At 41.7% G+C, this 72089-nt stretch overlaps 2 protein-coding genes across 2 annotated transcripts; both read left to right on the top strand.

The window, feature by feature from the left end:
- Window positions 1–22060: 22060 nt before the first annotated feature.
- ZNF507 (zinc finger protein 507) lies at window positions 22061–30957 on the top strand. The gene is made up of 5 exons (XM_029284881.1): window positions 22061–24112; window positions 25105–25174; window positions 27603–27765; window positions 29764–29898; window positions 30595–30957. The coding sequence occupies exons 1-5, from the start codon at window positions 22061–22063 to the stop codon at window positions 30944–30946; spliced, it is 2772 nt and encodes a 923-aa protein (XP_029140714.1). The 3' UTR covers window positions 30947–30957.
- Window positions 30958–41409: 10452 nt separating this feature from the next.
- On the top strand, window positions 41410–66378 carry DPY19L3 (dpy-19 like C-mannosyltransferase 3). The gene is made up of 18 exons (XM_015820071.1): window positions 41410–41533; window positions 42220–42344; window positions 45827–45917; window positions 46704–46825; window positions 47604–47749; window positions 49051–49174; window positions 50371–50505; window positions 50782–50913; window positions 52007–52108; window positions 52894–52967; window positions 53081–53239; window positions 54244–54366; window positions 55688–55799; window positions 57118–57174; window positions 58732–58814; window positions 64402–64534; window positions 65296–65454; window positions 65729–66378. Exons 1-18 carry the CDS (start codon window positions 41431–41433, stop codon window positions 65897–65899), a joined length of 2151 nt encoding a protein of 716 aa, XP_015675557.1. The 5' UTR covers window positions 41410–41430; the 3' UTR covers window positions 65900–66378.
- Window positions 66379–72089: the final 5711 nt, after the last annotated feature.

Here is a 72089-nt window from a genome sequence, read left to right as displayed (position 1 = left end):
TCATGACCTTCTTTTACTGGTCTACCATAGAGAGCATCCTCTCACACTGTATTGTGGTTTGGTATGCTGGCTTGATAGCCGCGGATAGGAAGATATTACAGAGGGTGGTGAGTACAGCACAAAACATCATGGACTGTCTCCTAACACCACTGGATGAAATCGCTAGGGCCCGTTGCCTTGGAAGAGTGAGGAAAATTCTCAGGGATGACTCACACCCTGGTTGGTACCTCTTTACTCTCCTACCATCCGGTAGGAGATATAGAAGTATAGCCAGCCATACCAACAGGCTGAAAAACAGCTTCTATCCATGGGCTGTCAGGCTCTTGAACGGGAAATAGCTTTATGTATGATAGACTTGTGAGGCCGGCGCGTTGTCAATTAGCTCACAAGGTGTAATAAGTCGGTGGGTTTGTTATCACTGTGAGTTGTGGGGGGGGGAATGGAGGGAGGCTCAGCCAATCTCATTGTATACATGTTGTACTTTGATAATAAAGGTTCATTCATGCATTCACTACCATAATCACATATTATTTTGTGGTCTTAAGCCGAGCAGCAAGGCACTTTCTCCATCTAAATCAGAGGTGTCCAACCTTGACGACTTTAAGACTTGTGGACTTCAGCTCCCAGAATTCCCAAGCAAGAATGGGTGGGTGAGGAATTTGGGGAGTTGAAGTCCACAAGTCTTAAAAGTTGCCAAGGTTGGCCACCCCTGGTGAAAAATAAGTTACACTGTTAATTGTTTCAGAACACGAGACATAAAATCTGATTTATCACCACTATCATAAACAAGTATTCTGCATTTTTATTTGTTTGTTTAAAATATTTTTCCCATTTGGTGAAGAAATACCTTGTTTGTTTGTTTGTTTGTTTGTTTGTTTGTTTGTTTGTTTGTTTGTTTGTTTGTTTGTTTGTTTTGGCAAAAAGAAAGATTTTCTCCCCTAGGAAAATTTTCATTAGTGTGAAATCCTTGGTGTTTAAACTTGCCTTACATACATGGTGGCCAAGGGTCCTACATTATGTTCTATTGTTCGCAAATGATCAGTCTCCTTGACTCCCCATGTCTCATTTAAATTGCAAAGCAATACTTCCTGAAATAAGTCTCCCATGGACCTTTTCAGAGTAAGAAGTGGGGCAACAGGGAAGGTGGCTAGATTATGGGGAGATGTAAAACCTTCATCTACTTCATAGATGTAAAGGGAGTATTAAAACAACACGAAACAAGAGAAATTCAGAGACATTTTTCAAAGGGAAGGAAAGCTTTCAAGAAAGCAGAAGGTAGACTTTGACACAGAACAGTACTTGTTAATAAAGCAGTGATTATAATTGTCATCTGTTGGAAGAGATCTCGCATGGATGAAGGGGTTGGATTAGAAAACCTCTAAGGTCCCTCCCAACTCTATGATTCTATGATATCTCACATGACAGCATTTTCCATCATACTGATACATTAATTACCATTAATGTACCAGCAGGCATCGATCCAGGGCATCAAATATTAGACTGGATCAAATTCAGAATGATCGAATTCCAAAGACCATCAGATTTGGAGCTAGTCACCAAGAGCACAGTCCTATGTACATTTGTTCAAAAAGGTGTCCCATTAAGTTCAGCATGCTTTACTCAAGGGCTCTGCATAAGATTTTAGATCAAACAGCCAGTTCCTAGATGGAGAATTATCAGAATAAAATATGCATATTCAGCCTGGGATAAAAGAGCTACTTGAGTGTTCTGTCACTCGCCATTAAATTGAGGCCACCATTATTAAATCCACAGCAGGAGAAAGATGTAAAGGGTTGAATGGGTTACAATACCGCATTCTTCTCCATTATGACTTCCATCTTCTAAATCTATAATAGTTCAAACCATAGGAGCCAACAGAGTCAGTTGATGGAAACAAGACTGGGACACCTGGTTCAGGATTTAGACTACTACAGACCTATATGAATGTTTCAGCACCTTGGAGAGTAGCCAAGATACTGTAAAGAGAAATTATCCGAGCACAACTGATTGTACACTTTGGCTCTGGTTCCTCTACTTATGCTTTACTGTAACTTGCCAGCCTTTTGGGGTGAGGGGGAGCATCTGAAGAGTGACATCTTGATTTGGGAGCGTGCTTTGTGATCTTATGAGCCACAACCTTCAACAACCCTGGAAATGTATATCAGCTAAACTGGGTCAGCAGACATATCATGCATGCTCCAAAATGAACTTCATTGACCTAGCTAATAAATCCTGAGGGGCTCTAATGATAGTTGTAACCATATACTGGTTTGTTTAGGGCTAAATTATTCCTCTCTCCAGTCAACTAATTCCCTCCTTCCCTTGTTGTATGGACTACTTACCTGAAGGTTAATTGTACCTAGTGCAGACTGCTAATTCAGCTGAAGACTTAATGAGGCCTTGGAAAGCCAGGTAAAGACCTAGCTGTTTGGTCTCTATGGTCATGCTGGTGTTCACACATGCCAGGAAAGAAAAAAGATCTGAAATAAATAAAGGGTGGATACCATGTCCACTCCATTTGTATCGCTGCAGTTTTATTTTTGTTTCTTTTTTGTTAATATATATTTACCTCTGAAAGGGAAAAATATTAAAGAGGCAGGAACTTAGCATGAAAGCAAAATTCTTCCATCCCCTCTTCGTGGTGAGTAGAAAAACTAAAAACGTGGCCCTTAGCCAACCCAATCAGTTACCCTATATTATGCACTGCTGGCGTACAAAATAAAATGACTTGCCTAGAAAAGATAATCGGATCAGTCATCTTTAAGCACACAGGGCCAGAATAGGTCTTCAAGTAGAGTGAGACCTACAGAAGCAGTTTCTGGGAAGAAAGAAGATCGGTTATTATTTATTCCAACCCATATGGTAAAATAAATTTAGGCCACAGGAAGAACAGAGACAATAAATCTTATCGTCTACACCCTCCTAGCCTTATTAGCAGGACCAGTGCCAAGGATTAGAGGATTTGTACTTCAAAACATCTGGAGGCCATCCTGTTGCCTATGCTTGGTCAAAGAGATGAGACCCTAGTTGGATGTGGTGAGGCTTTCTTCTGAGCATCACAGGTAAAATTGTGCTGCCCCCAGCACCAATATGATCCACGTCTGCTCAGAAACATTTCCAGCCGATTTTAATGAGACTCGTTTTAGCATAATCTGTACGGCGCAGTAGCCCTCCAGACATTAATGAACTACAACTCCCATCATCTCTGGTGCTGACTAGGCTACCCAATCCTTCCGGGAGCTGTATTTCAGCCACAATTCTTCTAACCCCGTTCTAAAGGATTGGAGCCTGAGATTCCTATTTCTCCTTCCGTAGGAGGGGGGGGAAGCCGTGGAATTAAAATGCTTAGGGAGATAGATGTCTGGGTGAGCCACTTTTCTGGGAGTGGGGAGCGGGCAGGTGGGGCTGAAGTGGGAGCGTTATCACAGGTTGATCACCGTCTTCTCAAGGACTGCTCTGAATTCCCTGATCTTGTTATGATTTTTTTTTACCCCCCCCCCCTCTCTGTGTCTCCCTCCCTCCACTTCATCCCCCCCTCCCCGCAAACACCCTGAGTGCCTGGCTTATAAAATGCATGAAAAGTAATTTAATTAAGTATCTATTCCGAGCTGAAAATGACCATTTTGTTCGAACCAGCCGAGCACTAGTTTAACCGGGGTGTTCACAACTCCCAAGCAAATCAGCACATTATAAAGGCAGCCCTTCAACTTAAGAACAATTACTGTCATTTATCAGCCTGGATAGCAATAATGCCTGCATCGACAGCATTCGAGAGGTAAAAGAGCCAAGGTGGCTGTAATGATATGCAAAGCCACCACTTTCCCACATTTCGAACTGTCTCTTTCCCATCAATACATCTCCCCATCCCTACAATTTATCAATACAAATGGGGGACCCATTGAAGGCGGAGGGGGGGAGCGGGCGAGAAGATAAATATGAACGGGGCGGAATAAAAAAAAAAGGTTCACGAATGTTTGAGTTTCAAAATGATGAAAGGCGCACGACATCCTTGCGGCGTTTCCCATACGATGACCTGATCGCATCAAATTTTATGCAGCAAAAAAAAAAGAAGAAGAAGGAGAAGAAGAAGAAGCCAGGATAAAAGATCATATTTCTTCCAGATGGCGGTAGCAGCTCTTTCTTCTGCCGTGCCTTCCTTCACTCTGTCATTTCCACCACCTCGGCCTCCATTTCTATTTCAATCATACAGAAGAGTAGCTGCATAGAGGTTGTTGCTTATATCCAACTAGCATTATTATATCGGTGCTGTTACAGCTTGGGGGTTGGCAATGGAGAGAGAGAGCCACAATTGTCACATGAATCTGGGTGACTGAAATGACTACGGAACCCGACTTCAAGACCAAATGCCAAGCAATAGATTGGGAAGGAAGGAGGAGGCAGAGTTGTAGCTATCCCATGACGGGAAACTGCTTCCCATCTTTCATCCCTGCATTAAGTTTCCCATTCCTTATCTCACAGGTCTTCCGGGCGGAAGATAAACTGTCCTCTTCCAAGTCACACCACTGGTTCATCTTGGCCAAGGATCAAGAGCTGATTGCCCTCCAGAGGTTTTGTATCTCAGTCCATCATCTGCTGCAGCCAGCATGGAAAGTGAAAGTAGATTAAGGGAGATAAATGGCAAAGCTTCTTAGGGTGCCAGGTTTCCCTCCCTTTATCCAGGCAGATAAAAGTCTCGGCTCCAGATAACCACTTTCCAAAAGTCTCCTGCAGAGGTCATCTCCAGATCTACTGAGTTTTTCAGAAATAAACGACACTGAGATGGGAAGATCAAACAGTAGGAAGATGTCAACCACTCATGGAGACTTTGAGATTATCAGGAGCTAGACCAGATAACCTATGTGGCCTCTTCTGAGCTGATAGATGGGGAAGAAATGGAGGTAGTGACAGATTTTATCTTCCTGGCCTCCAGGATCACCACAGATGGGGACTGCAGCCAAGAAATTAAAAGATGCTTGCTCCTGGGGAGGAAAGCTATGGCAAATCTAGACAGCATACTGAAAAGCAGAGACATCACCCTGCCAACAAAAGTACATATAGTCAAGGCCATGGTTTTCCCAGTTGCAATGTATGGATGTGAAAGTTGGACCATAAGAAAGGCTGAGCGACAAAGAATTGAGGCCTTTGAACTATGGTGCTGGAGAAGACTCCTGCGAGTCCCCTGGACTGCAAGGCGATCAAACCAGTCAGTCCTAGAGGAGATCAACACTGACTGCTTTTTAGAAGGCCAGATCCTGAAGTTGAAACTCAAGTACTTTCGCCACCTAATGAGAAGGAAGGACTCACTGGAGAAGAGCCTGATGCTGGGAAAGATTGAGGACAAGAGAAGAAGGGGATGACAGAGAATGAGGTGGCTGGATGGAGTCACTGAAGCAGGAGGCATGAGCTTAAATGGACTCCAGAAGATGGTAGAGGACGGGAAGGCCTGGAGGAATGTTGTCCATGGGGTCGTGATGGGTCGGACACGACTTCGCAACTAACAACAACAAATAATAATTCCACGTGCAGAGTCCTAACACAGATTCTTTAGCCACTGATGCCCTGACCTACTGAATGGCTCATGATGCCTACCCCATCCCACTCCATCCTCTGTCCCAGAGCCATTTCCACCCCTTGCCTCTTCAAATAAGTGGCAGAGAAAATGGCAAAGTGAAGAGAAAGCCCTCTGCGTACGAGCAGAGTTTGCGCACTTCTTTGAGTGGTGGCACCACGGCATTCTTCAATATGAGTCTCTGCAGGAAATGTTGATATATTCAAAATGTGCTTTGAGCCAGAGGGTATGTCTTCCTCACTGTCATCTTATTACACCATGCAGGTGGAAAACGGACAGTTCAATCACAAAATCATAATGCTTAAGGCAGCATGAAATCATAAAGCTAGCAACAAAACAGGTGAAGCATGCTAGACTTGTGATTCATGGGCTCCTTTACACCCTGGCCTGTCAGTGATTCAGTGATAGCCTTGAATGGTTAGTCTCTGGCAGGGTTCTCCCCTGCCTCTCTACCTCGCCCCCAGCCCACCAAGCACAGGAGGAAAAAGATACATTATCCATTTGGGTGCACTTAGGTTTCGTTTTCTATTCCATAAAAATACTCATGAATAGTTAAACTGTTTATCCAACTGTACACACTGGTTATGAAGTATAAAAATGGACGTCGGAGGCAACTTGTGCAAGGAACACAGTTCCAGATCTCATTCACAAAACACAACTGCTGGGTTGACATCGTAGGCTATGCTCAAGGGGACCTGGTGGGATGACCCACACAACATGCTGAACCACACATTTCTTAACCTTGATTTTAAACTAGACTAATGTTGCGTATGAACCTAGCCAGAGGGTGACTCAGGTTTTCGTTAGTCCCTAAAAAACAGAGGCCACAATCCTTAGGTGTGGTTGTGTTCTCTACTTCAGGTGTCTGGTGCCAATAGTCCTAATGTCCAGGAAAGTGAGGGTGGTCCCCTTTGGGTTATGGGTCCTCTTTTTCATTCCCATCCAGTTTTTATCATTTTGCCATCTTTTTTCTTGTTGTTATAGTGTTCTTTTATTAAAACATTGGTATGACATGACATGACATGACATGAGTCATTGGCACTCTGGGCACTAAATAAATTTAATAATAAATATACACATAAAGCGTTCTCTCTCTCGCTCTCTCGCTCTCTCGCTCTCTCTCACACACACACACAAAATACAATACATCAATCTAGAAACAGGTGGAAAATATTTGTTTACATTATAATATGTTCTTTTTAATGAAGATAGGTTGTCCTCTATCAAGAAGAGATAAAAACCAGGTTTTGCTTTAACTTGCAATGTTGAATAAGCCACAAAGCCTGAATTACAGCTTACAGCTGAGCCATAAACCATAGTTTCTACACCACAATGATGGGGTTCACGCAAACATGGCAAGCTCAAAGCAAACTAGCCATACCCTACCATAAAACATACATCAGCTATACAGTCCAAAAGTGATTTTTTTTTGTATCCACGTACATGCGTTCATTTCTCCTAATAATGATGGCATATCTTGCTATTTACAAAGCTGAGATCTGTTCGTATTGTTGGCAGAACAAAATATTTTGCTAAAGTCTTTTGCATTATGGCACGATGATTATTTGAACTCTCTGAAATATTCCCCGGGTTTTGCTGAACTTGCTCCTGTGGTATACCATGCTTGCCTTTTCTTCTCTCTATACAATCCAGGCAATTAACCAAATGACATTTCAAACTGTTCTAATGCCATCATTCTATCATTTCTGCTCCATAATATGTGATGTGATCATGCCTTATTAAGGAATGTTCAATGCAATGAGAGTAGGTGATAAATTCTAACTGGATAGAGGTGCAAATTGAAGGGGAGGAATCCATTTCAAATAAAACTGTGCAGTTACGTAATTATGGAACCATTTCAAGGAAGTAGCTGAAAAATCAGTTCTCGGATTATCGGCAAGCTTAACTAGGGCAGCATGCTAGCTGGTTCCCTCCTTGCTGATTAACACAATTCGGAAACAGATTGGTAGCAATCTGATCTCAGATGTTTCATTTGCAACTAGTAGCCAGCATACTGGCTGGGGAATTCTGGGAGTTGAAGTCCACACAGCTTAAAGTTGCCAAGGTTGAGAAACACTGCTCTAGCTGCTATTAGATGACAGCCAAATTAGCCTTCCTTTCAGATATAATGCAGTCTTTGTTCCCAGAAACACCTGCACAGGCTCAAACAATTTGAGGCAATGCTATATCAACCCAAAATTTTCAGACTCCTCCAACAGATTACAATTTGGCTAAGAAGATACCATGCCCAAGGTAATGGATCATTGTTCCTGGATGCTCCTTTATTACTTCAGTACAGACTAGATCCGGTTTCTCTGAGCAGAGCAAAACGCATCTGAGTTCTGGATACTTTGCCTCTTCACATTTTGCAACAGAAAAGTGCAGTTAACCAGCTTTTCCCAACCTTTGATTATGCTGGACTCCTTCTCCAATCATCCTCAGTCCGTCTGACCATCAGAGAATGATGAGAGTCATCATCCAATAGATCCCAAAGTTACCAGATCAGGAAAGGATGATTTGAAAAAGAAAAGCCAGCTAAAATAGTGGCTAGAACCTTTGTCTACTGATATTATTTTGGGTTTTTAAACAAACTTTTATGTACTCTGTTCCTCACACTGTCATACAGCATTTTATATATATATAGCTCTGAGAGTGTTTATGATAAGACAGGCAGAGAAAGAAAGAAAGAAAGAAAGAAAGAAAGAAAGAAAGAAAGAAAGAAAGAAAGAAAGAAAGAAAGAAAGAAAGAAAGAAAAAGATAGATAGATAGATAGATAGATAGATAGATAGATAGATAGATAGATAGGTAGGTAGGTAGGTAGGTAGGTAGGTAGGTAGGTAGGTAGGTAGGTAGAAGAAGGAAGGAAGGAAGGAAGGAAGGAAGGAAAGAAAGAAAGAAAGAAAGAAAGAAAGAAAGAAAGAAAGAAAGAAAGAAAGAAAGAAAGAAAGAAAGAAAAGCTCAGCATTTTGGCGGTTGCATTTTTGAAGCCCACACATGCTGTGCATAAGGAGAAGAATGCATTATTACATGACATTCCTAATTGTACCTCTCTCAGTTGGAGTCCATCAGAAGCTCTGCATGTTGTGCCTTTATAAGAAATACCATCTCCAGAGAGCATCGGAAAGCACATGGTAAGCTGGGAAACGAATCGCCACCGTACAGATGCTATCCGTTATGTTTCCCATAATCTTGAAGCTTTCCGAAGACAAGTCAAGGTACTTGTTGTTTCTTCCCCCAGCTCACACATGGCGTAAGACAACAGGGCAGCAAGTGGCTTCTCATCTAATTCTAAACCCTGCAAGTTAGTATCAAGTCTCATATCACATCAGCTATAAAATCTCATAAACCGTGGAAGGCCCTCCTTTCTCCATGCGCACTTCAACTAATTCTTTTTTGGCTCTTCTTCTCTCTATATATATGTACTTCCACTTCAAATGTTCAGAGAAATGCACGAAAAAGGGGTTTTTTTTCCCCCCACATAGGCCAATCACATCCTCATGGACCACCATCTTGTGGTATGTAACCTGGAAAAAGATATCTTGGGACTTTTCCTGCATCCTTCCCTTCTTTTCACCCCTGCCATGACACCATTCAAAAACTGGCCCATCACATCCACAAAAACGGAGGCTAAACACGAGGCTAAAACAAGCACAAATCAACCACGACCGCCCGTCCCCGTGCACACACCATGCACCCATTTATATACTTTTCCCAACACACATATCCTGTAGCCCCATAACAATTTTCTTATCAGAAAGATTGAATTGACTTCCCCCCCCCCAGCACTTTGTTAATGCCATTTCCGAATGGCTATTGAGCGACACTGGTCTAACTTTCGTACCTTGCATTTGTGCAGCAACAGTGATATTGATCCACAGAACCACACAAATTCTCTCTCTCTCTCTTTTTTTTTTTTTTGTATATAGATAGAGAGATAGATATGGATAATTCAGCAGAATGGGTCTCTTCTGAAATTACTCCGGCTATCAAGGGGAGATTAATTCCCACTTTGATTTTTTTTCTCCTTTCAGCAACTCTTTCCTGATTCATGGATATCAGAGGATAAATTAGTGCCGTACATAACCAAACAATATGATCTTACAGTTGGACTTTGCACTGCTTCTGTCATCCGAAAACAAAGCAGCAGATGGCGCTTATTTCTCCCTCCCTTAGATTTCTTCTCCTTTTCCTTTTTAAACGAAAAGACTCAAAAGCGAAGGCAAAACCAGGATATTTCATGGCTCTAATGGTACACTCGGTTTCATAAGAAAACTGAAGAAAACACTTAGCGTGGCATAATCCTGAAAGGAGTTTAATTGGGGAAGGGTTTTCTATGCTCGCTTATCAGAATTTGAGTCAACTTTAGTTTGGGATGTGGTGTTACATCGCTTCCCTAATATTAGGAAAGCTCCTATTTGATCACTTTGTAATGAAATGCATAACTATTTATGGAGCTCCAGTTCAGAATGGCCTGATATAATGTTTTATTGGTTTAATAGTAACATCTTTGTAGGATTGTTGTGAGATGCCAGGAGTCATTGAAAGTCAGGTGGCTTAGAAGTTATTTATCATTTATTATTATTTCATGGAGATATATATATAATCTGAAAGGTGATACTAACAGCAGAGAGAGAGAGAGAGAGAGAGAGAGAGAGAGAGAGAGAGACAGACAGACAGACAGACAGACAGACAGACAGACAGATAGAAATAAAACAACACTAACTATGCTGTTATTATTACCTTTCAGGTTGTTTTTCAACCTCTCCATCTAAGCCAACAACCCAGGAATTTCCTGTCATCTCTAAGTATCAAAGTACTACCCAGATATGATCCTACGTATACTTATTTTATTTTATCCAACGCAGTTAAAATCAGCTAGAAGCCCTCACCTAATTTGTCATGTATTAGTTAGGCACTATCTAATATAGCTAACTGAATGGCTGAAAGCTTGACCTGCCCCTAATGTTAATCCACGGCTCTCCCAAGCAGATCACTCTAGGGATCTATTTGATCTATTTGATCTGCTGGCTTCCCCTTCTTCTCCGGTGAGGGGCTATTCTCTTTAAGCTGCTAAAAGATGCCTTGAAACATGATGGCAAACACTGAAAAAAAACGGAGAGAACACACAGGACATCCCAATGAATTCACTGAGTGCATATTCACAAATTAATTTTCATACACAATGAAACTATCCATCAAAATCAACACCGCCTTCTGGATAAGGGAACTCTTCTGCCAAGAATATTTCCACCAAGAACAAAAGGCTGTCCTGCCATCTTATTTTTAACCAAGAAAATTACATATTTCCAAAAGTATCCAAAGAATTAATTATCCCAATACAAATACCTTCACTGTTACAAGGAGAGAGAGCCTATAACAAGAGTTCCCTTGGGAGAATAACCAGACAATATGCTGAAGAAAACTGCTCCATAATGTTTCTGTTGAAGTCACCATGTTAATCTGTTGCAAGAAAAACAACAGAGACTTGGTGTCACCTTAAAAGAGAGTTTTTCAACCTTGGCAACTTTAAGACAGGTAAGACCAGCTGGAGATAATTTGGTACCAGAGATGGGGAAAAAAAGATGATGCTACTTTTCCATTCCATATAAAGTTTTCCCCTGTCCAGTTGCGTCCAACTCTAGGAGGTGGTGCTCAACTCCATTTCTTAGATGAGGGAGCCAGTGTTGTCCGACAATGCTTCCATGAACATGTGGCTGGCATGACTATACGCCGAGGTGCACGGAACGCTGTTACCATCCCACCAAAGTGGTACCTATTTATTGACTCACATTTGCATGCTTCCAACTAGGGAACAGGAGCTGGGGCAAGTAACAGGAGCTCGCCCCGTCACGCAGCGCTTGGGTCTCAAACCTGTCAACTTTCCAGCTGACCAGCTCAGCGTCTTTAACCGCTGAGTCATTCCATGTATGAAGTCCAATTCAATCAGGAGTTGAATTTTTGTTCAGCACTGCAGTACTATAGAGATAATATTCCCACTGTCCCTACGCATTTTGTCTAAAGGTAGAACCTGTCCTGGATTTGGTATCAAATGAACTGCCTGAAGACACCTACTGAGGTGGTCCTAACAAGCCAACCATTTTAAGGGGGGGGGGTTTCTTTCTGGCAAGAGCACTTAGCATGCCTACTTACTCAACCAACATTATTCACAAACCAAAAAAGGAAAGCTCCCACACACCCATTTTTTTGTATATATTATATGGTTTCACACACATTTTTTTTTATCATTAGGTAAGTGCAAACATTGTATTCTGAGAAGGATGTGACTTAGCAGGAGCTACTAGAAAGACGATACTGTGTGTGTTTCGACATCATAAGCAAACCTGAGCTCAAATATAGGAATTGATGGAATACCCTTGCTGCTCAAGATGAATGGAGGGAGCGCATTGTCACAATGCGCTCGCTCTCCACGTATTAGCATCCCAAGCAGGCTCTTTTACCATGGTAGTTATTGGCTTTCTGTCCTATTGGTGAAACAAACAAATGATGCTGTTCTGATGGAACAGTGCACACACTTTCAACACGTTGCTCATGCAGATTTCCTGTTGGAAAGCCTGGCACGATGGAGGGTTACTTAACGTCACCAAAAACCTCGTGTATTATGAAAAGAGAAGAAGTGTCTAGGTTCACATGACATGCTGAGCCATAAACTAAACACATTTTAGCAAAATAGATTGGGACAATCCAAACTATAGGATGACTTTGTGTTATAGAAACCCACAAAATTGGGTTGATGTTGCAAAGAGAAGGATTAGGGGTGAGGTGATAGCTGTTCTCCAGTAACTGAGGGGCAGTCACAGAGATGAGGGGGTTAACTTATTTTCCAACGCACCTGAAGGCAGGACAAGAAAACAACAGGTAGAAGTTCATTAAAGAGAGAAGCAACCTAGAACTAAGAAGAAATTTCCTGACAATGGACAATTAATCAGTGGAATGGCTTGCCTCTCAGAGTTGTGCTCCATCGCTGGAGATCTTCCAGAAAAGATTGAACAACCATTTATCCAGGATGGTATATGGTCTCCTGCCTTGGGTAGGGGGTTGGGCTAGAACAGGAGTCCCCAACTCCTGGTCCGTGGACCGGTACCAGGCCATGGCATGCCAGCAACCGGTCCACACAAACAAGCAAAGCCCCATATGTGGGATGCAGATAGCACACAAAACCATGCACTCTCCGGCCCGTGGAAAAACCTCTCTCCACGGAACGGGTCCGTAGTGCCCAAAAGGTTGGGCACCTCTGGGCTTGAGGACTCCCAAGGTCCCTCCCAGCCCTATGATTCTGTGTTATAGAACAGCTGACTAAATATAATTTGTTCCAATAGATTCTATTAAAACTTAAATGTATAAGATAGGATGTCAATAGACTCATGCACAAAAGATTCATTGTAAAAAGGATAAAACGCTGGGTTATCTTTATTTTATATTGTATGCTTGTCTGAATTAACTGGCTGTAAGTGCAAGGAGTGGCTGTAAGTCAATTTTTTTTAATGCCACTGTAATTTAGAACATTCGCTAAGCAAATGGTTATAAGCAGGGGACTACCTATATTTCATGCCAGTACAAAATGGGACCACTCCCACCCCCCAGCCCTATATTAAAATTACAATTAAACGTATAAAATAGCATCACCTACTTTAAATAACTAACTAAATATAAATGGCTAATCTGATAATAGTTGACACAAAACTGCACAGTAATCAAGCACAAAGGATTTTTGCATGCTATCAGACTTCGCCTTAATTACGACTGTTTTGTTACCAGCAAGGTTTGGGGTAATGAATATGCTGTTAAAGGTTTCTTAATAATACTTTCATATTAGTCTCAGAGTAATTTTTCAATACATTCTGTATAAAATAGATTTCATTACCCCATATTATTAAGAGAAACAAACATACTCCCCTTTCCTAACGTAAAGTCATATAATTAGATGACCTTCCTGCACAAATCCAGGAAAAAAAGGGTCTGGCAAGAAACAGGAAAATATTCAATCTGCTGTTTAAGCACAGTTAGTCAAGACAAAAGGGATTTCGTTCGATGTGCTATCAAATCCTTTGGAAAGGCTCTTTCAGAACCGCGCTTTTCCAAAAGGGACTTTTCATTTTACTATAACATTTGACAAGTTCCCAGCTCTGCCATCATTTATGGCTTATTTCTACATTTAGCCCACTTAAATGTGCTTTTAAAACATATCGGATAAACTGGTAAAAATTACGTACAATGCAAATTACATTTGAGACAAGTTTTTATTGACTTAAAGCGTGAGCCGTAAGATGATAACAAATAGGATTTGTTTTGATTTAGTGCTTTTTAAAACAGACACACACAAAACCTCTCACTCCAAATGTGTGACAGGAGTTAAATGTAGTGTTGCTGCCACCTCAAGGTCTCCCAAGAAAAGTGTCACGCTTTATTTTCACTTGCTTCTAGCCAGCTCATTTTAGTGACACCATCAAGTGCACGTGGAGAGGCCTTGTGAAAATATCTTGCCTTAAAAAATGTCAAAGTGATTCTGCATGTCTGCTCAAAAAAGATGGGCTTATTTTATAAAAAGCATGGTCCTGACTGCTGGAGAATGGATTCTAAGAGTTAAGATAGCAAAAAGGGAAATATATTTAAATTAACCAGAAAAATGAGGTAAGATCTTTTTTAAAATCACTTGGAGACGTGTAGTGAGTTGCAATAAATTCTAGGAAATTAAACCTAGACTGCTAGTAAAGTCCAAGAAGGTTTTTTTTCTCCGAGACTGCTAATAAGTCACAAACAGCTAATGAAAGCAATTAGGGATAAATAAAGAAGAGATGGTGACAGTATTTCCGCACTTATTTACAAAACTATTTCACTGCAGGAACATTGTGCCAATAGTGTACGAGAGATACTAGGCACAATAAAATATTTGAAACAAAAAACAAATCTTCCTTTAATAGCATTTCTGAGTTGCTTTTTTTTTGCTGCAGGAGGATATAAAATGGTGTTCTTGTTTTTATTTTTCTAGTATGCATCTCTCCATCACCCACCTCCCCACCAGCTGCTCAGGACTCCTGATCTGAAAACAATCCATAGAACGAGTTATGATGTCTTCAAGAATTTCCTTCTAAAAGAAAAGTGAGATGCCACTAAAGTGGCAGAACATCAAAGAGATTGTTATGTAATTAAAAAAGGCAACACAGGTGCATGGAAATTTTGGCCACTTGGTAACTAAAATTAATGCAAAGCCTCCTACATCCATAAGGATCTTGTTAATTCTATGCCCTTTTCCTAAAGGATCGTTTCCGTTCAATTGAAATGGATGGTAGAGAAGAACTGCAAAAAAGGGACACGTTTGGAGCAGTGCCAATGAACCTCAAAAATCCTAGAATTAAAGCTGAGTTATCCTCAAACCTCACTCTGAGTCCAATCTCTGCATGGAAAAAAGGAACGGGTAATCCTTGACTTACAACCTTTCATTTAGTGACTGTTCAAAGTTACCAAAGTAACTTATAACCCTTTTTCAAACTTAAAACCATTGCAGCATGCATCCCTGTGGTCACGTGATCAAAATTCGAATGCTTGGCAACTGGCATGTACTTATGACGGTTGCAGTTTCCCGGAATCATGTGAAGCAAAGTCAATGGGGAAGCCAGATTCACTTAACAATCGTGTTACTAACTTAACAGCGGCAATGGCAAGAAAGGTTGTAAAGTGGGGCAAGACTCACTTAACAACTGTCTTGCTTAGCAACAGAAATTTTAGGTTCAATTGTGGTCGTAAGTCAAGGACTACCTGCATTACCCCAGCTGAGTTGTGTGCCTGGCATTCAGCCTTTATCTGATGGGCCTGATCCTCTAAATACTAGCTAAGCCCTGGTTTGGGGAGTGTTTCAAACATCCTAGCACCAGGAGCTCAATTAGGGCCACTGCACTGCAGCATGCTATGTAATATGCCACGAAACAAATTTATGTTTGTTGGGATGCCAATTAGATGTTCCATTTAAAATAAAGAGCCTGTGATTAAAAGGCTGAAGGGGTTCCAACGCACTGTGTAGACTGGGAAAATTTACAAAATGTGTAGACTGGGAAAATGTGTAGACTGGGAAAATTTACAACCCAAATGCTACATAAAATATACTGCATCCTTTATGCTTCTTGAGGAATTCACTGCTACTTATCTCATTAATAACATGAAGACAACCCATTCTTTTTAATCATTGAAAAATATTTTGAACCTGAGCTACAAAGCATCAGTAGAAGACTGGACCACCATGAGGTCAACAATTCCAGAGGACTTAAATGCATTTGAGAGCTTACGGAAAGATTTACGATCATGTTCCTGAGAGGCCATTCTTTTTTTTCTTTTTTTTTTAAATTAAAATGTAAGTAACAGCATTTTAAAAAACAATTACATCATCTACTCTTTTTCGTGCCTTCAAAGCTTATTTTGCGAGCAGTTAGGTTGATATTGCTGTTTTGAACCTAAGGTTATTGTTGTTACATAAATGAATCTATAGCTCAGAATTGTTTCCATCAGCAATTGCAGCTCAGTACAAAAAGTGAAAATTATAGCTATGTTGATTACTGGGGTGGGGGGGAGAATCTAAAAGACCTTCCCTCTGGTAGCTAACTAGAGTTTGTAAAATAATTACAAGACAAGAAATCTTTATCAGATAAAATGAAGAAAAAAAGACATTCATACAGATAATGATGATGATAATGATGATGATAACAACAACAATGTTGGAAGGGACCTTAGAGGTCATCTAGTCCAACTCCCTGCTCAGGCAGGAAACCCTATACCATTTCGGACAAATGGCTGTCCAGTCTCTTCTTAAAAACTTCCAGGGTTGGAGCATTCACCGCTTCTGGAGGCAGGTTGTTCCACTGGTTAATTGTTTTAACCTTCAGGAAGTTTCTCCTTAGTTCCAGGTTGCTTCTCTCCTTGATTAGTTTCCATCCATTGCTTCTTGTCCTGCCTTCAGGCGCTTTGGAGAATAGTTTGACTCCCTCTTCTTTGGGGCAGCCCCTGAGATACTGGAACACTGCTATCATGTTCCCCCTCGTCCTTCTCTTCATTAAATTAGATATACCCAGTTCCAGCAACTGTTCTTTGTATGTTTTAGCCTCCAGTCCCCTGATCATCTTTGTTGCTCTCCTCTAGCTGGAGAATTTTGGGAGTTGAAGTCCACACATCGTAAAGTTGCCAAGGTTGAGAAACACTGTTCTAGAGTCTCAACATCTTTTTTACATCGTGGTGACCAAAACTGGATGCAGTGTTCCAAGTGTGGCCTTACCAAGGCCTTGTAAAGTGGTATTAACACTTCACGTGATCTTGATTCTGTCCCTCTGTTAATGCAGTCTTCTTCCTTTGCACTGATCGGACTCAGAGTGAAATGTGAGGATAAACTGGGAGGCTGAGAGTTCTAGGCCTGCCTTAGACTTGAAGACCACCTTGGCCATCCCTCTCTTTCAACTCAGCCCACCTGACAAGGCTGTTGTTGTAGGGATCACGGGAGGCAGGAGTATAATTCAGTGTTTCCAAGAGAAGAGAGAGTATCTATCATTCAGGGCTGAATGGTGGAGTGCTTGTTGCTCTCTAACTTTGGCTGTTGGCCTCAGACGTTTCATTACCCAGTAAGGCAGGGGGTCTTCAAACGTGGCCCTTTTATGACTTGTGGACTTCAACTCCCAGAATTCCTCAGCCAGGGTTTGGGAGTTGAAGTCCACAAGTCATAAAAGGGCCAAGTTTGAAGACCCCTGGCCTATACTGTAAACCAAAACCCTCAGGTGTCTGGGACGTGCCTGGCTGAGGAATTCTGGGAGTTGAAGTCCACAAGTCATAAAAGGGCCAGGTTTGAAGACCCCCTGCAATAAGGTAACATCATCAGTGCCCCGTCTTCTCGTTCAAGCAGGACCACGTAGCTCCAGCCTCGAAAGCAGCACTCTGGGTGCAGCGATGATGTTATCGAGGTGGGGAATGAAACATCTGCAAGCCAGCAACCGAACCCCAAGAACTCCACAGTATTAGATGCATTAGCTTCATGTATAGTTTCATATATAGATGTAGTACACAGAATGATAGGAAGGGACCTTGGAGGTCTTCTAGTCCAACCCCCTGCTCAAACAGGTGTGTAATGTGTGTGTGTAATATGTATGTGTGTATACATATATATACACATATGCATATCTAATATATATACCTGTTATACACATGCACAGAGGCAAAGTGTAAAAATATAACAAATATATAAAATAAAACAGTAATTGCAGTCCCACGTCTGCAGGCTGATAAAGCTGAGGATCACCTCTCCAGGGACAGGAAATGGTAGCTTAAAAGGGGACATATTTATTTATTTTACGGACTGATTTATTCAACTGATATGGGCAGAATGAAAATAAAATGAAAAACAATTACAAAACTTACAACACAGTACAAAGCGGCTCAGTGATCAGCACAGTACAAACTAAGCGCAAAGAAGCAGCGGCGGCCAGATACACGCGCCGCCCCTCTTGAGGTGCCGCAAATGGACGCGGGGAGAGGCAGTTCACACGACCCAGCTGACCGCGGGTCGCTTGCGGGAAAACCTGACTCTCCCCCCCCGCCGCCCCCTCCCCCGAGCGCCAGGCTCGGATAGCTTTTAAACTGGGTCCGTCTTATGCTTCGGGCTACCGCCCTCGGCTTAGGGTGCCACAGAAGCGGCTCCGCTCGCTCCCGAAGCGGGTTAAGAGCGTCGCGCCAACTCCCTCACACCCGCTCAGAGAGAGAGAGAGAGAGAGAGAGAGAGAGAGAGAGAGAGCGCACGCGCTTTCCGCTCGGCCGGCCGGCCTGGCGCCTTCCGATCTCTATGGTAACAGGTGGCGCGGGGAGGGGGGGAGAGAAAAGAGAGAAAGTCAGACGGAACTTTCACTCCCCGGTCACCTGACCCGGCCCCGCCGGGGTCACGTGACCGCCTTTCCATGGTCGCCATTTTGAAGCGGGGGGCTACCGCAGAGAAGAAGAAGAAGGAGGAGGAAGGAGAGCCGGGGTAGGAGAGGGAAGGGCAGGGGAAGGGGCGGCGGCGAGGACGGGGGTGGGGGGCGTGGAGGGGCGGCCAGCGGGGCCGGGTGGGGGGCAACCGGGAAGAAGAGGCAGCCGGGGGAGAGAGAGAGAGAGAGCAAGGCGTTGCAAGGAGGGGGGGAGCTCGAAAACCGCTCGCCTCTCTCCGCGGCTCATCCGGAGGGACCCACCGGAGGAGGGGCTGCCGTTTTGCGGGAGGGATCGGCGCTTTGGGGTCTCCCCGGAGCCCGTTTCGCCCAGCAGAAGGTGATCCTCTCCACCACCATCATCACCCCCCCCCACCCCCGAGGGCGCTTGGCGTGTTTCCCCGCGGCTTCCTCTCCCTCGGGGTGACCCCCCCGAGGTTGGGCTCGCTGCGTGCAGGGCAGAGACCCAGAAAAGGGGCAGATTCACTCCTGCGGACAAGGGCGTCGTGGAAACCGGCGGGTCGTGGGTGAGGGGGGCTCTGCACGGTCCGATCCTGACGTGCGTTTTTCCCTTCGTTATTCACCTTTCTCTCCACCCGCAATAAGTGGACGCGTAGAATAGTACTTTTCCATTCAAACCTTTTGAAGGAAAGGTTTTCGACCTCTTTCCTCGATATGACACGTCTCCAGGTATCTGAAATTACAGTTACAGCCTGGCTGGGAATTACAGCCTGGCTGGGAATGTTTGGATTTGTAGTCTAAACCCATCTGGAGGTGGGGAGGGGGGAGAGAGACTGGTCGAGCCTGTCAAACTCCTTCCTTAATGGTCAGTTTGTGAAAATTCTGTTAGGCGGTGGGTTTTTTTCCAGCCTTTTGGTGGGCAAATGCACCTGGCCTCCAAGACTTTTTCTTGTTTTATAGTTTTTTCCCACAAAAATCCTCCCGATTGGTTTGCAATTGATGGGTAAAGATGTTGTGTGAGCAAGTGATAACTGCCACGCTAATAGAAGATTTTGAATTAAATTGGTGTTCCATATTTTAAAAAAAAGAATTAAAAGCTACTGCTTTACAAATCTATGTGATCAGAGACATTTTTTGTAATTTCATAAAAGGATTTTAGTTGGCTTCAGCTTCTCATGCATTTTGCATACATCCTATATATGTCCTTCCTTGTCCTCTTCTGCCTTGAAAGCAAAACATTACTTTTAAAATCAATTTCCTGTGAAAATTAGCCCATTATTAGCTTCCATTGAATTGTCACATATAAAAGGCTAGTATGAATATACCTAGTTAGATTTAGGGTATCTCAGGCTATAAAATTCTAATAGAGGAATTGGAAACCCAGGATTCTCCACTCTGTTGTCCAAATTTTTATTTTATTATTTTTTAACATAAGAAGTCATCACTACCACATTCCAATCCATTTAGACTGTTTGAGTGAAGTATTATTAGAATTTTACCCTAGATGGATCAATATATTATTTATTTAATTCTGCCTTGCATTTAACAGCTCAAGGCAATAGACACAGTATTCCCTCTACTTATTTTTTCTTGTGGGTAGGTTGGGCTGAGAGAAAGTGACTTCCCAAGTCTCGTAGTGATTGTTTGGCTGAAAGTGACTTGAATCTAGATTTCCCTGCTCCTGGTCCAATATATCAATGATTATGTTATGCTGCCTCTCTAAGCTGCAGACAATCTATAAATTGCAGCTGGCCATGAATGGTGGCATGGATAATGATATCGTTAAACAGATTGCTGCTTACTGATTGCTTTCCGAGCTAATTTAAGATGCTCAGTTTGGTGTGCAAAACTTTCTATCATAGCTGAAGGCCCCGTAGGTAATTTGCCCTAAATTATAGAAGACTTTGTGAACCAGTTTGGTGGGGTGTTTAAAAACACCCAAACCAGGATACCTTTCTAGTTCTGCTTTAGGCTCAAAGCCAGCTGGATAACCTTGGACCAGTTACTCTCAGCCATTGGAAGAAGATACTGGTTGTCAAAGCCACCTCTGAACATGTTGCCAGCAAAACGGCAGGGTCTCATCCAGGCCGTTGCCAAGGATCAAGACTGATTTGAAAACGAATATAATAATAGGCTTTATGCATGCCTCGGTCTTTAGTAGATTACATTTTATTTCTAAAATAAAATAATGTTGCATGATGCTGTAGAAAAGATGGATTTCTTTCCTCTCTTCTAAAGAGATACTTAATCAACTATATTTTTGTCCCAGATTACGGCCATGAATGTTGTCAGTTAGCATGAGGAGAGAATCCACAAGGAAGATGCAAAGGCTCAACTGACAGCTGTTCTGATGAACGATGCTGTGCACTGGCACGTGGGAATATCAGCAATAATCGCCTGTAATAATAGAGCAGAAGAGCAGCTAAGAAGAGAGTGGCGGCTGGCAAGACAAAAAAAATTGTCTCTGAAACCTTTCCCTTTTAAACCATCTGTTAGACTGGCAAGAACCTGGTAAGCCCATCATGTGAAGATGATGGTGATGATGGTGTCCATTCAGTCATGTCCGACTCTTAGTGATTCTTTCGGCCAGGTCTCTCCACATCTTCCAATCTTGCACTATTTCTTTGAGTTGTTCTGTGTGTCTGGTTGGTGTGGTTTTCTGTGGCCTGGTTTCCTTTTACTGCTAGCTCTTCAAAACGCAATTGCTTTCTCCAGTGAATTCTCCCACATGACATGGCCAAAGTAAGTCAGATGCAGCTTTGTGATTTTGCCTTCTAGTGATAGGTCTGGTGTTATGTGCTCCAGTACTTGTTAGTTAGTCCTCTCTGCTGTCCAAAGAATACGCAGGAGCCTTCTCCCAGCATCACATGAGAAAGATCATTTTTTAATTAAAGAAGCATCCTGTTCTTGTAGTTCAGACATGTCAAACACAAGGCCCAGGGGCCGGATGCGGCCCGCGAAGTGGTTTCATGTGGCCCGCGAAGCCATCCTGGAAACAGTGAGGGAACGGCCCCCGTTGCCTTGGCCCTGGCCCAGGCCGGCCGGGAGCCAATGTACAATTTTGTGGTGGCCATCTATGCTGAAATGCATTCACAAGGCCATCTGGAAACAGCGAGGAACCAGCCCCTGCCGCGTCGGCCCCGCCCCCTGGGTGCATGCTGGGGAGGTGTCACCCTTTATGAGGAATGAAGAAATGCACCATCGCCTGGAAGTGGCCAGCAAATGGCCCTCGCCTACTTCACATATCCAGCTTAATGGGCTCTGCCCTGGTCCCACCCCCTTCTGCCAGAGACCCTCAGATCTGTCCCACTCCTACCTAGGCCCCCACAGGCACGCTTGACGCGAACGATGTAGAGCATGCCCACCCAGTAGGCCGCACCCACTCTATCCACGCGCAACCAGTAGGCCGCACCCACCCTGGCCACACACCCCTGCCCCCCCCGAGGGCAACCGCAATGCTGATGCGGCCCTCAATGAAATTGAGTTTGACACCCCTGTTGTAGTTAATCGCACCTACTTCAGCTTGCTGATGATGAAAGAGGCCATTTATTGTTTGTTTGTTTATTGCCATTTTTAGGTATTATGGAAGAAGGCAGTAACATCATTGCCCTAATCTCAAATCTGAGGGAACAGGAAGCCGTCCTGATTTCCGAAGCCATCGTAAACTCATCCGCAGAGAACGCCGATGACCCGCTGAAGTGTAAACCCGATCCCCTCATCCAGGTCATTCAGAAGCTCAGCAAAATTGTCGAAAGTGAAAAGTCACAGAAATGTGTTTTAATTGGGAAAAAACGCTTGTACCCTGACACCACCAACCTTCCAGAGGTCCCATCTAAAGCCCTGGAATTGCCTGCTTTGGGCACAATCAATATAGAAGACTATTACACGATGGACAGTCCTCCGCTGAGTAAAAGGAAGGTCCTTTGCTACCAGTGTAGTCTCTGCAAATCCGTGTCGCCCACCCTTCCTCTCTTAAAGGAGCACATCAAGCAACACGGTCAGCAGAACGAGGTCGTGCTTATGTGTTCCATGTGCAGTTTCACCACCCGGAGCGTAGAGGATTTTGAAAGTCACGTTCGAAGTCACCCAGAGAACAACAGCAAAATCCACACCACGTCGAAGGAACCGCATGGCACCGGCCTGTCGGCTACCGCTTTGCCTGAGCCAGTAGAAAAAGTCACAATCGGCACAGATCAAGGGACGCCGCCACCCCAAGTGCCCGAGAAGGGGAGGCGGAAATGGTACACCTACGAGCAATACGGCATGTACCGATGCCTGATTTGTAGCTACACTTGCGGGCAGCAAAGGATGTTGAAAACGCACGCTTGGAAGCACGCGGGAGAAGTGAACTGCTCGTATCCCATATTTGAGGAGGAAAAAGAGCAAGCCACCTTGCCGGATTCTGCCACGTTGGACACCGTCGTCCTTTCCCTAGAAAACAACGAGCAGGGACTCGGCAACAACCAGCCTGTTCAACTTCGCATTTGTAGCCCCGAGCCGGTGGCCTTCAAAACTGAAGAACCTGTCAAAGAAGAGTCGGCCCTAAGTCAGCCAACTGCGCTTTCACCTGCAGACAGATTCCTAGAGGAGCCAAGGTCGCATGAAGACCTGGACCAAGACCATTTGGGGGCCGACAGCTTGCTTTCTTCAGCCCAGAAAATCATTAACTGCAGCCCAAACAAAAAGGGCCATGTTAACGTCATTGTGGAACGCCTGCCCACCGCCGGAGAGCCCGTTTTGCAGAACGAAGCCATGGATAACGTCTTGCATTATTCCGTGGACGCCGGCCCTGAACACCCTCCGGCTGTACGGGACGTGTCGGGCGACATTTATCACATGGATAAGAATTCGATTGAAATCGAAGAAGTTATCATCGGGTGGAGCAGCGCGGAAAAGGCAGAAGGCAACATAAATCCCAGTCGAGCTAAAACGGCCAATGAAAATGCACCAGCCGCCCGGAGGAGAACCAATTCGGAGTCTCTGAGGCTGCACTCGCTAGCTGCCGAAGCCCTGGTTACCATGCCAATCAGAGCCGCGGAGCTTGCCCGATCCAGCTTGCGGGCTTTCGCCGATGTAAATCCTTTAAGTTCGGAGGCTGGGCCGAGGCTTCCCGAGGGCGGCTACTTAGGCCATTCTAAACGGCTTGCCTCCCTGAAGACGGAGGAATTGAGTAGCCTGAACCAAGAGGAGCAAGCTTTCGTGGAGCTGCAGAAGGACAAACCGGAGATCTCCGAAGGCCCCATCAAAATGGGCATCAGCATGTCGCTGCTGACAGTCATTGAGAAATTGAAAGAGAGGACGGACCAAAATGCCTCCGACGAGGACATTTTGAAGGAGCTGCAGGATAACGTTCAGTGCCAACCTTCGGGGGATGCCGGCGTGTTGGGGAGCAGTCTGGTGGAATACATCCCCGACGCGGATCGGCCTTTCCGGTGTCGCTTATGCCACTACAGCAGCGGCAACAAGGGGTACATCAAGCAGCATTTGAGGGTCCACCGGCAGAGGCAGCCTTATCAGTGTCCGATTTGCGAGCACGTCGCCGACCACAGCAAGGATCTAGAAAGTCACATGATCAACCACTGCAAAACCCGAATGTACCAGTGTAAACAGTGCGAGGATTCTTTTCATTACAAGGTGAAGAGCTGCGCCTGGGGTTAATCAAAGGCTGGGCCCAAACGGCCAGCTTGGGTGCTTAGAATTGTGCGAACGGGAGGGGTGGCACACTGGAGTCCTCTGCCTATTTTGTACAACCACAGCTTTGGTTTCTGATTGTGGTTCTGCTTGTGTACAAAACACAGAAGCTTAGACTACGGGTAGTCCTTGACTTACAAGAGTCCATTTAGTGACTGTTTGAAGGGACCTATGACCATTTTTCACACTAACGACCGCTGCAGCATCCCCACAGTCGCATGAGAAAAATTCAGATGCTTAACAAATGACTCACACTTACGATGGTTGCAGCGTCCCGGGGTCAAGTAATCAACTTTTGTGACCTTCTGACAAGTGAGGGGAAGCTAGATCGCTTAGCCACCATGTTATTGGCTGAACAGTTGCAATGGTTCACTTAACAATGTGGCCAAGAAAAGTTGTAAAATGGGGCAAAACTCACTTAAAAATTTCTCACTTGGCAAGATAAATTTTGGGCTCAGTTGTGGTCATAAGCTGAGGACTACCCATAACGGGGTTGGAAGGGACCTTGGAGATCTTCTAGTCCAGGGGTAGGCAACCTTGGCTCTTTTATGACTCGTGGACTTCAACTCCCAGAATTCCTGAGCCAGCCATGCTGAGGGAAAAGGGAGAGGTTTCCAAGCTGAGCCATGCTGGCTCAGGAATTCTGGGAATTGAAGTCCACGAGTCATAAAAGAGCCAAGGTTACCTACCCCTGGCCTAGTAAAAACCAGGGTTGAAAGGGAACAAATGTCAGGAAATTCCTCCTTCGTTCCAAGTGGGATCTCTCTCTGAAAGGCTTCCACTGCTGTTCAATTGTGGCTTTGAGTCATGCATTGACGTGATCAGCTCACTCACTGTCATTAATGCTCATGGAATAAAAGAATGCCCAACTGAACAACATTAACAACATTGTTTTAACGTGACAGTAACACTTATGCGACTGTTTTGTGTTCCAGAGTCAGCTGCGCAGTCACGAAAGAGAGCAGCACAGTCTCCCCGATACGTGCGCAACCCCGACGTTTGACGGCTTAGTGGCCTGCAGTGAAGCAGATGAAAGAGTTGGTACTGTCTATCTCGTTGGCTAGTTTTGTGGATTGGATTGGGTTCCCCTTGCACACCATGGCTCTCAGCTGGGTGATTGTGAGAATGGCCAGGGTGCACCTTCCCTCTCTCTCCTGGCGCCCTACTCAACTACTTGGCCTCTGCTGGCTGGCAGTTTCAGGCATTATAACCTGGTAGATCTAGATCAGGGGTCTTCAAACTTGGCCCTTTGATGACTTGTGGACTTCAACTCCCAGAATTCCTCAGCCAGCGTGCCTTATAAAGGGCCAAGTTTGACTTACAAAGGGCCAAGTTTGAAGACCCCTGATCTAGAGCAACATTTCTCAATCTCAGTTGACTTTAAGAGCTGTGGACTTCAACTCCCAGAATTCCACAAGTCTTAAAATTGCTGAGATTGAGAAGTATTGGAGAGCAGGACTCTCCAAACTTGTCAGCTTTAAGACTTGTGGAGTTCAACTCCCACGATGAACTCCTATTCAACTCTCCGGCTGGCTGGGGAATTCTGGGAGTTGAAGTCCACAAGTCCTAAAGTTGGCAAGCTTGTGGAGACCCCCTGCTCTAAAGGGTGCCAGGTTGCAAGTAGGCCATTGTAAACTCATCCTTTGCTTCCCCAGTTGCAAATAGAATCTGAATTCTCTTTGGAGAATTGAGAGAGAGAGGAATGTTTCTCGGCTATCCCTGTTTAAGCCCTCTTGTCATTTAATAATGATGATTTATTTGAGGGTGCAACCCTGGGTGGGAGATTCTCTTCCCTATTCCTTCATCTGGGTGCAGAGATCAGGGTTTGTCGGCCTTGTTTCTTGATTGCTGGTTGCTCAAAAAAAAAGGGAGGGGGCGTTTCCTGCCCTGTCTCGTATCTTAAAGTACCTTTTTATCTGAAAACCTCATGTTAGAAGCCTGCCTTCACTTGACACCATTTCCTGTTTAATTGCATTCATTAAATGAGAATGCTAGCTTTCCGAAGCATTTTGAAAGCCCTTTGCAATCAAATTAAGGTACAATTGCAGGAAAGGAAATCCTCTTGTCAAACAGATGCTGCCTCTATAAAAAAAAAAACGAAGTTTATGGCGCAGCATCTGCTTGCGTGTCAGTTGCTTGAGCAGAAACATGCCTTTCCTGCTTAGAAAAACCATCAGTGTTCCTGTTCACCATGGCTGCGTTTATAACATTAAAGGGATCCCCAGCGCCCAGGATCAGAGGGGGAAATGTTGGGTTGCTACGGAAAAAGACCCGCAGCTAAACCGAGATTGTCATACCTTGTTCCCCTTCCGAAACGTGTATGCATTAAACCAGGCCCTAAACCCCACCAGCTCAACTGAATCATTTAGTAAAAGGGAATGGGAGTGTGGCGCTTTGTCAAATTAACAAATTTAATCGGAGAGTTTTGCAGTGCACAATGCTGTAGGGGGGGGGGGGTAGTGACTACAGACACCAGCGTCAGGCACAAGTAACCCAAGGAGTAGGAGTTGAGTTCAAAGCACTTCAAGTTTATTACCTCTTACCTCTACACAAGAATCTGATCCACTCAAGGTCAAGACAAATTTGCCCTCGATAGGAGTCAAGAGAATTTAAAGGAGGCTGGACTTAGGTGTGTTATGGGAGCACAGCGATTTCAAACTGATGACACGTTTGATCCTGCCCTCGGGCTCAGCCTGGTCATCTCCTGCCTCCAGTCAATGATACATCCTTTGCCAGTGCCTAAGGCTTCTTCTCCTAAAGGTGCTTTTTCAAAAGGCAACCGGGCTTTTGTTTTTCCTTTGTTTTCCCTTCTCATCCAAGAAGCTTCTTCAGTTCTGACTGAACGGTGGAGGATGGAAGGAGTTATACTCCTTGCGGTCATCTGGTCGTTAGCACTCTTTCTGAGAGTCGTTGAGGCCACTTGGAGGTTTATCTGTGCCCTCGGGGTCCCCTGAATAGTGCAAATGGGTGTGTGTATATTGATATATCCTACCCTCCGGTTACACAAAGGGTGACTGTGACACAAACGGTAGTACAAAATGTGTCCAGTTTTGATCACAGCAATACAGAAATGGTATTGTCTAGAAACATTTAAGGACAGGGACCCAGGTTAGCTCTCTCTCTTTTTTTTAACCATTGGAGAAGGAACGGTGATTCAAGACAATTGAAATGCAGCATCCCTTAAAAGTTGTGGTGTTGAACGCTGACAATCTTCATGGTTGGAAAGGGCAAAGAGGCAAACACCGGGAAAATAAGGTTACCAAGGCCAGCCAGAGTTTCTCTCGATAGCAAGATAGGCAGCATATAAATTTAATAAATAAATAAGTGGCTAGTCAGCATGGCTCAGCTTGTCTTCCATAGTAGGAAAGTTATGATCCCTGTGTTTTATTTACAGCTTAGAGGGTTCTCACGGGTATCTAATTAGCCCTAGTAGAAACCCGGATTGAAGGGGAACAAATGTCTCCTGATGTTCTTATTCTAGGGGACAAGATCTCAGTTCAGAAACTTTACCGATGCGACATTTGCGATTACACAAGTACAACGTATGTTGGAGTGAGGAATCACAGACGGATTCACAACTCGGATAAGCCCTACAGGTGAACATATCTGCATTTCGATTATCCATGGCATTTAAGCCGGTTTTGTTTTGTTTGTTTGTTTGTTTGTTTGTTTGTTTGTTTGTTTTAACGGTTCCTTTGCAGCAGCCAGTGGGCAATTTGAAATATTCTGATTTCGAAGGAGGGCATAAATGATCAGGGATTTGTTCCTGAAACGTACTTAGAATCCTCCCGCCTGTTTCCTACGCTTCTGCTTGCCATAAATATAATCTCTTTTCATTGGCAGAATTCAAGCTTAAATTTTTACCCACTAAATTATCAAAGCAAGTGGATTAAGCCCAGGGTTTTAGAGAGTGCCAGCCCAAAGTCACTCTGAGGAACATTTTGGAGATTGCATTCCAAAGTAATGCAAGGGTTGAAATATAAATAAATTTATATCTGGGTTTTTTTTTTAATAAATTGTTAAATTCAGTTACAGGGCTACAGTCCGTATTTAACATAACATATATTTAATATTTTCCCCATTCTGTCATATTAAACAATTTGGCGATGTTTTTGCAAAGGCTGTGGGGTTTTCAGTGTCCGGCAGGCATCTGTCTCTCTGCTTCCTTCTTTGAATAGGTTACCAACATCTGGAAAGGACTTTTGACTAGTGACTTTGCTATTTTAATGGCAGCCATCTTTTGATAAACTTGACCAGCCTTTTGCCGATGGTCACTTCCAGAACTCCCCAATCAATTTTTTTCCTTGGGATACAAATTTTCCTTGTATCCCAGCAGAAAACGAGTTTGGAAGTAAAGGAGGTCCATGTTTGACTATTGGATTGCAAGTGATCAAACCTAGAAGCATTGCTAATGTTCCGAAACATTTTTATTTTAACTCTGGGGCATTCAAATACCAAGGGGACACAAGACTGCCGGAGTCCACCCTTCCTTTGTTTTTTGTTCAGGTGCCGCGTCTGTGACTTTGCCACAACGAGTATGAATAGCTTGAAGTGTCATATGAGACGCCATCCACAGGAGCACCAGGCAGTGCAGTTAATGGAGCAGTTCAAGTAGGTAACAAATAGCAAGACAGTAGCACCAGCAGCAATCTTGTTCCCTGGCTAAATAACGGAGTTACAGTTTTCAAGGTTTCTTTAGATCTGTTCTTATTGCTTGGTCTGTCCGCCTTTTTAGTCTTTATTCTGCGTTGCCATCAGCTACCTAAGAAGTATTTTGTTTTGGATGGCTTGAGTGAAGCTGCTGAGATTTGCAGTGTAGCTATATTTGGAAGACCACTCATCCTTTTTTTTTATCAACCATTGCATTCCAAAGTTCTCTCCTTGTCTCAGTCCCTTTTAACTGGAGTGCCATGCAGTTTCTGCTATTGAACTGTTCATTTGTTTCGCCGAATAATCTTTTGAAGGATTAGGAATCAGGATTTTTTTTTCCAATTGATAAATTATTTGGTATGTAGTACAGGTAGTCCTCGGTTTACAACAATACAACAGTTTTCTGACTGAAACGGCACTGAAAAAAATAGTAGTAGTAGTAGTAGTAATAGCAGTAATAATAATAATAAATAATAATAGTAACAACAACAATAATAATAATAAAGTTGGAAGAGACCTTGGAGATCATCTAGTCCAACCCCCTGCTCAGGCAGGAAACCCTATACCATTTCAGACAAATGGCTGTCCAGTCTCTTCTTAAAAACTTCCAGTGTTGGAGCATTCACCGCTTCTGGTTGTTCTGTCAGGAAGTTTCTCCTTAGTTCTAGGTTGCTTTTCTCCTTGATTAGTTTCCATCCGTTGCTTCTTGTACAATTTCTGCATCCTTAAAAGTCCATTTTACTAGCTAATCTTAGATAGGACTGTATATTTGCCCGGAGACAGACTTACTGTTAGGGAAGGTGCCCTGTAGAGATTCTTTAAAATGTTACTTAAACTGCAATTCCAGATAAGCCAAGTTTAACTGAAAATGGAGTACTGGTCTGCTTTGCTGTAGTATGTTTTTCACTTGCAATAACTTTTGCATCCTCTCGTTGTTATTTCAGATGTTCTCTCTGCGGATATGTATGCAGCCACCCGCCTTCCCTAAAGTCTCACATGTGGAAGCACGCAAGTGATGAAAATTATAATTATGAACAAGTGAATAAAGCGATTAACGATGCAATTTCACAAAGCAGCAGGTGCGTGCGTTCAGCAGTCCCTGTTTAGGTTTGTGACACCAGACTCCATTGAACACCACCACTGAAAAGATTTTAATCCTCTGGGTTTAGAAAAGAAACATCATTGTGCTGGACCAGCCAGTTAGCTTAAGAACTGTATGTTAGAATGTTTAGCATTTAAAGGGTTAAATGCTGTTTCCTTAAGAGATGGCTTATGGGTAATGTAGTTTTAGCTGTTCAGTGAATCCTATACTTATCTAGTGCTAGTCAGTGGAAGGGGCCACAAAGTTCATCACAGGATATCCTGGCTACCAGCCAGCTTGTAAAGAAAGCCTTTGTCTAACCCACCATGCTGCACGCATGGAGATCGTCCGTAACCACGCTAAGCTGATATGGAGAAATTACTGCCTTTTACCTACTCAAAATGGACAAATATACACAACCGGACACATCTTCAGAATAGTAAGTTTCTGCTAAGAATTCCTGGAATAAATATTTGTTTTAAAACCATTTTCGTTGAGTTTATGCTGTCTGGACAGAACTACAAGGCATCTTAGTTCGGGTTCCAGAATAATCATCCAAAATAGGGGATGGATGGAGAAGCTGGCCACTTATTTTACTTTTGATTTTATTTATTTATTAAATTTATATACTGCCCATCTGGCTGCCCAAGAAAACTCTTCTTATGCCAAACTTTTCGTTATCTTTATCTTGTAGGCTACTGGGTCAGCTGCCTGGGAAGAAAGTAACCAAAACTTTGGAAGATGATGCCAGTAGCTCCGAAGGCGTGTCTTTTTCAACTTCTCCTAAGCCGATGGAGAACAAAATAATGAGTTCAGACAACCATCAAGATCCAGCTTCTACCACCAATACCTCAAGCAGTTCAGAGAAGGCTCCAGGCCAGTCCCACCTTGGCTCAGAATACTGTGTTCTGCTCTTCTGCTGCTGTATCTGTGGATTTGAGTCCACCAGCAAAGAGAATTTGTTGGACCATATGAAAGAACATGAAGGGGAAATCATCAACATCATTCTCAATAAGGACCAGTCAGCAGCTCAAAGTGTAAACTAAATCAACGTTTCTCCACCTTAGCAACTTGAAGGACGCGTGGACTTCAACTCCCAGAGTTCTCCAGACAGTCCTGCTGGCTAGGGATTTCTGGGAGTTGACATCCGCGCATGTTCAAATTTGTCAAAGTGGGAAAACACTGAGCTAGACAAAGTTCCTTTCACTCCGGACCTCCAACTTTGCCTGAAGGACTTGCTAAATCAAAGAACTTAGGAACAAGCCTGTATGTATGTGTACATATTTATTTGCTCAAAGTGCAAGTCTTCGTTCCTTCCTCCATCTGAAGCCCTCTTGTTATTTTACAAGCTTTCGAAGAAACCATAACGTGAATAATGCTGCGTTTACAGTAAAAACCCAGAAGTTGTCTTCTACCCACTAGAACTATTTTTAATGCCTATTATTAACCCAAATGATAGTGACATAAGAGAATTGACCGTGAGGAATTAACAAAAAGGGATTTAACCTTTCTAGATGCCTAGACATGCATCTAGAGGGCATAAAATCTGCTTCAGGTAAGTTTGAAAGAAAACCATCTTGCTACGACCAGCAAGCAGCCATTTCTGAGGATGGAAGCCTTTGTTCGTTCTTAGGCTTCCCGTCGCAACTGATTGTTTTCTGGGCCAAATTCTTGCTGCATCAAGCAACATAAAATAAGTTCTGCCTCTGGGTAAAATATTTGGCTGGTTAATTCTTTTCTTTGATGCGATAGAAAAGTAAGTATGTCATCGGGCCCTCTTTAGCAAAGTTTTTTCAGTTCTACCTGTACATAGGATAAGCAGATATTGATTAGTATTTCATTTCGGCATGCATAATTTTAGAAGGGTCACAAGAGACAAGGTAAACTGTTAATCTAACTCTGAAGCAGTGCAATGAAAGGGATCTCTCACCTATGTCTGTCTGTCTGTCTCTCTCTCTCTCTCTCTCTCTCTCCCTCTCCCACTCTTCCTCTCATCAAATAACATTTCAAAATCTCTATACAAAAGTCCATTGCAACTCCGATGAAAACCCTGGTAAATTTAGCCCCTGAAAACAAACAGGTCCCTTCCAATCTCAGGCAGCTTTTAATTTGTTCCATCAAAACGAGAGCAAAGGCTAATTTCTTTTCACCCCTTGCCCTTCCTTACTGATCTCTGGAAAAAAAAAACAATCTCAGGAAGATAAAAGACATCACTTGGTTTTGTGCGTTCTTAGCAGCTCTGCCGTACTGTCTTAACACCTTGTGACATTACCCTATTAGGATTTGGCAGGTGTTACAACTTTCATCCCTTATGCCAGGGCTCTCCATACTTGCTAACTTTTAAGACTTAGGGATCGCCACTCCCAGAATTCCTCAGCCAGCCATTCTGGCTGGGGAATTCTGGGAGTTGAAATCCACGAGTCTTGAAAGTTGTCAAGTTTGGAGATCCCTGCTTTATGCCTGAATTTCTTTTTTTGGTTGTAGTCCTAAGTACAGTTCAGCTGCTTAACCGCCAGTGGTTTCCATGCTAATTACACAGCCTCTTCTCAATTCTACGCAGCCAATGTGCTCTGTATGAAATGCAGTTGATGCTTCCTTTTAGCAGTTCTCTCTCAGCTCATGTCACACACACCCCCATTGCATTTCCTTTCGAGTAACTTGTTACTTATAGTGGCTTCATATGCAGTTTTGAATTATTTTGCCAGACGTGCAAGATACGTTCCTTGTCTATTTATTAATCTATTTATATTTGTATTTTAGCAAAGTTAAGTTAAAAACCTCACAGTTTTTTACGGTGCTACTTGAGTTGGGCGTCTCCTTCCCTGCCCTCACCCCAAATATTTCTGAAGTGTGAAGTTGGGCAAATGGAAAACTTCGTGTAGATCGTTTTCAAACTTTAAAGGCTGAATGGAGAGCGGTTCTTGAAAGCATTTCATATTATCCAATGTGGAATTCCTCCTTTTTGCATTGTGTAATACTGTGTATTGTTTCCTTCTAAATTATATGCAGCATTATATGAAAAGAGAGTATTGTAATAGTCTGGGGGAGGGTCCCCAAATTTGGCGGCTTTTAAGACTTGTGGACTTCAACTCCCAGAATTCCCCAGCCAGCATGGTTGGCTGAGGAATTCTGGGAGTTGAACTCCAGAAGTCTTAAAATTGCCAAGTTCGGAGGCCCTTGTATAGTAGAAATTTGAGAAAAGCCTACTGCCCACAGTTTCCTGGTACCCACTCTTGCCAAAAGAAAAAGAAAAATCAGAAATAAAAATGGCAGCTCTTTCCCTTGCCCAGCTTTTTACTTTTAAATGAGATATAATCTTCTGCCAAGTTACCCATTCTTGATTTACAGAAATAGGTCATGTTAGGATTACGGTTAGATAGGATGTAGAATGTCGCTATTTCCAAGTTATCCTTTAAGGCAGCTTTTCTCAACCACAATAACTTTTAAGATGCATAGATTTCAACTTCCAGAATTTGGGGGATTCTGGGAGATGAAGTCCATGCATTTTAAAGTTGCCGAGGTGGAGAAACATTTTTTAAGGAACAGAACATCTAAGACAGGGGTGTCCAACCTTGGCAACTTTAAGACTGGCTGGCTGGGGAATTCTGGGAGTTGAAGTCCACAAGTCTTAAAGTTGTCAAGGTTGGACACTCCTCATCTAAGGGGAAACTGAGGGAATGTGTCCATTTCAGGATGCTGTACAGTACTTGACTTTCCCAGTCAAGAAAATGGAAATCAGACTGGTTAGAATGGGTTTTAAGATAATGTCTTTATATTCATTTTTCTATTGACATTTCATCCTCCTCATGAATTTCTGATGTGCTTGGAAAGAGGAAATTTTTGGGTACTTCTTTAGGTATCTGCACTCATACTAAAAAGACCATTATTTCATCCCCTTTTGTTGGAATAAACGATCTGTTTATTGTAACCTGATTAGGCTCCGTTATAAATTACCTAGGCTAAAATTTCATTTTTAATTTTCCTTTTCAAGCCAGGGTGGCTGTTATTTGTAAATTTTCATTCTTCATAATAGATCATGCCTCTTTAGTACACTACAAGAAAATTGTCAAAGTATAAGCTTACAGTGTATAACAGCAGTGAAGTTCCTATTGAAGTTAGCTATTAATTTTTAGGCATGTAATTTTTTTTAAGAAACCACAAGGAATAAATAAGTATATTTTCTGCATGTAATCTTTAACTCACACTGTTAACTCCCAAAAAATTTAAAAAAAAGAAATTAAGTGACTAGTCAGTACTAAAAGAGTGACATTACCTTTATTTGCACAAAAAGCCAACCAATTTTAAACTGACATTCTTCAGTCTTGCGTCTGACAGGAGTTTATTGATCATGTTACTTGCCTTGGGGGGGAAAAATGTTGAGATGTACTCTATTTGGATGTCAGTCATTTCCTTTTTTTTTTTTAATCAAAAAGCACTTTTCAGATATATAGCATGTCTTCATTTTTTAGATATTGGTAAGATGATGCTTAGACTCGCTAATTATACTGTATGTTTTAATTTATGTAGGAGCTGAATTCAGGGCTCTGAATTAAAAAGCCAGCTTTAGTTTCTAGTTCTTACGGATACAGTTCCCGTTTATATTCCAAGCTGCAGTTATTTATATACCCTTGTTAGGGAGCAGAGTTAGAAAACCACCTTATTCCTTGGTAGCCTCCAGCTATATTCAACGTATTGTATTGAATACATACTATGCTAAAAAAAAAATCAGCACGCTTCAATTCTTGTTGGAGCTAATCAGCTGAACCACCCAGATGTAAAACCCTGCCAACAACAGAGTAGAAGAATATGAGAGTGGTTGAAATCACATTTGCACTCACTGGATATTTGTGCACGACACGTAGTATTTAGGTAAGGCGCACATAAAATCCCCGTAGGAAGCAAGCCCGAATTTGCATTTTTTTTCCTAGTCTTTATATATGCAGATATTATGCAAACGTGGCTTGAACCTTAGTGGATGCGGAAGTAAACCAGACATCTAGGATATGGGAAGCACCAGTGCAATTCACTCTTTGCTCTCCTGTTTGAGTAGACTAAAACCTTAAGTCTGAGCTCATTCCATATGATTGCATTAAATAGCTTACCTGGAAACAGAATATTATATTTAACAGGGACCTGCTTCCACAATTAAGTATGGCATTAACAGCTTGGATGATAGAGGCTATTTTACAGCTTCACATAGTGTCCGTCCCTTGAGGGGCAGTGAAGTTCTGAATTTTAAAGCTCTTATTTAATCACTAAATAAATGAATAAAATGTACAGTCGGTGCTCAAAGTAATGTTAAAATATATTTAATAGACTTTTGCATTTGATATTCATGAGCATGGATACATTTATATTTTTTTAAGAAAAAGAATTGTAATACGATGGCACTGTTTTTTTATAGCCAAAGTATAAAACGTATAGAAAACTGACATGTTGAAAACCGCAGATCTTGGGGGTTTTTTTTTTTCTCTCTCTCTCTCTCTTGCTATATCTTACTGATAGGATGGCTTATTTTGTAAGATCCGCACATTAAACTGCATGCCTTAAGCTCTCTTTAGAATTGTCTTGTTTAGAAATGATGGGCGCAGGCTTTGTAGAGCTACTTTGACTACCTTACGAGATACCGAACAACGTTAGAATAATTTATTTTACTTTTACAGAAGTTTTGTCATGTATTGACTAATTGTATTTTGGTAAATAAACTCCTTTGTTGAATACCTCGGTAGCGTGCTCTTGATTTACTCTTAGATGGACCACTTTAAAAGCAAACAGAGCAAAGTGGCAAAATTCGATTTTCTGTTGGTTGTTTTTTTTTAAAAAAAAAAAAATACACAGCCTGCAATCTTGTTAATCTCTGAGAGCAAAAGTAGATGATTTTGGGGGTTTTTTTTAATACGGAAACCTTTCCCAGCTCTTGAAACCTTTAAAAGGCATTCTATGAAGAAAAATGAATTGGTCACGGAAGATTAGAAGTACAAAGGAAACCGGATCCACCATCCGTTGTTAGTTCTGCATCTGGAGCCAAGTTGCACGTGGAAACCTTACAACGGTTCTACTCACTTAAGAGAAATTATGAACTCTGGCAGTTTAGTTCAACCCGGGACATCCATGCCAACCCATGGCTGAATCACAGGTTGTTCCATAAATCACAACTAGGTGGGTTCACCTAATGTGACATTCTAACCCTAAACTGAAGCGCCTATTTAGTACTAGTTAATAATGGTTCCGGGAAACTGGGTTCAGTGGTGGGATTCAGCCGGTTCATACCAGTTCGGCAGAACCGGTAGCTAATTTTTTATTGCCCGGGCCCAGAATGGACTTCCGGAAGCGGCATCCACACAGAGAACTGATTGTTCACATATCTGAATCCCACCACTGACTGGGTTCACACATCCTTCTTAATCCAGATTAGGATGTTTCACTCCTCTTTCTGTCTAGGGTGGACCTTTGGACAGCTGCCTATTGGTTTGGATATGTCTTTTTGGCAAGTCCAGCTAAGAAGTAGCACCTATGGGCCAGTTTGGTGCAGGGGTGAAGGCAAAACCGGGCTAAAAACTGGGAGGTTGTGAATTCTAGACCTGCTTTAGGCACAAAGCCGGCAGGGTGACCTTGGGCCAGGCACTTTCTCTCAACCCCGGGAAGGAGGCAATGGCCAACCCCTTCTGAAAGTCTTGTGTTGCTAGGCAATCTCCGGAAACTGGACAGGATTGACCGGAAGGGGATGAAAAGGGAGCATCTAATCGATCTTGAGAGAGCTGATCCGAGTTGGACCTGGCTGGCATCTGCAGAGGAGACCGCCGCAAATCAGCTGTACAGATAGGCCTCGACTTACAACGGGGCCCAACATTTCTGTTGCTAAGTGAGACATGCTGTATGTCAAGTGAATTCTGCCCCATTTTGCAACTTTTCCTGCCACAGTTGTTAAAGCGAATCCCTGCCGCTTTATAAGTTGTTAAGCGAAGCTGACTTTCCCCTTGGCTTTGCTTGTTCAGAAAGTCGCAAAAGGGGTTCACGTGAGTCCCGGACACTGCAACCGTCATAAATAGGAGTCAGTCGCCAAGGGTCTGAATTTTGATCAGGTGTCCAGGGGGACGCCGCAAGGGTCGTTAAGTGTGGAGGTCCTGTCTGCTTCCAAAAAATAGCGGACAAGCGGGGGGTGGGGTGGTGTTAAGTAGTAAAAAAAAGTAGACTGTACAGCTTTAGATTAGGTACCATTTCATCATAAAGCTTTAGAATAAAAAAAAATGTCCACTCTTTTGTGAAAAAGAATAGCGAACATAATGTGAAAAAAGCGGACTGTCCGCTCAAATAGTGGACACCTGGCAACCCCACTGGAGGAAGGGTCCTGGGTCCCTTTTTGGAGCGCCGTCGCAAAGACGCAGGGACACTAAACGAACCGTTGTAAGTCGAGGACTACCTGTACGGGAAGCTCCACCTTCCCCGGCGCAAAGGCGGCGGCCGATCCCCTCCTGGCGGATGCCGAGAAAGCGCCGAGGATGCGCCCAAGAAGCCTCTGGCGGGGGCGGCGCCCCTCCAGGCGTGTGCGCGACCGAGCCCGCCTGTTGCATCGGCCCGTCCTTTGCATCCAGCCGGCCACCCCGAGCCCAGCCCGGCTGGCTCCTCCTCTCGCTCCGGCCGCGCTCCCGCCCAGCCGCCCGCCCGCCCGCCTCCCTTCCTCCGGCGCCCAACCAGCCGAGGCCGCCTCGCCCGGAGCGCCGCCAGCCCTGCGCCGCCGCCGCCGAGCCCCAGCCGCCGCCGGCAGGTAGGTGGATCCCGGCGCTCGGAGGCTCCCCGGTCGGGGAAGGCGGCGGGGCGGCGGCGGCGGCGGCCGGGAGGCGCGGCGGGGCCGGGCCGGGCTGGGCTGGGCTGGGCTNGAGGCGCGGCGGGGCCGGGCCGGGCTGGGCTGGGCTAGGCCGGCTGCGGGAGGAGCCCGAGAAGCGGCTGGCCCGGGCCCTGGTTCGCGGATGCCGAGCCGTCTCTGCTGCTGCTGCTGCTGGAAAACACACGTGCGGGGATGCTGCTCGTGTGAATGCAGGCACAGGTGCCAGGGTGGGTGGGTGGTCTGTGTGCGTGAGGCTGGCTCCGTGCAAAGGAGCAGATCCGGATCTACGTGATCCAAACGCACCGATTCTTGGGGAGGGGATAAAGCGGGGAGCCCCAGAAGACCAGGTCTCCGGGATGGGAGCCTTCGGGGATCTTCTGGGGAGTCCCTGTCATCCCCTCCCCGAGAATTAGTGCAGAGTTCACGTAGATCCGGATCTGCCCCTTTGCACGGACCCGGCCTCCTGCATACAGACCTCACCCACCGACCCACCCTGGCGCCTGTGTCTGCATTCACACCTGCACCCTTTGTCATTGGCATCGCTCCAGATCCATCCTCACACTCGCCCAAGCTGGATTGGTACGACTGGGCTGCAAAAAGGAGAAGGGTCTTGGCTGGTAGTTCAATAGGTCGTGGGAACTGAGCCCTGTGTGGGGGGTTTAGGGGTTCAGGCACCCCTGGATTAATTCCGTTAACCCTGGGTTCATTTAGCTACGGTGCCCTATGTTGTGTGAGCACAGACAGGTGCATGACACAAACTAGGGAGTTTTCTATGAGAAGGTTATTTTTATTTATTTATTTATTTATTTATTGATTTGATTTGATTTGATTTGATTTGATTTGATTTGATTTGATTTGTACCCCGCCCTTCTCCTCACCGGACTCAGGGCGGCTGACAGCCTTATAAAACAACATTACAACAAATATCAATATTAAAACCAGATTAAAAGAAAATATTTGTAAAGGCCTAGTCGTTAAAATTACCCTTAAAAACCCCACTAAAATTCCCTAGGCCAATCCCGCTTGTTGGAAAAGCCATGTCTTTAGGGCGCAGCGGAAGGAGGGGAGATCCGGGATCACCCGGATCTCTGGGGGTAGTTCGTTCCAGAGGGTGGGGGCTCCCACCGAGAAGGCCCTCCCCCTGGGGGTCGCCAGCCGGCACTGTCTGGCTGACGGCACCCTGAGGAGACCCACTCTGTGGGAGCGTACCAGCCGATGGGAGGTAACCTGCGGCAGAAGGCGGTCTCGGAGATATCCAGGTCCGATGCCATGGAGCGCTTTAAAGATGATAACCAACACCTTGAAGCGCACCCGGAAGACCACCGGCAACCAGTGCAGCTCGCGCAGCAGCGGTGTTACATGGGAGCGACGAGTCCCTCCCAACACCGCCCGCGCGGCCGCATTCTGGACCAGTTGGAGAAGGTTCTAGCCACCCCACCCTCACCTTTAATTCCCCTCTTCTTTTCTTTCTTTAAAGTATATCCCTTCATTTTTAAAGAAGTTATTTTAATTTTAACTATAAGAATGTGTATATCGCATACGTGCCTCGTTAGAAAAAGTAACAGGAAGGATATAAAAGAAATTGACCATAAAAACAATCCATATTGTCTAATATTGATAAGCACCAGTTATATTATGTATAATATGTATACATCTGCAGCAGACCTATCTACATAAAAATATGATAAAAAGTGGATCATTTCTAGATCTTTTTCTCCCCTTCCTTCCCACCTTTTCTTTAAAAAAACCATCTCTATATTTTTGAAATGTACATATGGTATAGGTGGCTTAAATTCCCTTTCTGGGGAATTCTGGGAGTTGAAGTCCACACATGATATAAAGGTTCCCTGACATCAGTCTGCAGTTTATGTGCCCATAGCAGTTTCATGAATTATAATAATATTAATAATAACAACAATAATAATAATAGTTGGAAGGGACCTTGGAGTCATCTAGTCCAACCCCCTGCTCAGGCAAGAAACCCTATACCATTTCAGACAAATGGCTGTCCAGTCTCTTAAAAATTTCCAGTGTTGGAGCATTCACAGCTTCTGGAGGCAGGTTGTTCCTCTGGTTAATTGTTCTAAGTGTCAGGAAGTTTCTTCTTATTTCCAGCTTGCTTCTCTCCTTGATGAGTTTCCATCCCTTGCTTCTTGTCCTGCCTTCAGGGGCTTTGGAGAATAGCTTGACTCCCTCTTCTTTGGGGCAGCCCCTGATCCCACTTCTGCCTGGCAAAATGCATCTTTATCCCCCAAACATGCCTGTTGTGCTCTGAATGCAACTTTTACAGAGGAAGTCTAGAGCAGAAGCTTCCTTCTCTCGATCAATAATATTTATAGGACAATATTTCCTTCTCCCTTTCTGTATTGCACGTGCTTATTTCAACATTGAGTGGAACTTAGACCCTGGTGGCTCTGTGGTCACGTCCTGTTGATTGTCTTGGCAACAGCAGCGCAGAAGCCTGGATGATCGTTTTTGAGACTTCCCAATTTGGCCCACGGATCAGCCCTGACTGGATTTTTAGAAATCAACCAGCTAAGCTGCTACCAGCAGTGCTGAAGCCTATCTAAGAAACTCTGTGTAGTAGACTGGACGGAGGACAGGCAGTGACTGACCCAAAGTAAGTTTTCTCCATGACGTTGGTCCTGCCTATAGAACAGTACACTTTTTGGGGTGTTTTGGGAAGGTAATTTTGGTTGTTAATCCTTGCAGTCGTAGGTCCAGGCACTCATGTGACCAGACTAAATTTTTCTATCGTTTTTATGGCGGCCCGTAAGCGTATCATGCAATCATGAGTTAGAATCGTGCTACCATTAAGCGGATCATTCAGTCGTTAAGCAGATCCATTTTCTCCAATCACTGTTTTTTTAATGAAAACAAATACAAATGCTGGGAACCAGCAAAAAAAACCAGAGCAAACTGTGGTCATGTGACTATAGAGCTTTAGACTATTGATTATCTCTCCTTTGAAGATTAAGTCAGGCAGGAAATAATTATTTTATTTCCTTACTTGACATTAACATTTTTATTTGATTACCTTGTGGTAATTTGGTATTAAAAAAGTCCTCATAGAATTGAAAATCCCATTTGGAAGTTTATCTTGATACACTAGTCCTATTCTGTTAAAAAAAATGTAGTTACTACAGAACTAAAATATTTTTAGCAGAAAAGAACTCATATATCAAGGTAAAATTCCAAATAGTAGAAATTTACATGTTATCGATCCTACTATTGTACCAAGCCTCAAGAAAGAAAGAAAGGAAGGAAGGAAGGAAGGAAGAAAGAAAGAAAGAAAGAAAGAAAGAAAGAAAGAAAGAAAGAAAGAAAGAAAGAAAGAAAGAAAGAAAGATCAAAATAATTTGCTTTTATTTTATCTTCTTTGTGCCCTGGCTGACAGATCTGAAATCTCAAATGAACTAATGTGTTTGATAATCGTGTTTATTTTTCTAATTTATTTGTGACAGGAATAAGCCAACGAGATGATTAATTGCTCTCCAGGAAAAAAAATATATACTTCTATAGTGTTAATGTTCAAACCCTGCCATTCTCTCTTTACTTCCTGGTAAACATTTTAAAAGGGAGGAGGAAAAGAAAAAGATTGATTGATTGTTAAATGGATGTTTAATTAACACCTTTATTACTTTGTGTTTATAAATATGCATATAGGAACCAGATGAAGTATAATGTGTGAATGTTACTGACATCATGACAAGTGTTAGACAGAGAAGGGGAATAAAAAGCACCAATGTTCCACAAGATTGTCTGTCACAGGAGAAAAACTGGAAACTTAATGAGAAGAACATAGCTGGTAAGTCACAGTTACGTGAAAGAAACACTAAAATAACTTTTGGGTCACTATTTAACATTTTCCCCTTTGATATCCTCCTCTTCTATTTTTAATCTTTTCTGTTTTTGTTACTTTGCATTTTGTCTTTCTTTAAAACTTAATGAAGTTGGTTTGTTGTTTTTTTTAAATTAACTTATAATAAGCATACAGGGTTTCCCAAAAGTCTCAGTGCAGTTTTAAGCTTTTAAAGTTTTAAATTGCACGAAAGCTCTTGGGATACCCTGTATAAACATATTGTTCTCATTGTGCTCTTTTGTCATTATTTTATTATTCTATTATTTTACTTGGTTTTACACTCCTTTCCTTTTGCTCCTTATTATTGTAAGCCCCATGGAGATAGGCAGCAAATGAATGTAACAAAGAAATAAAAAATAAATGACATAAAGGTATTCTGCTTTCACCTCTCCAAATCCAAAGATTTTTTGTAAAAGACAGGCTTGAAAATAACTGAACTCTCCTGATAAAAGATTCATCAAAGAATTTCCAAATGCAAGATGTTGGAGGCTTACATGTTATAAAATAAGTAAAAAATAATAATTAAAATATTAAAGCGTTAAAACTACACAGTTTATAGATGGAACATGGACCATAACTGGAGAAGGCGATTGACTTTGATTCAACCCTTTTAAATTTAAACTTTTAACTAGGTGCAAAACTATGGAAGAAAGTTTCACTTGTCACTGGTGGAATTGTGGGCCTTTCCTTGGGGATACTCACATCGGTTTACATCTCCACGCTCCATGAAAACGATCTGTGGTTTTCAAACATCAAGGTAAGCATCGTCGCTGCATTGTGAAAGTGTTGGCCTGTTCCTATTTTACTGTTCTTCGTCATAAATGTGTTTGCATATGTAATCAACATACTTAGTGCTGTGTTTTGAACGTTTAATAGACCAGGAGCCTGCCCAGTTGAATATTCTCCTTTATGCATGTCACTATGTTCTATGTCAGTGTTTCTCAACTGTGCCAACTTTAAGAAGGGTGGATTTCAGCTCCCAGAATTCCCCAGCCAGCCATGCTGTCTGGGGAATTCTGGGTGTTGAAATCCGCCCTTCTTAAAATTGCCAAGGTTGAGAAACACTGTCTTTTGTGGTTAATAATAATAGTAGTAGTAGTAGTGGTAGTAGTAGTAGTAAAGTTGGAAGGGACCTTGGAGGTCATCTAGTCCAACCCCCTACTCAGGCAGGAAACCCTATACCATTTCGGACAAATGGCTGTCCAGTCTCTTCTTAAAAACCTCCAGTGTTGGAGCATTCACCGCTTCTGGAGGCAAGTTATTCCACTGGTTAATTGTTCTAACTGTCAGGAAGTTTCTCCTTAGTTCTAGGTTGCTTCTCTCCTTGATTAGTTTCCACCCGTTGCTTCTTGTCCTGCCTCCAGGCACTTTGGAAAATAGCTTGACTCCCTCTTCTTTGGGGCAGCCCCTGAGATATTGGAACACTGCTATCATGTCCCCCCTCGTCCTTCTCTTCATTAAACTAGACATACCCAATTCCAGCAACCGTTCCTCATATGTTTTAGCCTCCAGTCCCCTAATCATCTTTGTTGCTCTTCTCTGTACTCTTTCTAAAGTCTCAGCATCTTTTTTACATCGCGGTGACCAAAACTGGTTGAACTTCCTAAAATCCTTAAAGCCAATATGTAGCCTTGAAGCTATTAAATAAGATACAGCTAGATTTAACTCCCTGACTGTAGCCGTTGTGTAGCTGCTGTAATATTTTGTGATACATTAAGACTGTTTTCATCTGGCAAAGTCCTGATAACAGAGCTAAATTGATCTTGCCGCAAATTCAATTGCAATCTCTTTGTTCACCCTTGTGGGATAAATTAGGTCCTGAGAGTGATTGAAAATCTGCCCCCCAAAAGTGAGAATTGTTCCAGCAACTCAGCAGTTTGAACATAACATTCTTCCTACCATGCAACAAACAGCTCATATAGGATAAGAATAGAAATCTCCTATTAATCTTATTAATTATCTATTTACTCCAGATTCAATCCCAAGACACTTAAGGAGCTGCAGTAATTAGCAGCAACACAAGCAATTGAATGATATGTCCACATTTTACATATTGATGCTTATAAAATATATATCTTCTCTTCTATTAATATTAGTGTTACTAGTAAGAAAGAATCTACTTTGTTTACTTACTAGTGTTAATATGGCCAGAATGGATTTTACTATTAAATTGTTATGCTCTGGCCACAATTGATGAGAGTCTAGAAAAAGTAGAAATTGTTACAGAACTGGCAAATAAGGAAAGCAGATGTTAGCTGAGTATAAAACAGATGTAAAACAGTAATGTTTACCTCATAAAGTATGGCATTTGGTAGAATACAGCTGGTACCCAGCTTACAAATTAATTATGTTTGATGCATTCTTGCTAATTGGATCCCTGTCTATGATCAATCTTCCTTCCCCCTCCCCTATTAAACCCAGAATGTTTCAAAAAAAATATGTTAGATGATATTGTACATTATATACATTTTCCCCCCCAAATGCCTAGCAAATGTGGAGACATCAGTCAAATTAACCTACAAGCTTTGTCGCTGATTGAATTTAGGGTAGAATAGTCCTATCCAAACAATGAAAGGTGCTTCAGTCTCCTGCTTCCAAAGATGGTGAGGCCTATCTTCAGGAATTGATTTTTGGCTGGCTGGCTGGGGAATTCTGGGAGTTAAAGTCCATATTCTACCGTATGGAATTGATTTTTTGGCTGTGAATTCAGTCCGCCCTTCTTAAAGTTGCCAAGGTTGGGAAACACTTTCCTTTGTGATTGGACTTGTCACTAAAGTCATTAAAGCAAACATGTAGCCTTGAAGTTTTTAGTGTGGTATAAAATTTGTATCCCCACAAACCACAACAATGGGAGATCACACACCACTGGCCTGAAATATGTCCTTTGTGCCAATTGCAACCTACTCAAATAATTTGTGTCAGTTGCACGCTGATGTCACATTGGATATTAGTCCTTCTCACCCCCATAGATATCCTTGCTAGAAACACGATAAGTCTTGAATATCAGCAAGACAATAAAACAGACAAATACAGCAGATAAAACAGTTTTAAAACAAGCAGAGTCTCTTTAAGTCTTTGCAACTCAGGAGATTAAAAGCTTACCGGCATAAAACCATGTTTCCCTTGTTGCAGAAGACAAGATTATTTTAAATAGAAGGACTCTATCCGATTCAAATTGGGATCAGAAATGGGATGTAATGACAGGATGATGGCTGTAACGTACAAATGACTTTAGAAAAGACAAAAGATCATAGAAAAGATGTTCATAAAATTTCCATTGGGTTCAATCCAGATTAGAGCAAGCTAATTGATTTTGGTGGATTATTCTAAGTGTGTGTAGTTCATCCAACTTTAGTGGGGGTTTCTTTCCCATGTAGGAGTAAGAATTAAAAAAAGAGAGAAAGAAAGAGTCCAGCTACCAATTTTAAATTTAAATTTAGCTCAAGAGTGCTTCTGTTCTTACACATAAGTCTCATCAGTTAAGACATTTTGTTTGTTAGCATAAAATCACAAGAATTACTGCATCCATAGAAATAACATTCAAAAAATAAAGATAGATTAAGGGTTTTCTTTCTTGATTACAGCTTCTAATCTATGTAGTTATATGAAATGTGGATTATAGTTCCTTGCATTTCTCCAGGAATTGATATTTTGGTCAACAGACAAAATTGTCTGGAATTTGTGGACGTTGGTAAGAAGAGCTTTAAGCTTTGCTGTGTCATCAACTCATAAAATGATCTTGATTAATCTTTCAACCTCAATTTCACACTGCTTGAGCTAGGAAAGTTAGTGATCTATGGCCTGGAGTAACTGTATTGAGAAATGAGATAAGTATTACAAACGGCTTTGCCTGTTTAATATATGGGTTGCATCTTGACTTAATCATGCAAAGAATAGAGGCCCCGAAGTCAGTAAGCGTGGATTTAGCCCATACATTAAAAAAGTTGTATTGTATGAATTCTTCTCGATCTTCACTTTAACTCCATTCTACTTAAGACTAAGTTGAAACATTGAGGTCAGACTGAATGGGATAGCTTTGGTTTTAGCGTAGACTTTGCAATATGTCAGATGTAGCTACAGTGGAGATTGTAGGAGGTTCAACAAATCAAGAGTTAAACATGACCTTCGTGTGATGTGTGAACCCTGCTCGAGTGCATTAAACAGGTCAAGGTCAAGCAAAATTAATGGATTCATAGTTTAAGGTTCTTCTTGCATCTCAACTGATTTGCTTCCTCGTAGGAAGTAGAACGGGAGATTTCCTTCAGAACAGAATGCGGCTTGTATTACTCTTATTACAAACAGATGCTGGCAGCTCCATCAATTCAACAAGGTATAGTAGAGTTACTGCTTTCAGTGTTATTTTTCTGCATCAGATGCTGGCTCAGATAGGACTCAGTTGTTCTGTACCTAGAACCCAATTATCCAACACTGCCTTCTACAATAGTCCTTGACTTTTGACCACAATTGAGATTAGAACTTACGTTGTTAAGCAAGGTGGTTCTTAAGTCACACCCAATTTCACAACATTTTTTTGTCGTGACTGTTAAGCGAATCATTGCAGTTCTTAAGCGAATCATACGGTCTTTAAGCAAATTCGGCTTTCCCCATTGAATTTGTAAATCCAGCTCGTAGGCCACATGCCGCCCTGGACAGCTATTAATGCAGCTCCGCAAGATTATAATAAAAAATATTAAAAAAATAAAGGTGGCTTGTTATTTATGCACATAAACTATGTTATATATTTTATATGCGGTGCAAGACAATTCCTCCCCATTCACTGTGGCCCAAGCAAGCCAAAAGGTTGGACACCCATGCTCTAAACCAGGGGTAGGCAACCTTGGCTCTTTTATGACTCATGGACTTCAACTCCCAGAATTCCTGGCTCAGGAATTCTGGGAGTTGAAGTCCACGAGTCCTAAAAGAGCCAAGGTTTCCTACCCCTGCTCTAAACCAAGAAGGTAAAGTCACTTGGTTGAGATGGGCAATTATAGAAAATGAATGAATGAATGAGTCAGGTTTTTTTTCTTTGTAACTTCACTTTAGCAGAAACCTTTAACATTCTCATGGGTTTTTATAGGTGGTGATGTCACGTTTCCCCTTCTTTTTCACGGTGCAGGTTTACACAGCTTGATCTATGACAATAAAACCGAATCCACGAGAACAATTAATATACTTGGAAGGATGAATGTTTATCAAGAAGTATTTCTCAGCATTCTATATACAGTGCTTCATTTGAAAGTAAGTGGTAATGAAAAATTCCTGGCAAATGCTCAGAAAAGTCTCACACACAAACACATACATACACACACACACACACACACACACACACACACACAGGGCCTGAAATATAATTCAGAGCCACTTTGGTGCTGTCGTTAAGACATTGGGCAAGAGACTGGGAGACTGGGAGTTCTACTCCCACCTTAGACACAAAACCAGCAGGGTAATGTTGGGCCTGTCACTCTTTATCAGCCCTCTGAAATCCTGCCAAGCAAACTGCAGGAACCTGTTCATGTAGTTGTCAGGAATCAAGACTGACTCAAAGGTATATTTCTTTTGAGAGTTGATTTGGTATAGTGGTTAAAGTCCTGGATTGGGAATAGGGAAACCTGAGTCCTGCCTTAGGAATGGAAACCGGCTAGGTGACTTTGGGCCAATCATTTTTATCCAACCAAGATTTTGGCTGGCAAAAACCCTCCTCTAAAAATCTTGCCTACAAAAAATGCAAAGATTGATCCTTATAGTCAAGACTGACTTAAAGAAACAAAAAAAAATATATTTGTTTAGATGTAAATATTACTGTGTTCAATGAGGCCAACTGCCCCCCCAAGGTACATGTAGACTTAAAGAATCATAGGAAGTTTTACTTGAACGATGAAGCCATATGTCAAATTTCAAAAGGGCTTCCTAATAAGCAGGATGGGTTTTACAGAAATGCTTTTGGATATGAACAGTTGACATCATGCTCGAAATGAATTGTGACCACTTCACTAATTGATTTATCCTTCTTTTGCAGAAATTTTTAGAACCCGTTTATTTTTACATCTATACACTGTTTAGCCTTCAAGCCGTGTATGTCATTGCCCTGTATGCAACTAGCTGGCTTCTGAGCGGAACGTGGCTTTCGGGTGTATTAGCTGCTGTCTGGTATATAGTCAACAGGTGAGGTTGTCTTCTCCTACCATCATAAAGATTTTTTTCCATGGGGAAAGTTTTACCTGGGAGGATCAGAATGTTTCCATTAGAAGAGCTACCTTGAGGTAAACTAGGTGTGCAAAATGTTTGGATGTATAGAGATTGTGGGAATATAATTCTAGTCTATGATAGTTGGGGCCGATAGTAAGTGGAATGTAACCACAATGGAAGGATCAGCCCTTCAAGACAGATCAGACTAAGAAAGCGTTGTCATGCAAACTAGTGCTAATTTTACGGTAAAGTCGTATTGTAAATAATCTTGAAACTCGGAAGGCACTTCCACCCACCCTCCTTCCTTTATCTTTCTGCAAATTAGGGAAGGACTTGACTGAGATGTTTGTACACATTACATTCTTGCTCTGGACTCAGGTTCCTTTTATCTAACAGATGGTTCTGCCACCTGTCCCTCAAGATCATTTCTTCGGCTCTCCAGAAAGAGTTATAGGTTTTCCATCGTTGCTTGGATCTCTACCATTGCTAAGAATTTGTATGTGAAAAAGACCTTGGGGAAGGAATGGAAGAAATGCTAGGAGAAGGGAAACAGTAACTCTATCCTGGGAAAGTAGAAAGAGTTAGAAAGGCACTCAAAATAATTTCACCTTGATTCTGTTGGGTATAAGGTAGGGCAGAGAGAAACTGTTGCAGGCTTTCAGGATGCTGTTGTTATACCCTGCAGCAATAAAGTAGCATTCCCGGAACGCTTGTAGTATCTGTCTCCTGATCTGGCCTATTTCAAAGGGCTGGCTGGCCTCAGGTTTTGAAAGCATTTTTAGCATATAATGTTTACAAGACACTATGAACTTACAGAAAACCAGTTTGGCATTCTGTAGTGGTTAAGGCATCAGGCTAGAAACTAAGAAATCATCAGTTCTAGCCTCACCTTTGGAATAAAGCCCATGGGTGATCTTGTGCCAGCTACTCTCTCTTAGCCCTAGGAAGCAGCCAATGGCAAACTGCCTCTGAAATCTTGCCAAGAAAACTCTCCAGGCAGTCGCCAGGTGTCAGCATCGACTCGAAGGCAAAAGCAAAACAAAAATGAACATACTACCTAAATCTAGAAATTCCATAATTTCACCAAATTCCTCTCTGTTTGAAACTGACTGCTTAAAAAAAAACCACCTTTTAAACATTCATCTGATTAGCCTGTAGCCTTTTTGCCGTATTTCACAGTAGGCAAAGAATATCCCAAGTATGTTTTAATTTCCCCCCCTGATTGAGGAGTTTCCCCATCTTAACCCAGAACTAACATTTGCTTCTGATTTCCACAGAGTAGATACAACACGAGTGGAATTCACCATCCCGCTAAGAGAAAACTGGGCACTGCCATTCTTTGCCGTCCAACTCGCTGCAATTACTGTCCTTCTCAGACCCCATTTACGACCTGCTCACGAAGTAAGTCTTGGTTTCCCTGTCAAAAAAACCCTATGAAACATGTATTTAATTATTTAATGTATATGCTCTCCTATCCAAAGTGACTCTGGAGGGTTAGAACTAAAAAGCAATTAAAACTTTTGTGCCGTTAGCTCCATACAGAGAGTGGTAAGGACCGCTGAGAAGATCAGAGAAAGCCCGTCTGCCCATTATTCAGGACGCTGATTAAAAGCGCTGCATGCTTAGAGCTCCAGGCATTGTTAGAAACCCCACACACACCCACTTCGTAGTCTGTTTCTGTTGCTCCCCTTTGGGAGGAGGTCTCAAAGTATTTCCATCAGACTACCAGATTCTGCAGCAGTTTTGCACCCTACGCCATCCGTCTGGTAAACTTGCAAGATTCGTTTTTCTCGCCATGTATATGTATACATCCGAACTAGACTGTTGTTGTTTCTCTGGGTCATATATGTGTGTGTATGTGGGTATATGCATAATTATTTATTTGCCATGTTTATGCCACCGTTGGAGGTGGTTACCCTCTGAGAGCTGTATGCAACAAAATCCCATTTAAATGTATGCTGATTAGTGTACATTTAAAGTGACAATAAAGTTATTCTTCTGTTCTATTCGTTTTAGAAAATGGAAAATACATGAAATGTAAGCTCCCAAGCCACCGGTGGTTGCTTTTTTTAAAAAAAATCCTTCTGCTAGCTCTACAAAGGCTACCTCGCCTACGTATCCAATGGGGCACCATCCTCTTGGCAGCCCTTGGCACCACCTAGACCCCTCCCCAGATGGTTATTCAGCCTTATAAACTGGTTTGTTTGCTATAATGTGAGGTATGAGCCTCTCCACTGGATTGCTCAGTGGTATATGTGAACCCTGCTATTTTGTCTTGTTAAAAAAACCCTTTTAAAACCCTGGATTAGTATTAGGAGGAACTGTCCCCATGGAGACACACAACTAGGTTGTTCCAGACTGGGTAACCTGTTTGTTCCTTTACCTTTCTTTTTTTTTAATTTATGGTTTTCTTTAAAACAAAGCTTCTGACCATATGTGCTCTGGTGGATTAAAGAGAGAATATTTTTGTAGATGCTAAGAGTTGGATGGTTTATTGCTATATGGAAAAGTCAAATCTTTTCTCTTTTTTTAGCTATTATGATCTTTCCCAATGTTTTTGTTTTTCATTTAATTGTTTTTCTTCTTGTCTCTTGCAGAAGTTGACGCTTCTAGCCGTGTTTATTGCAACCTTCCTCTTAAGTTTGACTTGGCAATTTAATCAGTTCATCCTGTTGATCCAAGCAATGGCTTTGTTCACCCTCGACTGCCTTGACATGATTCCTGAAGGGAAAGTAAGTTAATTTATTGGATGGGACACTCAATGGTGCAGACTTAAGCCATGCTGAAATAATAAGAGATTCTCGTCTCGCAGTTGGCAGTGCCTGATACTGTCCCACTCTGTACAATATACCACCTGAAAGGGGTAGGGTTATTTAAAAAATAATGGATTTAAACCAGGCTGGATGTAAAGCAAAATGAGTCATGTTAATTTAGTCTCTTTCGTCCAAACATTAATACCAAAAAAAATATAAGCTGTGTCTGGCATCATTTCTCAATCATTTTTGCAGGTTATCTGGCTCTATATCATACAGGTGGGCAGTCTGCTGATGGTTTACATCTTACAGTTCTTTAATCCCATGATAATTGGGTCATTGCTTGTAAGCTTTAATATGTCAGCCTTGTTAGCAGGAAAACTTCAGGTACGTATTCCATTTTTGCTGTACCCAAATAATTAGTTAATATGAAAGCTGTTGTTTACCTGCTTTTCCATCAGTTTTATACTATTTTAAAGGGTAGACAGCAAGCACAAATAAATATTATTTAAACCGCATTTCTTCCCCTTCTCCTCTCTGTCCTTATGGTTTACCATTTTAATTAGAACTCAAATATAACATTTCCATGGATGTTGCTTTCCCTGTCTTTTTCAATTTACTGGTACAGTTAGTCTTTAACTTACAACCACTCCTTTTGTGACTTATGACCGTTGCAACATCCTCCTGGTCATGTGATCAAGATTCAGACTCATACTTATGACCGTTGCAGCATCCCGGGGTCACGCCATGCCCTTTCACCTCCTTCTGCCAAGCAAAGCCAATGGGGGAAGTCCGATTCACTTAACAACCGTGTTCCTAACTTAACAACTGCAGTGATTAGCTTAACCACTGTGGCAAAAAAGGTCGTAAAATGGGGCAAAAGCTCTCTTTAGCACCTGTCTCGCTTAGCAACAGAAATGTTGGGCTCAATTGTGGTCACGAGTCGAGGGCTATCTGCAATCCTCGACTTACGACTGTAACTGGGCCCGGAATCTCAGTCGTTGAATGAAACAGTCGATAAGTAAGATGCTCACGTGACCGCTTTGTTCGGCAATCCTGGCACTTCTGGTGGTGACGTTAAGCAATCTCCCTGGTCGTTAAGTGGAGTAAGCAAGAGAGCTGCCTACGTGCCTAAACCCTCCTAGCAGGGAAGCCCTTCCACTTTCCAACGTTCCTGCAATCCATGGAAGGACTTAAGCTCCCCAGCATCCAGTGGTTCATAAATGCACAGACCAGTGATAAGTGTCACTCTCTTCAGTGCCGTTGCGGTTTTGAACGGCCCCAAAAGATGGCTTGTAAGTCGAGGATTACGTGTATGAAGCTGAAAACGTCCTTTCTTTGACAGCAGTCAATGGTTAATGCAATTCGTACAACTTTTCATTAATGGATATTATTAATTAATAATCCAGCAATACCAAACCATGTAATTTGTATTCTCGCAGATGCGTTTTAAGTACAGTTAACTGCTTGCGTTTTCCAGAACAACTTGAAAACCGGCGGCTTGTTTAGCAGAATTGGGAAACTTCTTCTCCACGTGCTTTTAGTGCTGTGCTTGACATTCCTTATGAATAATTTTATTAAGGTGGGTAAGTTTTTTTCCCATCTATATAGCATCATTTTAAGGTGAACATGGGGTGTTCTTTATAAATAATTTTATTAAGGTGGGTAAGTTTTTACCCATCTATATAGCATCATTCTAAGGTGAACATGAGATGTTTTTTATAAATAATTTTATTAAGGTGGGTTTTTTCCCCATCTATATAGCATCATTTTAAGGTGAACATGGGACGTCCCTTATAAATAATTTTATTAAGGTGGGTAAGTTTTTACCCATCTATTAGCATCATTTTAAGGTGAACATGATATGTTCTTTATAAATAATTTTATTTAAGGTGGGTAAGTTTTTTTCCCATCTATATAGCATCATTTTAAGGTGAACATGGGACGTCCCTTATAAATAATTTTATTAAGGTGGGTAAGTTTTTACCCATCTATTAACATCATTTTAAGGTGAACATGGGAGATTTAAGACTTAGGCACTCAATTATAGAGGACTATTCCTATTTATCTAGAAGAAAACCTCTACAACTCCACAGCTCCAATTTCTCTTCTGGTGGATCCTCCACACTTCTGGAACAGATTTTTGGGTTCAGGGAAATCTAGAAGGAAAGGAAAATCTTTTTCTCTTCTCCTTCTTTAGAGTACTTTTCTCCTAGATTTGAATCATATGGATTACTGCACTGCTGTAAAGAATACTCATGTAATCATTCATGTGTCAGGAAGACAGGAGGAGTGGCAGGAAGAGACTAGTTGTACAGTCCTTTCCAGAGAATATAAATGCTGCATTTTTTTCCCCTTTCTCCATAGAGAATTTTAAATCTAGAATCAGATGAGCACATCTTTAAATTTCTGAAAGCAAAGTTTGGATTCGGAGCAACGAGGTACGGAAACGATTGTTTTCCTAAAGTATTTGCTTAGAAGGAAGATCTTTCCACGCATCAGGTGGAGTCGAGTTCTATTAAATAAATAAACACTTGTCTTCTTATTTCTCTAGAGATTTCGATGCTAACCTGTACCTGTGCGAAGAAGCTTTTGGTCTTTTGCCTTTTAACACGTTCACAAGACTTTCAGATACACTCGTTTTTTACGCTTACGTATTTGTATTGTTGATCACGGCCACAACAGCTGCTGTTGTCTCTTTTCAAAACCTCAGGTGCGTCTGTTTCTAAACTGTTGAGTTTTATTCTGGTTGTGAGGATATTTCTTTTTCCCTCCTGACTAAAAGCAGGAACAGATTTAAAAAAAAACCTTGGCAATATATATATATATATATTGCCACTGATTGGAGATACGTATCTGAAGCATTGTTGCAAAATTACTGGGTTTAGTCTTCCCACCCATGTTTGTGATACACACAGTCACAACTATAACGAAGTCTGCCCATTAAAACCTTAAACTCATGAGAGCAGTAAAGCAGGTCATCCAGATGACTGACCCAGTTTTATGACCTCTTTTGCAGTGGTTGTTAAACGAAGGCCACTGTGGTTAAACGAGCCAGTTCTTCTCTAGGGAGCCATTTTGCCAAAAACTGGAAGTCAGTGCCAGTTTTCACCCAAAATGTTGTAAAAATGTCATACCGCTGTGGGACGCTGCAAACTGCCATCAGTGCAAGCCAGTTGCAAAGCACCTGAATTGCAGTCATGTGACTGGGGCAGAGCAGAACTTCAGAATCAGGCTGTCATAACGTCAAATGGTCATTTAAGCAGCCGGTTGTAAATTGAGGACTATTTGCAGTCCCTGTCTAAAGATACTGCAGTCCCTGAATATCTGTGCTTCTCACTGGATATGAAAAAACATCTACATGTCTTCCAAAGAAACTGGTCAGGTAAATATTTATTTGCACAGCGTTACATACTGCCCCCCTTGTCTGCCAAATTATCTCCTGCAAATTAAAAAAGGGATGCTTCTATATGTTTGACCCTAGTATTGTATTGTGTAAAAGTGAAAAATCTCACACAGCGGAACATTTAGCACACTCAACCCATAGAATCCATTACGGTTGCATTAAAATGCTTTATTGTCTCAATAAAGCGTCGATAAGTAAGAGGATGCTCTGAGCTGCCTACAAATGTCCTCTTTTTAAAAGAACTTTAAAGTCTTCTTGCTGGCCATAGTATAACCAACTTCTTCTTTCCTCCTCCTTCATTTATTACTCAGTGGTCGTGCAACTATCAAACCTGTGGAAAAACAACCCACGTCCACCACCGTGTTCAAGCCTTCCGTGGCTTACCACTTGATCCACACCATTTCATTCGGGCTCCTGGCCTTAAGCACCATGAGGTACATTTCATATAATAATAATAATAATAATAATAATAATAATAATAATAATAATAATAATAATAATAATAATAATAATAATAATAATAATAATAATAATAATAATAATAATAATAATAAAGTTGGAAGGGACCTTGGAGGACATCGAGTCCAACCCCCTGCCCAGGCAGGAACCCTACACCATTTCAGACAAACGGCTGTCCAGTCTCTTCTTAAAAACTTCCAGTGTTGGAGCATTCACCACTTCTGGAGGCAGGTTGTTCCACTGATTAATTGTTCTCACTGTCAGGAAGTTTCTCCTTAGTTCCAGATTGCTTCTCTCCTTGATCAGTTTCCATCCGTTGCTTCTCGTCCTGCCTTCAGGCGCCTTGGAGAATAGCTTGACTCCCTCTTCTTTGGGGCAGCCCCTGAGATACTGGAAGACTGCTATCCTGTCCCCCCTCGTCCTTCTCTTCGTTAAACTAGACCTACCCAATTCCAGCAACCTTTCCTTATATGTTTTAGCCTCCAGTCCCCTAATCATCTTTGTTGCTCTTCTCTGTACTCTTTCTAGAGTCTCAGCATCTTTTTTACATCGTGGTGACCAAAACTGGATGCAGTATTCCAAGTGTGGCCTCATCTAGTGTATCTGTCGTGAAAACCGCAAAAAAAAAAACCCAGTCCATAAAGAAGAAACAAAGAACCAATCAGGCAGACGCTAAGTGATTCTGCTGACCGTTCTCCCTTGTTCATAAGCTGCATAAACTCATGGCATTGTCCTTCTATAAAACCTCTGGCAGATTAAAGGCTGCCCATTTATGCTTTTTTCCTGATGAGCGGTCAGCTGTGGCTTTTTGTAACTGCTGGGAAAGCTGCTTTTAAATAATTTCATGGCCAACGACAGTATAAGAATTTTGTTTCTATTAGAAAACCACTTCTGGATTTTGTGCTTGAGGTGGGGAAAAAAAAAGCCTTGACTTTGGGTTTTGCTGATTGGATAAGTTCGTGGTTATAGAAACGGCTAGGACATACTAAGTATTGTAAAAGTAAAAACAGTTGAGCCTGTGATGTTACTTATTCTGTTGTGCTAAAAGGAGTCAGAAGTCAATGCTTTTCTTTTTGTTTTTTCCCCTTTACCCTCCATTTCTTTCTCTTCCCTTTTTCCCTCTCCCATTTTACCACTATTTTCACTTTCTTTTGCGTGTTACACTTTGATAAGTTTAATTTTAAAAAAAAAGTATGAATTAAAAAAATACAAGAGCTATGTTTCGCTTTCTAGGGGTAAACAGATAATAGAAATAGTTTTTTTTAAATTTTTTTTTTTTTTTTTAAATTCCTGCAGGATGAAATATCTCTGGACTTCCCACGTTTGTATGTTTGCAGCTTCTGGCCTGTGTAGTGGTGATATTTGGGGGCTGCTTTTGAAATGTGTTCATCTTCACACTCCCAAACGGGTTAGAGATTTTTGGTTTATTTAGTTATGTAAGAGATGTATACAAATAGTCCTTGACTTAAAACTGGTCACTTAATGACCAAATTAAAGTTATGACACACATGAAAAAAAATTACTTACAACTCACCTTCAAAGTTATGACTGTTGTACCCATCCTCTGTGGTCACAGGACCACATTTTGGGCACATGGCAGCTGGCTCACATTTATGACCAGTTGCGCCATCCCACGGTCACATGATCACATTTTGCAATGGTTTTTTTTCCATTTTCAAGCAAAAAAGTCACCCATCGGATAGGATGGATTCAGACTTCTGATCACATCATTCGCTTAACTGCAGTGACTTAACTTAATGACTTAACTTACTTGTAAAAAGTGTCGTAAAATTGAGCCCGATCATGTGTAACTCAACTTATAACCACAACAATTTATGACCAAAATTCTATCTTCAATTCTAGTTGGAAATTGAGGATATCTCTATGGACACCCAACTCATAAAGTTGAAATACTGGATGGCATACAATCAAGAAATAAAAAATAAACAGACTAGTACATTTAAAGACAACAGCAAAAATTAATAAGCGATTAAGAACTCAAATTCAAATTACCCCCCTCCATGCAGGAATTTAAATCTTTACATTTTGATCTTCTTATTTCAATAAATTCTGGTTTAGTTTTCGTGGCCTAAGCATATTTATGATATGGGTGGATGAAAATAGATTGAGTACAATTTAATTAGGTATTTGGGAGGGATTGTGTGTTTTATTTCTAACTTTTTTGAGCTCAAAACTCACAAAATATCCTGTTTTCAGTGCAAAACCTCAGCTCTCAATGCTGTTTTTAAGCATTTTAATATATTTTAAAAAGCTTCCAGCACTGCTCAAAATGTCGATTTTCTGCTTCAAATAGCCATTTGCATCGAAGTAGAATGTTTTACAACGTTTAGAACTCAAAATGTCATAATAAAACATTGACACATTCCTAGTACTGTGTTTAGAATGCATTTAGAAGCATACTTCTTTTGAAAATAAATGCTATTTAAGTCCACTAGATGGTGATGTAGTAGAAGCTATGAAAAGCATAAACAACACAATGATTTTCATGAATCGTGACTGCTCAGGTACAGCACAATAAAATTCAGTACAATTCACAAAAACGTAATGCATAGTCTACGCTTAATATTCCTAATAGAAACACTTCCAAAGAAAGTCATTTCTGTGACTTCAAAGTATGCAATATTTGTGTGATAAATTTCTTATGAATTTGGTTTAAATTGGATTTTCTTCTTTCTGTACGTAAAATTGTGCCTTTTTCCTTATAGGTATCTGTGATTAGATATTTAACACCAATCCTCGTACTGCTTTATCTTTGTTACAAGGTAAGATCATTTTTTAGGCTTCTTAAATTTGTTTTTTTTTTTGTCCTTTTCTCAGAATAGAAAACTTTTCTATCAAAGATTTTATCTGTTTGAATTAAAGATAATTCAAGCTTTAATTGACACCTTATTTGCCCTGGTCAGTTCCTTGATTAAATTGTTGTTATATCAACTACCAAGAGGAAAACAGCAGTCCGAGCAAATCTGACAGGGTAAGCCACTACACAGATAATCCTTGACTTACAACAGTTTGTTTAGTGACCATTCAAAATTACAACGGCATTGAAAAAAGTGACTTATGACTGTTTTTCACACTTATGACCCTTGTATCATCCCCATGGTCATGTGATCAAAATTCAGCCGCTTGGCAAATGACTCCTAGTTATGACGGTTGCCGTATCCTGCAGTCATGTGATCCCCTTTTGCGAACCTTCTGATAAGCAAAGTAAGGAACGGTTGCTGGAATTGGGTATGTCTAGTTTAACGAAGAGAAGGACGAGGGGGGACATGATAGCAGTGTTCCAGTATCTCAGGGGCTGCCCCAAAGAAGAGGGAGTCAAGCTATTCTCCAAAGCGCCTGAAGGCAGGACAAGAAGCAACGGGTGGAAACTAATCAAGGAGAGAAGCAACCTAGAACTAAGGAGAAACTTCCTGACAGTGAGAACAATTAACCAGTGGAACAACCTGCCTCCAGAAGCAGTGAATGCTCCAACACTGGAAGTTTTTAAGAAGAGACTGGACAGCCATTTGTCTGAAATGGTGTAGGGTTCCTGCCTGAGCAGGGGGTTGGACTCAATGACCTCCATGGTCCCTTCCAACTTTATTATTATTATTATTATTATTATTATTATTATTATTATTATTATTATTATTATTATTATTATTATTATTATTATTATTACAGCCTTATGACTAACAGCTGTAATGATTCACTTAACAACTGTGGCAAGAAAGTTCGTAAAATGAAGCAACACTCGCTTAACAAATGTCTCACTTACAGGAATTTTGGGATCAATTGTCATAAGTCGACTACCTGTATATAAACAGAGAGAGAAATCCCCACTCCCTTCTAAAATTGATGTTATCTAGTTGGGTAATGTAATGTCTGCAAAAAAACCCAACCAAACTCAGAGAGTACCAAGGACCCCATAAGCAACAAACCTACTCAGCAGCCTCTTCACAACAGGCAAAACAAAAGTTTCAGCTTTACTAATGAAGCCCAAACCATTTACATGCACATCTTGACACAAACACATGCACAAAAGGAGGCAAGGCTTGAATTGTGATACTGTGGCTGCCACCTCAGATGTACACCCATCTTAAGTTGTGCCTTTCACCAATTTCTTGTTCTGAATTTTATCCTGGTCCCATGTTTTTCCTGGTATATGTTTTAAAATGAGAAACCGCCATTGCAGATGGGAGCCACAAACAAAACAGCAGAAACATCTGCTGGGAACTTTGCTGCCCAAGCTTTATAAACAATGGTTTGTACATGCTGAAGAGCTGAGCTCCTTTGGGTGTCTATCGTGATTTATTTTGCTGTGTTTCTTTTCTTCTTAGTTCCTGCCTGGAATAATGGCAGAGCTATCAGAGCTGAGAGAATTCTACGACCCCGATACGGTGGAGCTCATGAACTGGATTAAGTAAGAGGAATTTTATTCTGTTTAAATCACATGCTAGAAAGGGTGAATCAATGTCTTTTGTGACGTTAACTTAAATTTTTAAATTCTAAAAAGCGAGCTAGGTAACTGGGTTTAATATGAGCACTAAGATCAATGCCCAGTGGCATTGGGAAGAGATAAAGACTCTTCTTGAAGCACTTACTTAGACATTTTTCTTCCATCGAACCAGCAGCTGAAATTTCGTCATTTCTTATCCTGGTTTGACAACCTTCAAGACATCCTACACCAGTACGTCTCAACCTCAGTCCCTTGAAGATAAGTGGACTTCAACTCCCAGAATTCCCCCACCAGCTTGCAGTGTTTTCTCAACCTCAGCCACTTGAAGATGGATGAACTTCAACTCCCAGAGCTGGGGGGATTCTGGGAGCTGAAGTCCACCCATCTTCAAGTGTGACTGAAGTTGAGAAACAGTGTCTACACCATTGATGCAATAGCCAAAGTTTGAAATAAGCGAGAAAATAAAAAAAGCATAAACAAACTATTACAAATATTTTACAAAATGGCACACAAATTTAGCATGTCACAGACTGTTCTGTGTGTGTGTGTGTGTGTATGTGCGCGCGCGCGCGCGTATCTTGAGGATCCAGAAGGTATTACCTTGTTATCTTCTTTCTTAAACTATTGTCTTTATCACTCTTAAGACGCTTTGGCTAGTTGGCTAGTATGGGCCCATTCAACATGTCCTCATTGGCGTAGGTCTCCACAGTTGAAAAAATATAGGTAGTCCTCGAATTATGGCAGCCCCCCCCCAAAAAAATATATTACTTACTGTTCCAAAGTTCCAACGGATTTCGGGCGCTTGGCAAGCATAGCCACAATTTATAACATCTTTGCCAAAAGCCGATGTCTACTACTGGTTTTTGGCAAAAAAAAACCAGTTTAGTCTAGTCTAGTGGATAAGACAGCAGGTGGAAACTGGGAGACTGTGAGTTCAAATCCCACCTTAGGCATGAAAGCCAGCTGAGTGACCTTGGGCCAATCACTCTCTCCTCAGCCCAAGTCCTCTTACAAGATTGTTGTGGAGAAAATAGGAAGAGGAAGGAATATTAGATACGCTTGCTGTCATAAGCCATTTATAAAAATAATGGCGGTGAAATAGAAATAAGTAAGTAAAAATACCCCATAGGAAACAATGGGTTCACTTAATGGCAGCAGGGTTCGTTTAATGACTGGGGGGATCACTTTATGCTGGCTGGGGAATTCTGGGAGTTGAAGTCCACAGATCTTAAAGTTGCCAAGGTCGGATACCCCTGATTTAGGTGTTCTCTAGGGATTAGGAGCATAACATTTGTTCTTTTTACTACTTCATTCTAATTTCTCTCTTTCTGGAAATAATAATGAATAGTGTAATTATTCATGAGTAAAGAGGTAATATATGTCACTGACAGCGTCCTGGAAGCCGACTAAAGTGATCTCCATCCCCCTGCTTCCTTATTGACATATCCCCATGATAAATCTTCGCCAGCAGAAGCCTTTAAAACCACTTCTGTATTAAGAGATGCTAAATGTTTGATAAACCTGGTCTCCCGAGTGCAATATGCAGTGTTTTATATATAGATTTAAATATAAACTATACACGGGTCTTTGGGTTCAGCCACAAGCTGGATTTGACAGGTTGTAACGGGCACCACTTTTCAACCCAATTCTAGGCTGGAGAATGCAGAAGTGTGGCTTAGCCTCTTCCTTGTAAATCAGCTTTTTGTTGTGATTTGTTAGGTGGGATTTATGGGCGTGGAGGGGGAACGTTATGCATGGAAGAAGTTAATTACTTTTGCAGAAACAGCAGTTGGCAACCAATTTATGCCTCTTACCTGAAGTTGGGAGTCAGACTTAACAAGATCTCAGTAATTCAGTGGGACAGATAGTTCGAGAGAGAGCCAGCCCATTATAGCAGTAATTCATGATGGTCGTAAAATCTTTTTTTGCCAGCAGTATTAAGGCAGCGGTTGTAAAGTGGCCGCTGTGGTCGTAAAACAAAACAGCTGTGGTCGTAAAGCGAACCCATGGTTCCCAACAACGGGGGGGGGGCATTTTGCTAAAACCAGGAAGTAAGTGGTGGCTTATAAAACATGATCAGGTGACTTTACAGACATTGCAAATGGCCGTAAATGAAGCCATGTTGCCAAGCGCTAAGAGTTCAGTCATGTGATCACAGAATGATCCAGGCCATGGGAACTTTATAACCGGGTTTAAGTAGCGTCCATGTAGATCTGTCATGACTTTGAACAGTCATTAATCGACCCGATTGTAAGTTGAGGACTACCAGTATTTCATACAATCCTTTTGAACAGCTTGCCTTCAGAAGTTGTAGGTGCTTTATCACTGGAAGTTTTTAGGAAGAGAATGGACAGCCACTTGTCCGAAATGGTATAGGGTCTCCTGCTCGAGCCATGGGTTGGACTAGAAGATCTCCAAGGTCCCATTCCAGCTCTATTCTGATTAATATAAGTTCCAGTCAGACTTTGCCTTGTCTCATTCAGCATTTCTGTACACAATCCTTTTGACTTTCAATGTGCAGTTTTTTCTATCTTTCCAGCTGTGTTTTTCCTTTTTTTTTTTTTAATCAAAAGCTTAAGCTTCTTAAAAAATATATATTCGGTATGTCCTGGCTAAGCTGCATATACAGCATATTTTGTTCTTTCAAGCCCCATCAGGAAACATTCCATCTATGTCAAGGTAATGCCAAATTTAGGAGAATTTAGGATCGCAGTTACCTGCATTTGTAACACTGGCGATTGAAGTTTGCCAGATGTTCACAGAAATACTGACTTCTTTCCTCTAATTTTGAAATGAATCTTTATTTTTGCCAAGATCAAACGGAAGGGAAAGCTCCGTCTTTTCCCCCAAATTCCTGTAATTCCCATTGAAGCTTTCTCTTTCAACTGAGCTCTTTTGCAATAATCCTATAATACTGGAAAGCCTAGATAAAGCCGAGGTTCCCATTTTATACTATAGTGCACTCCGCTTACCCCATTAGTTTAACAGTAATTAACTTGTTGAAGCTTGGAGCTTCCAAAATAAATGAGATTATTTGTTCAAAATGCCATCAGGTCTGCTTGGAGTGACATTTAAATTACATAATGTAAATCAGTTTGACCTCTGAGTCCTTGTCATTATTTAGTGACATTTCTTGCAGAATAAATTGCGTGAGGGTTGAGCAGCCTGGATATGAAGCTTGGCAGAAACCTATAAAAACAAATTATCCTTTCATTTTATACATCATTTATCCAGACATTTGTAAAAATTGCTTCGTCTTTCTGTAATGGGAAACTGCCGTTTGGTCGTTTGAAGCACATTAGCTGAGGAAGACTCCAGTTGAGCATTCAAGGGGCTGCCTCAGGGAGAAAGATCTGAGGAGAGGGAGGCAACGTCTGTCAGGAATGCTTGATCTGATTTCCCCTCCCCCCCCTTTAGCGGCCATCGTGCCTTGAGGCAATTTTATTTATTGGATTATTTCTATCCCTCCTCTACTTAACGATCACAATCGAGCCCAACATTTCCATTGCTAAGTGAGACAGTTGTGAAGTGAAATTTTGCCCCATTTTGTGACCTTTCTTGCTGCGGTTGTGAAGTGAATCACTGCATTGTTAAGCTAGTAACACAGTTGTTAAGTGAATCGGGCTTCCCCATTGACTTTGCTTGTCAGAAGGTCGCCAAAGGGGATCACGTGACCCCCCCGGGACGCTGCAGCCGTCATAAATATGAGTCGGTTGCCAAGGGTCTGAATTTTGATCACGTGACCATGAAGATGCTGCAATGGTTCTAAGTGTGAAAAACAGTCATAAGTCACTTTTTTTAATTGCTGTTGTATCTTCAGATGAATAAACTGTTGTAAGTCGAGGACTGCCTGTATTAATTTTAGAAATAACTCAAGGAGGCAAACGTAATAATAATAATAATAACAACAACAACAACAACAACTGCTTCCATCCTGCGACGATATCTGTAATACCATCAAACATCCACATCTGCCTATCCCAGGTCCTGGGTAAGGACTCGATAGGTAGACAAAATGCCAAATCCAGTCTGAACATCTGGCTGACTGTGCGATGATTAATAATAATAATAATAATAATAATAATAATAATAATAATAATAATAATAATAAAGTTGGAAGGGACCGTGGAGGTCCAACGCACTTTCCCGCTCCTTCTTTCTCCATAACAATCACCCTGTGAGGTTGAGCTGGGCTAAGAGAGAGTGACTGGTCAAAAGTCAGCAGCTGGCTTTCATGGCTAAGGTGGGACTTGAACTCATGGTCTCTTTCTAGCCTGGTGCCTTAACCACTAGACCACACTGGTTCTCTATTGCTCCACTGCTTCTAGTACAGGTACTTACTTACGACCGCAGTTGACTTACTTACAACCACAATTGACTTACAGCCACAATTGGTGGCTAAGCAAGAGAGTGGCTAACTGAGTCGCACCTGATTTTACTACCTTTCTGCCTCAGTTGTTAAGTGAATCACACAATCGTTAAACAAATTCAGCTTCCCCCCGTTGACTTTCCTTGTCAGAATCTGACCGGGAAGGTTTCGAATGGCAGACCCCAGAATGCTGCAATCATCATTAGATACATCCCAGTTGCCAAGTGCCTGAATTTTTATTACTTGATTGTGGGGCTGCTGTGACCGTTATAAGTGTGAGGAATAGTTGTACATCCCTTTTTTCAGTGCCACGATAACTTCAAATGGCCACGGAACGAGTGGATGTAAATCAATGACTTAACCACAGTTGTTCATAGCAAATTCGTACATCAGGAAGTTCCAAAGCGAAATGAAAAGGAATTCTTCAAGAGAGGTGTTTTTGTTGTGTGTGTGTGTGTGTTTTTAAAAAACGTGTATCCTTGAAACATCTGCTGAGCCAGATGACTGGCAGCACATATGTGGATGTATGCTTCATTTTACTGTGCCTGGTTATTTGGCAAGATTATCCTTCGGGAATTACCCCAGATCAGACAGAATTTTGCAAGGACTTCTCTCTTATTTTTTCTACGTGCAAAAAAGCTTGGATAAGACAAAATGTCGAACAGATGGCCAGGTGCTATGTCGTCTGTCTTTCAAGTGCATTTTTTTTCCTTGAAGGAAGAACACGAAGACAAAACAATAGCCCTTTTCATTGATATTCATTTATATAAGAATCTCTCTCTCCTGCTTCTCTATAGATTTCCAGACCAAACTGAATTTAATTAACGGTCGTAGAAGTGACATCATGAGATCTGATCATTGCAAGTGAACACTGATTTTATTTTATTTTTTTAATCATTTGATTTTTGCCTGAAAAACTTGCCAGCTCTTGCTGTAAGCTATCTAGTGACCTGAATTTCCTTGAACCAACTTGGGAAGTAGGCGTAAAACCTTCTGGATTCTGCAGGTTTCATGTCTCTTTCATGATTGCAGGTTTTGTAGGCTGTACTGGTGAAGACAATAGTGAGCCCAAAATGTAATGTTACACCATTATCCACTCCTGGACCGTAAGCTGGTAAAAGTAGCAGGGAACAGAATAGTATCAATGTGCCCTTCGTGAAGTAAATCTCAATATTCCTTCAGGTCCAACACTCCAGAAAAAGCAGTAATTGCAGGAAGTATGCAACTCTTAGCCGGGGTTAAACTTTGCACTGGAAGGATTTTAACAAACCATCCCCACTATGAAGATAAGAGTCTGCGAGAAAGAACAAAAGAGGTAAGAGGATCTGATTTTCTCCAGCTAGGTTGGCCTTGATTTTAGCAATGGTGCATAAGGTTTTTTTTTTTTCTCTCCTCCCTCAAATTAAACAAATATCACACACATGCATATCCTTTCTTTCATGTTCATTGTGATGAAAACAAATTGTATAATACAAAAGTTGTTAACACTAGTACGTTGACCAGGGTGTTAGAAACATTTGGGTCCCTAAAATCCAGAGTCAATACAATCGGAGGCTTTTTCTAAAACTGATGAAGCATTGGCTTCTTTTTTATATTCTTTGCCTTTTTTTTTTCAATTATCCAGCATGCATCCGCAATAATGTCCCATCTTCCTTGGCTTTTTCTGAAGCCACCTTGAACATCGGGCATTGCTTTTTTTTTCCCATGTAGGGCTATAATCTGGATTGGCTGATCCTAAACAGTATTTTTCTAGCAAGTGATATTAAGGCTATTGATCAGGGGTGGATAGTTAATTTTCCCATGAGGCCATACGAGAAATTGGGACTGTTGGGGAGAGTCGACGCCCTGCCCCCCAGCCAACGACGCTGTGCCGTTGTCCCGCCCTCTGCAATGCCACTTTGCCCCCTCCGCTGACGCCACATCGATGCCCCGATCCCATAAGACTGTTGTGACTAATCATCATGGCTGATCTCTGTGTGTGTGTGTATAGCTTGTTCCTTTCCTTTAACCCTCCTTCATTCCCACATTTAATTAATTAATAAGGCAATTAAATCCAATTCATTCACTCATTTGCAGGTTTATCAGGTGTATGCCAAAAGATCGCCTGAAGACGTTCATAGGGTCCTCAGATCTTTTGGCACTGACTTTGTGATCTTGGAGGACAGCATTTGTTATGAAAGAAGGCATAACAGAGGTTGTCGGTTGCGCGACCTTTTGGACATTGCCAACGGCCACGTAAGTCTTTCTCAAAACCGGTTTTCAGGCCCAAGGAACCAAGAACGACAGGGAGAAATATCTCAGAGTATTTTCTTTATTGTTGCTCGCCTGTAGACAGGAATGTTGCCAGACTAAAGCACTTAATTATTAGATATACTCAGTGAATTCTAGTCTCTTTCTCTCTCTCTCTCTCTCTCTCCCTCCCTCTCTCCCTCTCTCCCTCTACCAATAAATAAAATAAAAATAAAGCAGTTTCAAAATAGTTAAAACAGCCTTGCATTTTCCATTACAGGTGATGGATGGTCCTGGAGAAAACGATCCCCATCTAAAACCTTCAGCGTTCCCTCGCTTCTGTGAGGAAATCAAAAGAAATCTGCCCTCGTACACAATGTATTTCACTAAAGTCTTTCACAACAAAACATTCCATGTTTACAAACTGGCTCAACATCAAAACATCACATAGCTTTGCTACAGCAGTAGCAGAAAGTGTTGGTTTATAAAAATGGCTCGGTTTTTTTTTTTAAAGGTGAAATTGTTTTACATCAACTGAAAGTGTTTAGTTTTTTAATTACTCTGACAATTCAAGAACGTTCACTTTTATAACATTTTACTCACCCCATCATGTATGTAGATTATCAAAAACTAGTTGGCAAGGGGCTGCCGATACACACAGAACGGAGATCATGAAAAGCAAATATTTCATAAGTTCTATCTCAATATTCTATGATTTTTATAAAAGGTCTAAAGATAGGGGAAAGGTCTTTTATGCCATCCATTACTCCCATGCACCCATACATCCCATGCACCAAGGGTCTCTGGGGGGTCTTCTCTTCCCATTTAGTCTGTCAGAGTTTGGTATAATCATGGGCCTTATAAGTTGGAAATAAGGTTCCCTATCCTTGTTAAGGACTGAGAATAGGACTGGACTATTTAGAGCAGTGTTTCTCAAACTTGGCAACTTTTAAGATATGTAGACTTCAACTCCCAGAATTCCGCTGGCTGACTGGGGAATTCTGGGAGTTGAAGTCCGCATGTTTTAAAGTTGGCATGGTTGGGAAAGACTATTATAGAGGAAAGTTCATTTCTCAACTCTCAGTTCCTTGGTCTTCAGTATCAGCTGTAGATTGGTCCATTTTCATCAAAGTTTTAGTAGGGGAGGTGTTATTAACAATTAAGCTCCTGATCCGGCAAAAAAATTTCAGGGACACCCAAGTGCTTGTGGTCACTGCATTCCTACCCACTTTCTGTGGCTCTTGAAACCATTGTTACTACCAAGGCTTTTTATACAGTATTTCAATTCTATTAGTAGCAATTTGCTTTCTTTCCTTCCATGCTTAATTGTTGATTTGTCTGTGCATAGAATATTGTAATTGAGATTTGGTAGAGTGCAGTAAAGTTCAACGACCTGTATTTCAAGGAGTTAAAAGAAGTGTTGACATGAAAATGTTCCCCAATTGCTCTGATATGAAACCATGTTCATTTTTTGTATTTTGCTTCCGCCTCATTTTGAGTGTGTAATGTCCTAAGGAGGAGAAAGAATACCACAAAGAATTCTCCTAAAAAGGCCAGATACTTGGTTTTTAATGGAAAATATGTCATCGTTCCCAAAACTTTTCCTACCTTGTCCAGAACAGACCCTTTGTAAATCATGTGCCTTACATGGATGTATGAGTTCACATTTGTGCATATTTTGAAGTTTTGTGAAGACAATAAATTTGGGGCCCTTGGTGCTCTCCGAGCTTCGCTGTTTTCCTGCAGATGTTTCATTACCCAACTAGATAACATCATCAGTGCTTATGGGAGTGGGTTCTGCTTTCTGCTTATATACAGGTGGCTTGCCCTGTCAGTGTGGGTGTGTTCTTGGTGGTTCCTCTTTTACTGTTTGTTTGTCTCAGCTGGTAGTTCCTTGGCTGGGATATTGTTACTTAGTTGGGTAATGAAATGTCTATAAGAAAATAAGAGTGCAGCACGGACCCCACCATGCAACCCTGAGCTACAAATATTCTATTTGTACCATTAACTTTGTAATGCCATATTTTTAAGAAAGTCATTGTGACAATAATGGACTAATACCACTCTATAAAGTGAGAGTGCTATTAGTCCATTATTAGTAAGACCATACATCGAATACTGCAAACAATTTTGGTCTCCACACTATAAAAAAGATGTTGAGACTCTAGAAAAAGTGCAGAGAAGAGCAACAAAGATGATCAGGGGACTGGAGGCTAAAACATATGAAGAACAGTTGCAGGAACTGAGCATGGCTAGTCTAGTGAAGAGAAGGACCAGGGGAGACATGATAGCAGTCTTCCAATATTTGAGGGGCTGTCACAGAGGAGGGGGTCAACCTATTTTCCAAAGCACCTGAAGGCCAGACAAGGAATAACAGCTGGAAACTGATCAAGGAGAGATTCAACCTAGAAATAAGGAGAAATTTTCTGACAGAACAATCAACCAGTGGAACAGAAGTTTGCCTTCAGAAGTTGTGGGAGTTTCATCACTGGAAACTTTCAAGAAGAGACTGGACTACCATCTGTCAGAAATGGTGTAGCTGTGGCGTCTCCTACTTTTTTTGGGGGGGTTAGACTATATGACCTACAAGGTCCCTTCCAACTCTGCAATTCTAATTCTAAGAATGAAATTATTGCTAATTTGAACATTGTTTACAGAACTGAAGAGAAGTTTGCTTTGGTGCAGAACGTCTCCATGTTTTGAGTAGCCGCCCAACCGCTTTGGGCACAACCTCTCTTAAAATGTCCTCTTAACACAAACCCCACTGACTTAGATGGAAAGTAAAGGAAACGGTCTCTGTCTTCCTGATTTAAGCACTAAAAGTAACTCCCAGTGGAATGCAGCCGGTGTTACAAATTGTGGTGGCAGCTACGTGCTTCTGGAAAGCCATCAAAGGATCCTTAGGGGTATCTTTGGCTGATTCAAGTAATTCACGTAAGAAAATTGTTACAATTAATTTCGAAATACAAGAAACGGGGCTTCGACTAGCACTGCCCAAATTTAATTAAATCAAGATGGGTAAATGAGATTAAAGCTCCCCAACAGAGTTGTCTTCCATTTCCCAATTAATGAAAAGGTTTTCTCCCTGGGAATATCGCTGCGGGATTCCTTGAGGTTCTGTCAACCACCCACCAAATAATTTCACATTCAGGTAGGCAGGATTTCCTGCAATCAAAAACAACAGGGTGTCTTTTAAGTCAAACCTGGATCTGGACCGTGTTTTCTGTGCTAAGTGTGCAAAAGTCCCTCAATAATTTGGTTTCCCTTAATGAGGTTGGAGTCCCTTGCCAGTTCAGCAGAATTCAGTAATAAAGTGTTTCAGTTAAGTACTAAAAGTTTAATTAAGCCTGTAGGGATGCATGCTTGATCTTGCCAAGAAGACGGGTCTCTAGATCGGTCAGATTTAATTCATGCTAAGTTGAGTGGCTGACTCGGTGATGCCTACATTTCTCCCAAAATACAGGTCAGCTTGGCAGGGTTCACCTAATACATTTAACCCTGCTTATTAATAAACCCATTTCCTAGCTTCTTAAGAGAGAACATCCATTTCGACCAGCGTATGGTACCTTAGCCCAGAGGTCCCCAACCTTGGCAATTTTGAGACCTGTGGACTTCAACTCCCAGAATTCCCCAGCCAGCCATGCTGAAGTCCACAGGTCTTAAAGTTGCCAAGGTTGGAGACCCCTGCCTTAGCCAATGCTTCTCAAGAGGAGTGGGTAAAACAGAGTCCCAGAGGGGGCTTAAAAGCAAGCCACTTCGGCTTTTTAACCTAAGACACCAGTGACTTAACATGCTTGATAACTGCAAAGCAAGGCTACAGGTAGTCCTCGACTTAAAATCATGCATTTAGCGACTGTTCAGAGTTAAAGCAGCACTGATCAAAATGACTTGCAACCACTCCTCACACTTAAGACCAGTGCAGTATCCCCGCGGTCCCATTTAAAAGTTTGGGCACTTGGCAACTGGCATGTATTTATAATGGTTGCGACGCCCCAGTGTCACGTGATCACCATTTGTGACTTTCCATCCGACCTCTGACAAAGTTAGTAGGATTTGCTTAACAATCACACAATTCACTTAACAACTGCAAGATCCATGGTAAAAAGGATAAAATTGGGTGGTGGGACTCACTTAGCAATGGAAGTGCAGAGGGTACCTAATTTTTGTTAAGCCAGAGCCAATATTTCTTTTTTTTAAAAGTAGCATGGTCCTCAAAAAGAAGTGAGCGAGGCCTGGGCAAAAACTAAATTTAATTTCACCCCAACTGTAATTCATTAAAATGTAGAGTTACTTCGATGAACTTCCAGTCACGGGTTTAATAGTTTCCTCCCTACTGTACAGGTAAATACTACAACTGATTAAAAACATATTTGGAAGTCTCTGATCTTCCGCAAGCCTTTTGCGGTGGTGGCTTGAACATTTTTAACTACTTCACGTCTGCTGACATTGATCAAAAGGGATGTTGTGTTTTGTTTTTGAGAGGAAAAGAATCTGGGCTGGAATATTGCTTAATTAAAAGCAGGCATTAAAACATGGAATTGTCGTGGAAAAAAACATTTTCCCCAATTGACTAACATGGGAACGTGAAGAAAATCCCCTTCAGAAAACATCCCCTTAAATCCTTGAGCAGGGACTTTAACTGACAATGCAGAGGAGTTTAAGAAGGCATATTTCATATCCAGCTTTTTATCTGCATTGGGGAGGAGGGCATACAGAATTTGTGTAATAGCTGTGCCAAATGTGAAAGAAAACTCTGTATACCTGCTTTGCTACAATCAATCCTGTCTCAAATCTTAAGAGAACCAGTGCTTTTTTTCTAAACAAAAAAGGTGACAGAACTCACACACATCATACAACCCGCCTTGCCTACCCTACAAGGTTCCATCCAAAAAAGGTGCTGGAACTCCGTTCTGGGCATTCTATGGGAAAAAAAGCCCTGAAGAGAACCAATTGTAATGTAAACACAGCGGCAAAAACTAGCTACTACAGTGAAACACCACTGATTGTTGAGCCTAGAGCACATAATGAATTCAGAATAAAAATTTAAAAAGAAACCCCAACTGCAATCCCATCTTTGTACATATAACACAAACAAGAAAGGGTTTTTGTTTTGTTTTGTTTTTAAAAAAAAAACAATTACAGACACATAAATATTAACTATTACTCCAGTTGACACCAATATATTCCTTATTTGTGCACTTTTTTGTTTCTTTCAAAGGCAAATGTTTTACTGTCCCAAACATATCCTGATCAGGCGCAAATGCTTCTCCAAGCACTGCTGGGGACCGTTTTTCCTGCTAAAATAAATGATACTAAATCTGCATTAATTTCTCTCCTTTTTCCAAAGAGCTTTATATTCTGCAGGATTTATCGCCACCCTTATCCTTTTTACTGTGGCTTAGCGTTTCGCAAAGGTTATAATCCAAGCCGTTTTCAGCAATGCTGCAAGAAATCCCTGCTTTTTTTTTTTAACCAAAATAAAGATAAAGTTGAGTTCACTAATGCCATGTGCAGAATTGCCTTAAATAAAGAAAAATAGCTACGCCCATGATTTATTCGAGAAATTCTGCCCCAAGAAAAGATGACTTCTGCAGCCTGGATATATTACTGAAGATGAGAAGAAGTGCCAGCATTTTCTAATCTTGTCTGGATTTTTTTTTCAGTCTTCCAATAAAACTTGCAATTCCCATGTTCGTACATCAATACCTGATGTCTCCAATTAAAAAGAATCTTACACAGCAGATGTTAGGGAAGATACCTACGTGATCTCTAGAGAGATGCTCCAAGCTTCAGGAGATCCTCCTGTCAACGTGTTTGCTTCCTCTCCATTGTTTTCCTAAGATATTATTTGTAAAAAGAAAAAAAAATACAAATGGAAATAAAGACAGGGAAGGTGATGTAGGAAAAGGAAAGATGTGAAGGGAAGAAAAAAAAGAGATAAAGGCAGTAACTTCCAACTTTTTTCAGTACAGTAAATTACAAAGTAAAATTATTACTTTCGTATAATTCGTAGCTACTAGCCATTTCTATAACAAAAAGCTAATCTCATCATCAAAACCCAAAATCAAGATTAGTGGGATAAATGTCCTTGATTAAGACAGTTACTTTTGCCATTCCTGACGATTCCACCATTTTTTCCCATCTGTGGTGGAAACTGACAGATCTTTCCATTTTTGCGCATATAAAATCCTCGCTGCACATTGTTTTCCTACGATTTTAGACAACTGCATGGACTGAGCTGAAAGGGTTCTTACGAGCCTTTCTTAAGTCTGTGGGGATACCAATATTTTAGTTTCTCTTACACGGATCAATGGGAATTGGAGGAATTCTACGAGATCTTTTCTGTAATTCTCCTGTAACAGCTCAAAGTTTTCCTCTGTCTTCTCCAAGTCAAACCAACATTATAGCACAAACGTCTTACTATTCTTTAGGTGACCATATCCAGTAACTGAGGAGTGAAGATTGGGACCTCATACACTTCTTCTCTTACATTCCATCATATTTAATAAGTGCAAAAGTTATTCACCACACAGAGAATGACATAACCCTCCCATAACTCTTCCATTGTCTGTCAGAACCCAACAGGCTTGGGTCGATTTGATTATCAGATAGGAATATTTGTTATTTAATATAATATTCTT

Source organism: Protobothrops mucrosquamatus, unplaced genomic scaffold (assembly GCF_001527695.2).
Source record: "Protobothrops mucrosquamatus isolate PMUCROS unplaced genomic scaffold, P.Mucros_1.0 scaffold1051, whole genome shotgun sequence".
In the NCBI taxonomy this organism is placed as follows: Eukaryota; Metazoa; Chordata; class Lepidosauria; order Squamata; family Viperidae; genus Protobothrops; species Protobothrops mucrosquamatus.
This window is presented reverse-complemented; position numbering and strand designations above follow the sequence as displayed.

Bases quoted from the DNA above. Each gene is read 5' to 3' on its own strand.
- ZNF507 (XM_029284881.1), top strand. From the start codon at position 22,061: ATGGAAGAAGGCAGTAACATCATTGCCCTAATCTCAAATCTGAGGGAA. The intron at 24,113-25,104 runs GTGAAGAGCTGC...TTTGTGTTCCAG, and splicing joins AGGATTCTTTTCATTACAAG to AGTCAGCTGCGCAGTCACGA. The intron at 25,175-27,602 runs GCTTAGTGGCCT...TAGCCCTAGTAG, and splicing joins CGCAACCCCGACGTTTGACG to AAACCCGGATTGAAGGGGAA.
- DPY19L3 (XM_015820071.1), top strand. From the start codon at position 41,431: ATGACAAGTGTTAGACAGAGAAGGGGAATAAAAAGCACCAATGTTCCA. The intron at 52,968-53,080 runs GTACGGAAACGA...TTATTTCTCTAG, and splicing joins TTTGGATTCGGAGCAACGAG to AGATTTCGATGCTAACCTGT. The intron at 55,800-57,117 runs GTTAGAGATTTT...TTTTCCTTATAG, and splicing joins ATCTTCACACTCCCAAACGG to GTATCTGTGATTAGATATTT.